The 72089-nt window shown below is 44.4% G+C and overlaps 2 protein-coding genes and 1 pseudogene across 2 annotated transcripts; 2 read left to right on the top strand and 1 right to left on the bottom strand.

The window, feature by feature from the left end:
* The first annotated feature begins 18924 nt into the window (after window positions 1–18924).
* Window positions 18925–20121, top strand: LOC128297639 (uncharacterized; annotated as a pseudogene).
* A 7766-nt stretch (window positions 20122–27887) lies between these two features.
* Window positions 27888–29432, bottom strand: LOC128297628 (uncharacterized). Its single transcript, XM_053033312.1, has 3 exons — window positions 29298–29432; window positions 28293–28819; window positions 27888–28221 (listed from the first exon to the last, which is right to left on the bottom strand). Exons 1-3 carry the CDS (start codon window positions 29430–29432, stop codon window positions 27888–27890), a joined length of 996 nt encoding a protein of 331 aa, XP_052889272.1.
* Window positions 29433–39397: 9965 nt separating this feature from the next.
* On the top strand, window positions 39398–40544 carry LOC128310666 (uncharacterized). The gene is made up of 3 exons (XM_053047363.1): window positions 39398–39522; window positions 40005–40202; window positions 40394–40544. The coding sequence occupies exons 1-3, from the start codon at window positions 39398–39400 to the stop codon at window positions 40542–40544; spliced, it is 474 nt and encodes a 157-aa protein (XP_052903323.1).
* The last annotated feature ends 31545 nt before the right edge of the window (window positions 40545–72089 follow it).

Raw genomic sequence — 72089 nt, 5'->3', positions numbered from 1 at the left:
GGCTATTGCTCGGGGTGGTTTTTAATAGAAAATATATCGAAGTTACCGCCTCGCACACATAATGCTACCGTCGGCATTATGTTAGCATTAAGTATTTTATGTATTAGTTCAAGTTAGGTGTGAGCGCACCTTGCGTGTCACTTATTATAAAACTTTAGTCGATAAGCAATCACCAAAGTGTGCAGACTCGATAACGTCGATAGTCGGAATACTTTCTCTAGTAATTCAATTATCTGAGGGGTTATTCAGTTAAAAGATGTAATAGATGTTGTAGAATCCCGACGAGAAAATAACACGGCTTTTGTAACCATTAAGATTTACAGGTTTATTTGAAATTCACTTAGCTTGCGCGGTGCACGGGTATTTGTCCGCTTCCTCCGCTGGTCAGGATCCAAACGAAAGCTCCTTCGGTCGTCTGTTATCGCAACCGTTCGGCTGACGTCGGTTGACGCCAGCGTTCGCATCCTGGTCGACGAGGTCCGAATAATCGCCCTTTTCTGGTCGCTAGCGTAACTACCGCGGCGCAAGCAGACCGTCCCTATAACGATCGCGCCGTCGCGAAGTGACAATGAGGATTCTTTAACCTATGAGGATTTTTGAATCTTTGAGGATACGTGATATCTCCAAAGATTCATTAATTTCGAGGGTCCCTGAGGATTCATGAATCCTCATGATTTATGAATATTTGGAATAAAGATCCAAAATTATTTATTCAGTAAAAAGATTCATTCAGTTTCATGAATCTGAATTACCGAACGCTAGTACAAATCCGATTACCGATTATATCACCGCGCTGATGGACATACAGGTGATGAAGATGGATGCAAAATAAAAGCAGCTGTTTCTTCAATTTTATAAGGATAGTTTGTTTGGGGCTGCTTCATTGCTGGCTGACTATTTACATTTTATATGCATTAACTTTTATCAACGACAAATGACATCAAACTGCAACATCTTTGCATTGACCCTACCTGCAATTGCGACTGTGACGGCCGTACGGCGTGAGGGTTTTGCGACGCACGTGAAGGTAATATCAGTATATCTTAAGTTTCACCATTTCAAGATCCTATTGCGCCGGGTGCCAAATTCATCCAAATTGCCGATCGCAACAGCCACCGGTTCGAAACAACGCCACAGATGTCTGCCACAATCGATTATCAAGCAAGAAGATTCTAGTCCAAAAAGTAGTCCGGTAATAATATAGTATTATTTGTATATTTCCGCTGAATACAGCGGCGGATCAAACGGTAGGCGGAGTAGGCGGTCGCCTAGGGCCTCGCCGTGTTGGGAGCCCCAAAAAATTTGTGCCGATTGTGCGATTTTTGAAACTTTTACAACAAAGTTAATTTATAGCAAAAAATTAATTTACAAGGTAGAAAATTGATCAAAAATATCTTCCTTGGTTATATAAAACATTTGTTTCTATGTGATAAATTAAATGCAGAGAAGAATATCGACTTTGTGACTTTAAAGTATAAACGAAATTGCACCAGTACCAGGACACTAATTTTCCCGTTGGTCGTGAAAAATTTCTTCGAAAACTACCAGTTTCCGAATTTAAAGTACCAGGAGAGCATGCATGGAAGAGGTAGCTCCTGGTACTGCGCCGTAAGGTATGCAATGTTTATACACTAGGTATGCGCCGTAAGGTATGCAATGTTTACACACTAACCTTGCAACCAACTTGCAATGCAAGTTTGGTGCATGCAAGAAACTTGCAGCAAGATGGCGCGCAAGATGGCGCCCAACTTCGTACTTGCATGCAACAAACTTGCATGCAAGCTTGCATGCAAGTTCTTGCAAGCAAATTCTTGCATGCAAGTTTGTATGCAAGTTTGCATGCAAGTTTGCATGCAAGTTGCATGCAAAAACTTGCATACAAGAACTTGCATGCAAGAACTTGCATACAAGAACTTGCATGCAAGTTCTTGCATGCAAACTTGCATGCAAACTTGCATACAAACTTGCATGCAAGAATTTGCTTGCAAGAACTTGCATACAAGCTTGCATGCAAGTTTGTTGCATGCAAGTACGAAGTTGGGCGCCATCTTGCGCGCCATCTTGCTGCAAGTTTCTTGCTTGCACCAAACTTGCATTGCAAGTTGGTTGCAAGGTTAGTGTATAAACATTGCATACCTGACAGCGCATTGCAAGTTGGTTGCAAAGTTAGTGTATAAACATTGCATACCTTAGGGCGCAGTACCAGGAGCTACCTCTTCCGTGGATGCTCTCCTGGTACTATACATTCAGAAACTGGTAGTTTTCGAAGAAATTTTTCTCCACCGACGGGAAAGTTAGTGTTTAAACATTGCATACCTTTCGGCGGTTTTCGACCAAAATTGCTGTACTAGGTGCTACCTCTTCTGTGGATGCTCTCCTGGTATCGGCAATCTGAAAACAGCTGGTTTTGTATGGAATTTCGTACCAGCTAATGGCGATCCAAGTAGTGGCGTTATGGTTCTCCTTAGCGCATACAAACGTTTATATATAGAGACTAGCTTACTAGGCCCGTTTACAGGACTACGCAACAGAACTCTGAGATGTACGCAAGGGAGCTTTCTTTCCGAGACTTTGCTGGTGTTGTTACATCATGTTTGAAGTACATCTTCCTAACACCGATAATGCCGTAGCAAAATTATGGGCCCCGTTGAAAAATTCCGCCCTGGGCCTCCAAGGGGATTGATCCTCCACTGGATTGATATCTTTTCCCCATATAAAAAAACATCAATGTTGGATTCATATACTCTTTTCTCCCTATATTTTTCGGTGTCTCTAAAAGGAGAAAAGACTACAATATCAGTTTTCGCTGGAGAGAACTTGATACCAAGGTTATCGGATCACTCGGCAAGATTGTGGTTTGTAAAGCCTGTTGTATTTCGACGGCGTCCCTGCTAGCGACTGAAATGACCCCGTCGCTTGCCAATTGTCTAATACTGCAGCTGGGAGCTAGACAAGAGTGTATTTCACTCACATAAAAATTATAAAGCAGAGGGCTCAGACAGGACCATTTCATTCCACATGATCTTCGTCCGAGGGTCGTTCCGCGCATTTTTGTGAACAAGTACGGTCATATTGAAAAATGATCCAAATCCTCTGAGGAGGGCACTGGCTTCGGTGTTTTTAGCGAGACCACCGAAGCATTCTTCAAATTGAGGCAGCCATTTTCCGTGTTCACGGCTGAGCTTGCCGCATTTTTTTTACGCACTATTGTTAATAGCAGCGAGTCCCCCGGATCAGTACTTCATATTTACAGATAGCCTCAGTGCTATTGAAGCACTGAAAACTCCAAGGGCTGTTAAGAGCCAAGACCATTTTGTAGTTAAAATCGTAAATTGCTCGGCTCTGTGTTTAACAAGGCGTTCAGAATATCGCTAATCTGGGTCCCTTCTCATTGTGGAATTCCCGGCAATGAGAAAGCAGACTCACTGGCCAAAACAGGCGCCACAGAAGGCGTTTTTTACGACCGATCCATCTCCTACCAAGAGTTCTTACGCACCCCACAGCAACTTTTCCTGTCTCGATAGTAGAGCATGTGGTGGGAGGCGGATGAACTCGGTCGCTTCCTTTTCTCGGTCTCTCCGCAAGTGTCCCTGCGGTCTTGGTTCGGTGGGCTCCCTGTAGATCGTGCATTCATTCGGATGATGTCCCTACTCATGTCGAATCATTTCGCATTGGATGCACATCTACAGCGTATCAATCCGGCTGAGTCAAAAGTGTGTGGCTGTGGGGTCGGATTCCATGATGTAGACCATCTTCTATGGCACTGCGTGGAAATCGAAACCGCCAGACCCTCCTTGAAGAGTACAGTCGTGGACATCGGTGGAATCCCGGATACACCGATACGAGATGTTTTGGCTGGCAGGGACCTGAGATACATGAGGCTTATCTTCCGCTTCGCCAGGGACAACGGTCTTCTCCTTTGAATCCCATCCTTATTTCCACGTGAATCCTTTCATCCCCCATCCTTCGTTATACGTTGTGTGGTCCTTGTAAATAAATGTTTTTTGTTGTGCCATTTTCAAGCCGTTGAGGGAACAGTCGCCTTTGAGGACAGTACCAAAGCCGCAAAAAGGGGGCAGACTTATAGGTGTATGCTTGTAGTCCGTCTTAATCATTTGTTGTCTGTTTTGTTTCAGTTCCGTCAAGGCTCTGCCAATGTCCAACACCGAATGTTGTTTATGTGAAAAGCGACGCAGTAACTTGTCAGCCACGTTCCGAGCCTCCATGTGGCTGCCAAACCACACGAACAGGCATCACAAGCACAATTTCATCTACAACAATAGCACCGGACCATTTCGGGGCGGCCCGGTGGCATGATGGTAGTGGTGCTGGTCTTCACACGAACGGCCCGGACCAAAATCTCATCCGGACCAATCCCCCGTAGCAAGGACTGACTATCCGGCTACGTGGTAAAATAAGTCGATACGGCCAGGCCGTTCTAACAAAAACAAAAAAAAATAGCACCGGACCAAAATCAACACATAAAACAATAGAACAGACATAACGATTACAACAACGATAAACAAACGACAAACAACAAAGAAATACGCCAACAACCGAGTGTTATGTTTCTTTCTAGCCGAGTAATGAAGTTTTCACTTGTCTGGATGTCGAGCAACTAATCCTGCGCAGCGCTCACTGCGCTTCCTTTTTATTACCGCTCATCTATTCACTCATCACTCATGGCATCTCATGAGAGATGTTATACCGCGGTCTATGCAGGTCAAGCTCTATAACACGAGTATGCCCGGGATAAGGCAAATTGCAAGGAGGACATGCCTTGTAAAATTGTACACCGCTCGACAATACGGTGTCGATAACACGGCGAAAGCCGTCATCATGGAATAAATAAATAAATAAATCAAACTCTTCCACGAAAAACGCAATAACCAATCAAAATGTGCAGAATGTGGTTATTACCATCACACCCTAAACAAGAAATGTACGATTTTCAAAAATGAATACGAAATCAAAAAAATACAAACTGAGTATGAAAAATCCCTCAGAGAGGCCAAAAAAATAAGAAGGCAAAAGACACCCCAGACACCCAGAATATATAGTTACCGAATATATTAGTTACGTCATACCGATATTGGATACTGTACAACCGTGTACCATATACACACGCATCCGCGACCCGATAGCAAGTATGAAGACCCGGCGCATGGCCTTGCGCATCCGGTCTGCACCAGCAGTTTTGTCGGTAGCAACAGCAGCAGACCCTAGCCAGCGACACCAGCGGGTTCCTGCCAGCGCAATGACAAATCAGCTTTAATTTAGCACTCCTCGAGTTCGGATTAATAAATATTTTTTACAACACTAATTCCACCCTCTTGTACGTAGTTATATACTAGGGAAACATTCGCAAATACAAAAGCAGCAAACACTACACAAAAAAAACAACGAAAATGAACGCATGTGAACTTTCGTACGGTATTTCAGCACCAAAATCGATTTGGCAACGATTACTCGACCAATTATCAACCAAGTGAACTCTGCGGATGTGTATTGGCGCGGTAGTGTGATTCGGAATATTATTGAAAGTGTGGTTCGGAGTATTACCGGAAATATGATTCGAAGTGTTATCGGGGGTGTGATTTTGAGTTTTAGTAAACTCCTGTGTATTTTAATTATAAACGCGTTGTTAATGTTCTTTCGTAGCGACTGTTTCGCGACTTCACTATTATTCGTATCGAACGAAAATTGAACACGTTTTCGGTTGGAACTACTTACAGTTTATTCCTTGCGTGTACTGGGATGCTGTCTTCCTATTCCTTCTCGCATTTCTCTGCTTTCGCTTCGTGTCGGTAGTGATACCAGCATATCCATCGTAGGGATGCTGAAGACTTACGATAACTACGTGCTGAACTGAGAGGTCATTGGCTCCTACAGCGTCGATCCACAGAGAGACCTTCGTCTAGCCTCCGGAAGAGTTTCTCGATCCGATCTTTCAGTGATGCTATGTAATCAGATAATCAGATAAGACAGGACGCTATCGGAACATCCTTCTCCGCCTCTGCATCTCGGAAAGGAGTATGCTGGGTCGCACAGCGTAACGCCAGATAAGAGGTCGGTGAGCCACTGATTTTCCGAAGGTTGGAAATATTCCAGGACGGCGTTTTTCATCGTTTGGTAACGATCGGAGGTTTCCCTTTTGTTGCACTTTTTGAAAGTGGTGTGCATATATTAGGTTCGATTTCCAAGGGCAACGATGGCAGTGTTGAATTTTTGCTTGTCCGATTTTACGTCGTTTACGCAAAACGCTTCGTTCAAGCATACTTAGTTGATTTTCGATATGACTGGTCTTTCTTCGACCGTTTTGATCAAATGTTGCGTACTATTTCTTCTAAATGTAATTCCGTTTGTGTTTTCCTTAATATTAGATATTTCAGCCTGGTTACACGGTTAGGCAAAATAACTATGCAAAGTACTCAAACTTCTTCTTCTTTATTGGCACGAGATTCTCAGGAGGTCTGGACTATCATTTTTGGCTTTTTTATTTTGTAATATACTTGATACGATCACGGTCGCCATGTAATATACTTGAATATTGTTTATTCTTGTTTACCATATAACGTTTCATTTCACCATGTTTGTTGGACGTACACGGTCAACATTTAATAGATATAACGTGTCACAGTCGGCTTGTAATATATTTGCTGACGCGTTATATTATAGATGCGTATTGATCACTGTGCGATAGTTCGTTCGGACGGACTACGGGACAGAGTCCCCCATAACACAAATAACACTTCACTTCCTTGTTGGTTATGACGATCAACTACGACAGTTACCGCGTGTGCAAGTGGCTGCGAGTGACTGTCTAGTTAACGGTCAATTTTTATTTTACATCATAATTTTCGGGTATACATCGTGAGAACAAATTTGATGGAAATTTCCATTCGTCCACATACCGGACTCTTGGATATCTGATGCTTTTGTTTGTCTGAATTTTGATTGGTTGGTTTAACGTTTTCTTGCATTCAGTTCTTACTTGTTAGATGGAGTAGTTCTGTTTCCTATAAGCTACATACGGTTGGGTCGTCTCCTGTTGCAAACTTGAACCAAGTCAAGCGCACGGGTGTGGGGTGTATTGCTCAACTGCAATGGTTGATACGCTCCTGTACTGTCTTGTAATAAGAGCGTTATGGTTTTTACTTTTGGCATCGCGCAGATTCTTTGCGTGATCGTGGGAATCGGATTGATGGTTACTTTCCAAGCGCTCGGTGCATTTATGGTGTATGTTTTTATGTTTTGCATATTGGATTTGTACCTGCAACTTGTGTGCATTGAATGTGTGCTTGCAACTTGTGATTGATTAATAATTGTTTTAATTGCGCCTGAGGTTTATGCTATTTGCGTTACTTGTTTATAACAGTTCTTGTTCTAATATCTCGATAGAGGTTCATGGGGTGAAACATAAATAGATTTTGGAATGTTTTAAGACTGTATAGCAGATATGCTACAATTTTATTAACTTGTAGCCGGTTAGTCGGTCCTGCATACCGAGGTTTGGTCCGGATCGGATTTTTCCTTGGTCCTGTCTTGTGAAGACCTGCGACGCTACCAAAACACCACCGGCCGCCTAAAATATACCATGCTCCAACTTCTATGTTCCCTATTACTTCAACGTATCCATATATTCTAATACTTCTCACGGGATTTTTATGTATTTTTATCTTTCTGTAAATTAAGGGGTGGTCCGGTGGCATGATGGTAGCGGAGCCGGCCTTCACACGAACGGACCGGACCAATCCCTTGCGTATGCTGCGTGGATGGAGAAATAGAGAACGGAAGCTTCTCACAACCGGAAAAAAAGCCTTTTTATTTCGGTTGGCTACGGCGTGGGTAGCATAGTTACTACCTACTCTCACCCTCGATCGGAGTTTGATACTCCAGTCCTCGACACGGGTTTATCGCCCTGCTGTGCTAGGAACAGACCTCGTTGGTTGATTTAACCGATACTGATGAGTCGGACGAATTGGATTTGAATCCAAGCAAGCGCCCGCAGATCGACGCCAATTGCATTACGTTTTATCAGGAGGCTGCGACCTAACGCATGGATCAGCCGATACAATTGTGGAAGAAGGAAACTGACGATAGCGAACCGGCTTGTAGTGGGCTGTATTCGATGAAGACCTCGTTGGTTGATTTAACCGATACTGATGAGTCGGACGAATTGGTCGAATCCAAGCAAACGCCCGCGAATCGACGCCAATAGCAATACGTTTTATCAGGAGGCTGCGACCCAACGCATGGATCAGCCGATACAATTGTGGAAGAAGGAAGCTGACGATAGCGAACCGGCTTGAAGTGGGCTGCATTCGATGAAGACCTCGTTGGTTGATTTAACCGATACTGATGAGTCGGACGAATTGGATTTGAATCCAAGCAAGCGCCCGCGAATCGACGCCAATAGCAATACGTTTTATCAGGAGGCTGCGACCCAACGCATGGATCAGCCGATACAATTGTGGAAGAAGGAAACTGACGATAGCGAACCGGCTTGTAGTGGGCTGCATTCGATGAAGACCTCGTTGGTTGATTTAACCGATACTGATAAGTCGGACGAATTGGATTTGAATCCAAGCAAGCGCCCGCGGATCGACGCCAATAGCAATACGTTTTATCAGGAGGCTGCGACCCAACGCATGGATCAGCCGATACAATTGTGGAAGAAGGAAGCTGCCGATAGCGAACCGGATTTTAGTGGGCTGCATTCGATGAAGACCTCGTTGGTTGATTTAACCGATACTGATGAGTCGGACGAATTGGTCGAATCCAAGCAAACGCCCGCGAATCGACGCCAATAGCAATACGTTTTGTCAGGAGGCTGCGACCCAACGCATGGATCAGCCGATACAATTGTGGAAGAAGGAAGCTGACGATAGCGAACCGGCTTGAAGTGGGCTGCATTCGATGAAGACCTCGTTGGTTGATTTAACCGATACTGATGAGTCGGACGAATTGGATTTGAATCCAAGCAAGCGCCCGCGAATCGACGCCAATAGCAATACGTTTTATCAGGAGGCTGCGACCCAACGCATGGATCAGCCGATACAATTGTGGAAGAAGGAAACTGACGATAGCGAACCGGCTTGTAGTGGGCTGTATTCGATGAAGACCTCGTTGGTTGATTTAACCGATACTGATGAGTCGGACGAATTGGATTTGAATCCAAGCTAGCGCCCGCGGATCGACGCCAATAGCAATACGTTTTATCAGGAGGCTGCGACCCAACGCATGGATCAGCCAATACAATTGTGGAAGAAGGAAACTGACGATAGCGAACCGGCTTGTAGTGGGCTGTATTCGATGAAGACCTCGTTGGTTGATTTAACCGATACTGATAAGTCGGACGAATTGGATTTGAATCCAAGCAAGCGCCCGCGGATCGACGCCAATAGCAATACGTTTTATCAGGAGGCTGCGACCCAACGCATGGATCAGCCAATACAATTGTAGAAGAAGGAAACTGACGATAGCGAACCGGCTTTTAGTGGGCTGCATTCGATGAAGACCTCGTTGGTTGATTTAACCGATACTGATGAGTCGGACGAATTGGTCGAATCCAAGCAAACGCCTGCGAATCGACGCCAATAGCAATACGTTTTATCAGGAGGCTGCGACCCAACGCATGGATCAGCCGATACAATTGTGGAAGAAGGAAACTGACGATAGCAAACCGGCTTGTAGTGGGCTGTATTCGATGAAGACCTCGTTGGTTGATTTAACCGATACTGATAAGTCGGACGAATTGGATTTGAATCCAAGCAAACGCCCGCGGATCGACGCCAATAGCAATACGTTTTATCAGGAGGCTGCGACCCAACGCATGGATCAGCCGATACAATTGTGGAAGAAGGAAGCTGCCGATAGCGAACCGGCTTTTAGTGGGCTGCATTCGATGAAGACCTCGTTGGTTGATTTAACCGATACTGATGAGTCGGACGAATTGGTCGAATCCAAGCAAACGCCCGCGAATCGACGCCAATAGCAATACGTTTTGTCAGGAGGCTGCGACCCAACGCATGGATCAGCCGATACAATTGTGGAAGAAGGAAGCTGACGATAGCGAACCGGCTTGAAGTGGGCTGCATTCGATGAAGACCTCGTTGGTTGATTTAACCGATACTGATGAGTCGGACGAATTGGATTTGAATCCAAGCAAGCGCCCGCGAATCGACGCCAATTGCATTACGTTTTATCAGGAGGCTGCGACCTAACACATGGATCAGCCGATACAATTGTGGAAGAAGGAAACTGACGATAGCGAACCGGCTTGTAGTGGGCTGCATTCGATGAAGACCTCGTTGGTTGTTTTAACCGATACTGATGAGTCGGACGAATTGGATTTGAATCCAAGCAAGCGCCCGCGAATCGACGCCAATAGCAATACGTTTTATCAGGAGGCTGCGACCCAACGCATGGAACAGCCGATACAATTGTGGAAGAAGGAAGCTGCCGATAGCGAACCGGCTTGTAGTGGGCTGTATTCGATGAAGACCTCGATGGTTGATTTAACCGATACTGATAAGTCGGACGAATTGGATTTGAATCCAAGCAAGCGCCCGCGGATCGACGCCAATAGCAATACGTTTTATCAGGAGGCTGCGACCCAACGCATGGATCAGCCAATACAATTGTGGAAGAAGGAAGCTGCCGATAGCGAACCGGCTTGTAGTGGGCTGTATTCGATGAAGACCTCGTTGGTTGATTTAACCGATACTGATAAGTCGGACGAATTGGATTTGAATCCAAGCAAGCGCCCGCGGATCGACGCCAATAGCAATACGTTTTATCAGGAGGCTGCGACCCAACGCATGGATCAGCCAATACAATTGTGGAAGAAGGAAGCTGCCGATAGCGAACCGGCTTGTAGTGGGCTGTATTCGATGAAGACCTCGTTGGTTGATTTAACCTATACTGATGAGTCGGACGAATTGGTCGAATCCAAGCAAACGCCCGCGAATCGACGCCAATAGCAATACGTTTTATCAGGAGGCTGCGACCCAACGCATGGATCAGCTGATACAATTGTGGAAGAAGGAAGCTGACGATAGCGAACCGGCTTGAAGTGGGCTGCATTCGATGAAGACCTCGTTGGTTGATTTAACCGATACTGATGAGTCGGACGAATTGGTCGAATCCAAGCAAACGCCCGCGAATCGACGCCAATAGCAAAACGTTTTATCAGGAGGCTGCGACCCAACGCATGGATCAGCCGATACAATTTTGGAAGAAGGAAGCTGACGATAGCGAACCGGCTTGTAGTGGGCTGCATTCGATGAAGACCTCGTTGGTTGATTTAACCGATACTGATGAGTCGGACGAATTGGATTTGAATCCAAGCAAGCGCCCGCGAATCGACGCCAATAGCAATACGTTTTATCAGGAGGCTGCGACCCAACGCATGGATCAGCCAATACAATTGTGGAAGAAGGAAGCTGCCGATAGCGAACCGGCTTGTAGTGGGCTGCATTCGATGAAGATCTCGTTGGTTGTTTTAACCGATACTGATGAGTCGGACAAATTGGATTTGAATCCAAGCAAGCGCCCGCGAATCGACACCAATAGCAATATGTTTTATCAGGAGGCTGCGACCTAACGCATGGATCAGTCGATACAATTGTGGAAGAAGGAAACTGACGATAGCGAACCGGCTTGTAGTGGGCTGTATTCGATGAAGACCTCGTTGGTTGATTTAACCGATACTGATAAGTCGGACGAATTGGATTTGAATCCAAGCAAGCGCCCGCGGATCGACGCCAATAGCAATACGTTTTATCAGGAGGCTGCGACCTAACGCATGGATCAGCCGATACAATTGTGGAAGAAGGAAGCTGACGATAGCGAACCGGCTTGTAGTGGGCTGTATTCGATGAAGACCTCGATGGTTGATTTAACACTAGAACCGCCGGACTTTGCAACCTTACTAGAACCGCCATATGGGACAATTTTGTCCCATTCGTTATGTATAAATTTTTAAACATGTTTATTATTTCCTAAGGGATTCTTGGGATAAAATAATTAATAAACATCATAATTTGGAATAATAAATCTTTATAATCAACTTAATCTATAATTAAAATTGAGTTGAGATCATATCAATCGCATACCAAGATATCAAGGCCAGGTTTTTTTTTACAGTAATATAACATTTTAGGAATATTAGTGATTAACGCTTTTAATTATTCCTTATAGGTTGTACGACAGCGAATCTAGGCTTATAGCTATTGATTTTTTATACAAACAAGTGATAAGTAGGGTTTTTAGGATAATAAAACAAGTCTTTTGTTCTAAGTTGTTTGGGTCTACGTGGGTGTTTATGACTCCCTTTAGAAACATTACAAAAATTCGATGTCAATATAGCTCTAAATGACCAAAAGAAGAGGACAAAGCTTTTTTCGAAAGCAAAAGCAATACCTAGATTAATTATTTTAAGCATCTATAACACATTTTGTGGTTTCTTGGTATCAGGACATTATATTACATTGCCTCACTAGAACCTGGCTTACATGAAACGCATACGTACGAAACTCTTTGAGTACATTTTTTACATACTGGTCTATTGCATGTAAAGCATTCGTTAGCACTTTTGCCCTCGTGACAAAACATTTGAACCTGGCAACGCCGACGAACTCAAGTTCTGGAACACAATCTTCAAGCTGGTTGTCGGATGATTCACCAGATGAGCATACCAATGGATCTGATTGATCACTGGAAATGTCGTTCAGAGCAGCGATAATATTTTCGGGTCGTAAACCACGCTGGCGCACCATATTTAGATACTCTTGAAAGTGCACTAATAAAAAATTCACCTTGCAAACACTTGCAATGTCCTAAGTACACCAGGCAAATTGGTTACGCGGGTGTTGGGGACCAACAGGCAAATCGAAACGTGAAGGCTACTTGTTTGGAGCTGCATGTATTGTGCTGGGGATCCCAATACGCAATAACCAGCAGTTGATGCTTTGAGTGGAGAGCTGGGGATAGGGGCACTCAGACCAACCAGTGCTTCCAATAAAATTGCGGTAGAGTATACAAAAAAAGTGCTTACATAGATTAGCCGATTGATGATAGCGCAAAAATAAACACGTAGTAAGCAAATGTGAAAGCAGGTATGCAGTCGAATACTTTCGCGCACTTTTATTGTTCTATTCGTATTGACATGCCTTACACGAAACGCATACACGCTAGTGCTGCCAGACTTGCAGAAGCACATCCATCACTCGTTGCAGCAGGAATATCAGCCATCACAACGTATTTTGCCTATGGGACAAAAATGTCCCATTTGGCGGTTCTAGGTTGGAAATGATTTTTTTAAAGTACCATATGGGCTACACAATTTTTGATCGGTGCATTCGAAAGATCGTTAAAAATAAATAAAAGTCACAAAATTTCAATGAGTTGACACGACGGCAAGCGGAACAACACACCTTTTTCGAGTGCGATGGGACAAAAAAGTCCCATCGGCGGTTCTAGTGTTAACCGATACTGATAAGTCGGACGAATTGGATTTGAATCCAAGCAAGCGCCCGCGGATCGACGCCAATAGCAATACGTTTTATCAGGAGGCTGCGACCCAACGCATGGATCAGCCAATACAATTGTGGAAGAAGGAAGCTGCCGATAGCGAACCGGCTTGTAGTGGGCTGTATTCGATGAAGACCTCGTTGGTTGATTTAACCGATACTGATAAGTCGGCCGAATTGGATTTGAATCCAAGCAAGCGCCCGCGGATCGACGCCAATAGCAATACGTTTTATCAGGAGGCTGCGACCCAACGCATGGATCAGCCAATACAATTGTGGAAGAAGGAAGCTGGCGATAGCGAACCGGCTTGTAGTGGGCTGCATTCGATGAAGACCTCGTTGGTTGATTTAACCGATACTGATAAGTCGGACGAATTGGATTTGAATCCAAGCAAGCGCCCGCGAATCGACGCCAATAGCAATACGTTTTATCAGGAGGCTGCGACCCAACGCATGGATCAGCCAATACAATTGTGGAAGAAGGAAGCTGGCGATAGTGAACCGGCTTGTAGTGGGCTGCATTCGATGAAGATCTCGTTGGTTGTTTTAACCGATACTGATGAGTCGGACAAATTGGATTTGAATCCAAGCAAACGTCCGCGGATCGACGCCAATAGCAATACGTTTTATCAGGAGGCTGCGACCCAACGCATGGATCAGCCGATACAAGTGTGGAAGAAGGAAGCTGCCGATAGCGAACCGGCTTGTAGTGGGTTGCATTCGATGAAGATCTCGTTGGTTGTTTTAACCGATACTGATGAGTCGGACAAATTGGATTTGAATCCAAGCAAACGCCCGCGGATCGACGCCAATAGCAATACGTTGTATCAGGAGGCTGCAACCCAACGCATGGATCAGCCGATACAATTGTGGAAGAAGGAAGCTGACGATAGCGAACCGGCTTGTAGTGGGCTGTATTCGATGAAGACCTCGATGGTTGATTTAACGCATGGATCAGCCGATACAATTGTGGAAGAAGGAAGCTGACGATAGCGAACCGGCTTGTAGTGGGCTGCATTCGATGAAGACCTTGTCGCTGACGGGAAATATGTCCTTTCAATAACCCGCTGTTCACTGTGTCCTTAGGAGAGAGCGTAGCTTATCTCTCGGTGATAAGAGGGAGCGTAGCATAGCTATAAGCTTACGCGAGAGGGTTCAGGGATTATAGGGTAAAAACAGGAGATCAGGATTATCGCTCTATCGCGCCGCTTCTTAATGAAGCGGCAAGTGAGAGGAAGCAAATCTGCGTGGTTAGAGAACGGAAGAATAGATAAATGCGTGCCGCCAACTTCCTCGTCACATGCTTAACGCTCTCGCTAGCTTCCTAATGGGAAGCGAGAGGGACGGAAGTTAAGCGTCACTCCTTATCTTGCTTGCTGCGCAGGCTAAGATTAAGGATGAAGGAATTGGTAAGGAATTGGCGCAATTAAATTGAAGCAAATGTAACGAAAACTTTACGTAACTTAAATATAACTTAAAAACGGCGATGAGATAATAATAATGATAAGAAGTAATTGATATTGATAGGTTAAGATTGTAATTAAATATTAAAGGCAGGGTGGTTAGGAGTAGGGTGATAGGCGAAGAGGCCAAAATGTAAATTACAAGTCGCTACAAGTCGCATATGTATCGCTAGCAGAACACAACAACAAAAGGCGGCCACGGGGAGGTAGACCGGAAATAAACAAGCTTCTACAGCCGGAAACGAAAAGCCTTTCATTTCGGTTGGCTGCGGCGTGGCTAGCATAGTTACTACCTACTCTCACCCTCGGTCGGTGTTGATAAATCAACGGTCAATTCAACTGACAGCTGCCCAAGTCGACCAAACTGAGGATTCGACGACAGATGGCGCTAGGAGAGATCGCGATCGGTACGATAACGAGGATTCCCAATTCCAAGGGGGAATGACCGAGTGGCCTTGATGGAAAGGACTCGACCGGCATCCGGCACTCTACCCAAGGAACCCGGGACGTCGACGTGATTTTTTAGCGCCACTTAAATAAAGTAACTTGTTAAAATACGCGATTGTCTGCATTTATATATAAAACGGGTGACAAGAGTCGGTTGCCGCTGTGGCAACAGTCGGAGTTTGATACTCCAGTCCGAGAGCTCGACACGGGTTTATCGCCCTGCTGTGCTGGGAACATTGGTGGCTCCAGAGAGGAAGGTAGTGCTAGCTAGTTAACCAAAGCAAGAGAAGCTTCGAGAGGATACCGGAAGACCCCATGCCCGGTGGAAGGAAGACCCTAGCGCTGAGGAGAACCGGAGGACCCCATTCCCGGTTGAAGGAAGGAGGACGGCCACCCGCTTCGAGCCGACCGGAGGACCCCATTCCCGGTCGAAGGAAGGAAGGCCCAACGCTGAGGAAAACCGGAGGAACCCATTCCCGGTTGAAGGAAGGAAGACCCCAGCGCTGAGGAAAACCGGAGGACCCCATTCCCGGTTGAAGGAAGGAGGACGGCCACCCGCTTCGAGCCGACCGGAGGACCCCATTCCCGGTTGAAGGAAGGAAGGCCCAACGCTGAGGAGAACCGGAGGAACCCATTCCCGGTTGAAGGAAGGAAGGCCCAGCGCTGAGGAAAACCGGAGGAACCCATTCCCGGTTGAAGGAAGGAAGGCCCAGCGCTGAGGAGAACCGGAGGACCCCATTCCCGGACGAAGGAGGAAGGCCCAGCGCTGAACCGGAGAACCGGAACCATTCCCGGTCGAAGGAAGGAAGAAGGGCACCCGCCCCAAGGGCGTACATCTGACGGAGACGTGAGAGGCCAGGCGGCCTGAGAAGAGCTATACCAGCAGAACACGAGAGAGCAGCAGAGTGAGTAAAAAAAAAAAAGTAAAAAAAAAATAATAATTAAAAAAAAAATTATATAAAAAAAATCAAAACAAATATTAATATTAAAAAAAAAATAATAATAATAATGAAGTAAAGTGGTCCCGAAAGGACAGATAGTAATCTTAAAAAAAAAAATGCAATCAGTTAAGTGGTCTAAAGTGGACAAAGTAAAATGAACGCGGTACGCAGAACGAAGATCGCAGTAAAGTGAAGTGAGTCCAGCACCAGCAGCAGTATTTAAACGAGTATTTGAAAAGTGCAGTGAAATAAGAGCAATAGTTCCGGCAGCAGCGGCAGAAGCAGAAACAGTGTTTGCCGACAAAGTTCCAAGTGCAGTGAAGTAAAGTGCAACAGTTCCGGCGGCGACAGCAACAACAGTGTTCGCCGAAAACGGCCTAAAGTACAATAATTTCGAAAGTAAAGTGCAATAGTTCCGGCAGTAGCAGCAGCAGCAGCAACAATGTTCGCCGAAAACGGCCTAAGTACAATAATTTCGAAAGTAAAGTGCAATAGTTCCGGCAGTAGCAGCAGCAGCAGCAACAGTGTTCGCCGAAAACGGCCTAAAAGTACAATAATTTCGAAAGTAAAGTGCAATAGTTCCGGCAGTAGCAGCAGCAGCAGCAACAGTGTTCGCCGAAAACGGCCTAAGTACAATAATTTCGAAAGTAAAGTGCAATAGTTCCGGCAGTAGCAGCAGCAGCAGCAACAGTGTTCGCCGAAAACGGCCTAAAAGTACAATAATTTCGAAAGTAAAATGCAATAGTTCCGGCAGTAGCAGCAGCAGCAGCAACAGTGTTCGCCGAAAACGGCATAAAGTGCAATAGTTCCAACAGTAGCAGCAGCAGCAACAGTGTTCGCCGAAACGGCCTAAAAGTACAATAGTTCCGGAAGTAAAGTGCAATAGTTCCGGCAGTAGCAGCAGCAGCAACAGTGTTCGCCGAAAGCGGCCTAAAGTGCAACAGTTCCTGCGGCGGCAGAAACAGCAGCAGCAGAAACAGTGTTTGCCAATAACGGCCTAAAATTGCAGTGAAGTGAAGTGCAATAGTTCCGGCAGCAGAAGTAGCAGAAACAGTGTTTGCCAATAACGGCCTAAAAGTGCAACAGTTCCGGCGGCGGCAGCAACAGCAGCGGTAGCAGCAACAGCATCAGCGGCGGCAGAAGCGGCAGCAGCAGCGGCGGTAGCGGCAACAGCAACAGTAGCAGCGTCGGCTGTGACAACGACGCAAACGAGAAGCAACCTCCCGAGAAATAAACCGTGAGTAAAATGGCAACTTCAAAGGATAAAATCACCAAAGTCGAACAGGAAGTAGGGAATGAGTTATCCGATTTGAGAGGAGAAATTGAGCGTTTAAAAAACGATTACAAAGATTTAATGGAAAGGCACGAGGAATCGAAAAGGGAAGCGCAGGAGAAACAAGCTAAGCTGACCGCGCAGCTAACGGAACGAGAGGCAGAATCTAAAAAGCTTAGAAGAGAAAGATCATCGAAGCGTGATATGCAGGACGGAAATGCTGTAGTTCCAACCGCATCGACAAGCAACTCCGGCTCGGTTTCCGAAATGCTCGTGAAGGGGATGGTAGACGCTTTGAATGAGCGCTCTAAGAGGGACTCCTTAATGGAGCTTCCTGAATTTAATGGGGATTTTAAGAAATGGAATCATTTCAAATCCGTTTTTAGCAAAACGAGTGAGGAAGCAAATTTTTCGGATTTAGAAAATCTAAATCGTTTGAATAAAGCTCTAAAAGGAGAAGCTATGCAATGCGTAAGTGGATTAATGCTCGAAGCGCTTAATGTAGATCTAATTGTACAGCGACATGAACAAGAATTTGGCTCGCCAGATTTAATTTATAACGCTCTGTTACATGAGTTACTGGCGGTGAAAAACCCGTCCATGCAGAAACCTAAACATTCATGCACGCACTAAACAATATTATAATTAACATGAATGCTATCGGTCAACCCGAATATTTACACGACCAACGTCTCTTAAAGGACTTGGCCAATAGTTGGCCAGCAAATTTGAAAGAACCATGGACCAAGGTAAGAACAGTGGAATATCATGGCTTAAGCCCGATGAAGAGTTTGCTATCATGTTGGCTGCCGACGATGCCAATAATGTGATAAGTTCACAAACGTGTCAACAAAATCAGCAACTGGCTAACCGTAATTTTAGACCTCAACCACGCCCACAATTTAATTCGAATCCATATTCGAATTTGTCCACTTTGTGATCAAAACCATAGAACGCCAGAATGCTATCAATTTAAAAGCATGCCGATTGAAGGAAGGTGGGAAACAGTTAGGCGTATGGGTATATGCACTAACTGTTGCAACCAAACTAATCACGTTGCACAAAACTGCCTCTCGCCTCCTCAGTGTCGGCAATACGGATACCGAAGAAGGCATCATAACTTATTACATAGGGCGAATCCCACCGTGCTAAGACAGGTTGAGAACGTCAACACTCATCATTGTTCCGATTTACGTGAATTATTTTTTCAAATAATACCAGTAACGCTTCAGCATAACGAGCAGGAAGTTCATACGTTCGCCTTCATGGATACTGGATTATCCGTGAGCCTGATACATCGGGATCTGAAGGAGGAGTTACAAGTGAAAGGATCCCTCCGACCATTTTCTCTAGCGTGGATTAACGGCTCAATTCAGGATTAGCCTGTTAGTCAAACCGTTTCCATTTCTATAAAAAATCAGGTTGGAAAATTTATAAACCTTGATGGCCTTAGAACAGTTGAGTCTATGGTATTGCCAAAACAAACAGTTAACGCGATTGAACTGAAAAGAAAGTACCAGTATTTGAGAGGAATTGACTTGCCGAATTATCGTGATGGTACTCCGAAGATACTAATCGGATTACCGCATGCGCACCTAAAGGCTGGCCGCTCAGGCGGACCTATAGCTATTCAAACCCACTTGGGATGGGTGTTATTAGGGGCAAATGGTTTGCATACTAAGCCAGCTAAATTATTTTTTATAATAGTATCGAAGAAGAAGCAGGCAGATGTAGAGGCTAAGCAAAAGAAGGCAGATGAAGAGATAAAAGGGAAACAGGAAGAGGAGAAAGTAGCTGAAGAAAATGTAGAATAAGAAGGTAAGAGAGAACGAGAGGAAGAAGAAGCTAAGAAAAGACAAGAAGAGGAAGAAGCTGGAGAAAAGATAAGAGTTGAAGCAGAGGTCAAGAAGAAAAGGGCAGAAGAGGAAGCTAGTAAGAAGCAGAGAGAAGAAAAAACCATGGCAAACATTATGAAAGATTACTTGTCAACGGAAGAATTTGGTGTCAAATTAGACTGCGCCTTACCAAAGCCCAAGGATGAAGAAAGAGCGAAGCAGATCATGAAGGAAACTCTTAGAAAAAAGGAAAGGGGTTACGAAATAGGGCTACTGTGGAAGACGGAAGATATAAATTTGCCCGAAAGCTATGGCCAAGCTTTGAAACGACTACAAAGTAAGGAAAGAAAGCTGGCACAAGATGAAATATTAAAAAAATGGTACCACGAGGAGATAGCCGCATACTGCAAAAAGGGATATGCGCGTGCTGTCGATACGTGTGAACTAAAAAGAAATGAGAATAATCCCAAGGTTAATTATATTCCGCACTTTGCTGTAGTGAACTATAATAAACCTGTACCTAAACCGAGATTAGTATTTGATGCGGCTGCAAAGAATAAGGGTATATCGCTGAATTCACAGTTTTTATCTGGGCCAGACGCAGTAGCATCACTATTCGGCATTTAAATTCGATTTAGAGAGGGACGAATTGGTATCTCAGGTGACATCAAAGAAATGTTTTACGAAGTGGAAATTCAAAAGGAAGATCTTTGTGCGCAACGCTTCCTTTACAGGAGCGAACCACACACAAAACCAAGAGTCTATGAAATGCAAGTCATGGCGTTTGGAGCAACGTGCTCTCCGGCATGCGCTCAATATGTGAAAAATGAAAACGCTGCACATTTTCAAGACCAGTACCCCGCAGCAGTGGTTGCCATAACGCACAACCACTACGTGGACGACTATCTCGACAGTTTCGACAATATAGATGCTGCAGTAACAAGAACCAAACAGGTAATCGAAATACATGATAGAGCCAATTTCTTCATAAGAAATTTCATATCAAACTCAAAAATAGTATTGGATAGTCTACCACCAGATAGGGTGAGTGAAAGAATCTTGATGAAAGTTTGCGGGAAAGATGTTACTTACGATAAAATGCTCGCTCAATGGTGGGACAGAGAAACGGATGTGTTACGGAAGTACGTGCTGAAGGGATTGAACGTATTAGGAACCGAAATTACTTTCAAACATGATCTATGATTTCAAAATTTATGATCCGCTAGGACTTTTAGAAATTATTTACAATATAATTATTTTAAATTACTTAGAAATCATAGAATCAAAAATTTTAATGCAGTATTTTTGGAAAGAAGGGATTGATTGGGATGCCAGATTGTCAATTGATATAGTAAAACGATGGCAAGAATTGGTGGAGAGGATGAACTCCGTAAAGCATATCGCCATACCGCGTTGCTATTCAAACGCAATCGGAGCGGTGAAAAGAGAGCTTCACATTTTCGTGGACGCCTCGGAAAAAGCCTTCGCATCTGTAACTTATATGCGAACAATTCATCAGCAGGGAATAGATGTAGGACTAGTAGCAGCAAAGTCGCGAATTGCGCCCACTAAACCGTTATCCATACCCCGCCTTGCAAGCAGCGGTATTGGGAGCTGAACTGGCAGAAACAATTGTAAAAGAAATGAGAATAGAAGTGGATGAAGTATGCTATTGGACAGATTCGAAAACGGTCCTGGCGTGGATAAGTTCAGAACCAAGGAACTACAAGCAATTCGTTGCATTGAGGGTAGGAGAAATCCTCAGTAGGACAAGTACGAAAGAATGGCGTTGGATAGGAACAAAGGACAACTCGGCGGATGAGGCAACTAGGGTACTGAAGGGGCGCTCAATTTGATTTGCAGGGCCTTGATTTTTAAAGGCGCTTTGCATAAACAATGAAATTATTGAAGCGACAATCATGGAAGAAATTCGTCCACTTCACACGCTTAATACGGTGAACCAGATAGACTGGGGGGGCGATTAGCGTAAAATTGACGTCAAACTGGTTGATACTACGACGAGCACTTGCTATATGCCTGAAATATTTCGATTGCCTAAAGGCTAAATCCACAAAAGGCTCGTTTTTAAAGGTTATCACCAAAACTGAATTGGATAAAACAGAGCATCTGTTAATAAGAAAAGCGCAGTGGGAGGAGTTCAGCGAAGAGATGACCGTCCTGACAGTAGGACATCCATTAAGCAGCAGCAGCGCGTTAAAATATCTGTGTCCCGTTTTGGACGATAGAAAAATACTGAGAGCCGAAAGTCAACTAACATTCGTACAATTTTTGAGAGAAGACACCAAGAGAACGATTATATTTCCGAAGCATACTTACATTACCTGCTAGTAATACACTATTACTACGAAAAATATTTCTACAAAAAGACAGAGACAGTTATAGCTGCGATCAGACAGCGCTTCTGGATTATAGATTTGCGAGCAGCGCTCAAAAGGGTAGTAACAAATTGTCAGAAATACAAGAACGAAATGGCTAAGCCACAGCCGGCTATAATGGCACCGTTGCCTGCGTGTAGAACGACACTGTTCGTAAAACTGTTCACTCACGCAGGAGCCGATTACTTTGGGCCGCTCACCGTGTCGATAGGACAAAGATCCGAAAAAAGGTGGTGCGCGCTGTTTACTTGCCTGACTACCAAAGCAGTGCATCTGGAGTTAGCAAACGACCTAAGTGCGAATTAATTTATTATTTGCCTTAGAGGAATGCAACACAGGCGCGGAAAGATTGCCCACCTATATTGCGACACGAATTTTGTAGGGGCTTTTCGTGAAATAAAAAGGTTGCAAGAGAAATGCGCCACGGAAGACTTTCACTTTAATCCTCCGGCGGCCTCGCATTTTGGAGGGTCGTGGGACTCCTCCCTCTATGCAAGGAGCCATACCCAGAGGCAGTTCTAAGAAGCGCTTTAACTGAAATCGAATTCATGATAAACAATAGACCTTTCACGCACATACCGCTAGATCACGAGGACGATGAGGCTCTTACACCCAATCACTTCCTAATTGGATGTTCAGGAGAAGCGAAACCAACCCAGATTGAGATATCGAAAGCCGAAACATTAAAATCATATTGGAAGAAAGACCAATGGGTTGCTCAAAAATACTGGTCTATTTGGATAAAGGAATATCTGCCTCGATTAGTAACGCGCGAGAAATGGTTACCGTTAGAAACAAAAGTGGCAACACTGATCGCGCACGAATAATCCAAACAGGTACTTAGGGGAGAACGTAAACAATGCGATGTTTACGCAGCAGTGGATTCAATACTTGAAACCTTCCTTAAGGTCAACGAGCTAGGAACAGGGATGGCGGATTATAAGACGAAGGAAACTATATACAGGAGTAAGCGAAAATAATCGGGGCATTATTCGGCGGTTCCGCGATAGAAAGCCCAACAAACAATTCGATCTGGTTCGAGGCTCGAACAGGTCCGGTTCGAGCGTCGTTCGAGCCATTGTTCGAGCTCGCAAGGAAGACGCGTTCGAGCCTTTTCGATGAAAATCGAGCGGGACGTTTTACGAAAGCGCCATCTATTGTGCATTGCAGTAAACAATATTTAGGACAAGATTTATAGATGCAAAATATTTGTAAAAATAATATTAATTTTATTATTTGATGCTACCTACAACCTAGTAGTATCTTAAGCATTTGATCTGCTCTTATTAAATTGTTCGCTGCTCCATATATTGTGGTATTAATCTCCGCTGTAGATATATTGTGGTATTGTATCGTTTGAATCCGCTTTCCGATCACCCTTCTTTGAACCATTATGGCGCACAGCTGAAGAAAACAACAAAACCATCGTTGCGCGTTGTCTGGAAAAATATGTCCTTAATTAATGGGCAAGTTGTAACGAATGTTGATATCACTCACCGTATCCAGTGTTTGGCCGCGTCGCAATGTCCTTCCAACACATTCGTCATATAATTGTTAAGATGAAGATGAAGTTATAAGATGAAGAGCAGGTCGAATATTGAGGATATTGTACACCAAACCAGTCGCACGGCTTCTTTTGGATTCCATTTTGCACCTAGCATGGGAAGATCCAAACAGAGCGCTGTTTTCAAAACAACAATGTTGGCACGAATATTGTACGACATGCACACGTTATTTACTTACCAGAGTATTCAGAAACACCACAGATTGAATATATTAACACAATGAAAGATTGTTGCACAGATTTAACTAAAAGGATTACTTTTAGCAGAGGAGATGCTCTTTAATCACAGGTCAGGCTTTGTTTACATTTCTATTTCATTCAATCTGTCAAAGCGGTAATCACCGCAGACAAAATGCAAACAAGCCATGGAAAAAGATGAAGAAGAACAATAGATCGCACCACTTCGATCTATTCGTGCGGGAGGAAATCAAAGACGCAAACCTTTGACGCACATTTAGCCAAGATTCGGAACCAATCTTGCTGATTTAGCTGCGCGCAGAACCAAACGACGCTTGATTCGACCAAAAAGGCTCGGACAACGCTTAAAAATTTCGTCAAATTGTTTGTTGGGAGGCAGCTTAATTTTGGCTTGTTACGTATCGACGTAGTATTAGAAAGGAATGATTTTAGGTTGCATAATAAAATAAATTGCAACCTAAAATCATTCCTTTCTAATAATATGTCGATAAGTAACAGTTACAGCCAGTTAAAAAACTCACGTTGGTTCGCGCACTAGGAAAGGAAGAGTACGACATAATTCCGTCAGCTATTTTTGTAACACCTCTACGAGGAATTACGGGAGAGAGGATGTCGCTGACCGGAATTATGTCCTGTCCTCCTGTTTACTGTGTCCAAGAACTGTGTCCTTATGAGAGAGTAGCTTATCACCGAGTGTTGCGACAAGCAACAGCGTTCTTTCAATAACGTAAAACACTAATGCACTAATGCTTTTTACTTCGGGCGTGCTCGGCTCGATCGGTTGCTCCGCTCGAAGTGGCGCCCTCTACAGCCAAACGGTCGATACCAGTTGTCACATTTGAATCGACCGTTGAATAATATTCAACACCGAGAGATAAGCTTACGCGAAAAGGTTAATACAAGGAGAGAAACCCCAACTGACATTTTATAGCAGAATTGAGGCGTTTTTCGAGCGTTCGGTGCCTTAAAGTGGCGACTTAAACGTGCCTTAAACCGCAGACGTTTAAGGCACGTTTATACCAGTTCGACGCTTGCTTTCATGCAGTTCTTCTAGCGCTACCATTGTCATCCAAGCTGTCAAAAGCCAAAGGCGCAAACAAAAAAATTAAAAATCAAAAGGGCCGTTGTTGTGACGTTTTATATTGTTGGAATTAAAGCACTGCGGAATTAGAACACTGCCCCTATATGTATACAATGTTAAATTTCGCATCTTCGTGGGTGGGGAAAAGTTCGGGGGTGGGTACGTGGGTACGACTGCAAGAACAATCACTGTTTTTTCCGAGAAATCTGGGAACCTACAATGCTCGTTTTTGTCATAGTGGAAATAGAATATCACACAATTGTCCGTAGCGGTACTGGTAGCACAACTGGTAGCGATTGTGTGACACCATAAGGCGCTCTCCGGCATAATCGGTCCGTTCTGCCAGGGTTTAGTTCTTCCTCCTTATCCTCTTCCCTTGGTCCAGAGTAGTTCGGCATAGTCCATAGGCCATCGTCAGTCCAGGTTGGCATTGTCCACCGATGTGTTCGTACCTTCTTTTCCTCCTTCCCAACCAAACCCAGTATCGCGCGCAGAAGCTGAAATAAAAACGTAAAGGTATGTAAAATATTGATATTGTACAACTTGAAAGTGATTTTTAACTTACTCTCATTCGCTTGCAGGAAAAAATGTCTCGGGAATCGGTATCTAAGGCACCGGATTGCTCGCTTCTTGCGTTGGCGGCTCGGTTTCCACAGTTAACAATTAAAAGCTCTCCACCAGTATCTACTGTTAAAGCTTCCCAGCAAACAACATCACCATCGACAGCTAAAACAGATGAGCTAAAACAGATAAAAGCATATCCCAAAGTTACAAAAACCGAAAAAATATACCGACCAACACCTTTAGTTAAAAATCCATGCAGTAACAACCAGCATCGAACATCTTCAAGGTTACCTGTATATAGTATAACACCATCCAGCATCGCTTCAGCACCACCGACAGCTTGCCTTCCTGAGAATGTAGGAATAACAGGGAATCAATTACGTTTAAAACCAGGAAAACTTTATCGGCCAATACTTACAACATCATATAAAGTCGCATCCTGCAGTACAGCATCATCAACTGTCGTTGCTGCAACACCGGACCCAGTTCCAGTGCGTTCTGAGCAAGGAAAAGACACGGCAGACCAACTAGCTGTGATGAATAAATCGTTGATGCTTCTTTGGGCCGAGATGAAGAATTTGACGGATTATAGAAGCCATCGACCCAATGGAACAGCTGTAATGGAAGAAGAACAGCACTCGTCATCATTTCTGCCTTTCATTACGTCTGAAGAAGAATTAACGTGTTTTGAAGATCAGCTCCATGAAAAAACTTATTTTCTAAAAATTCATAAAACTCTTGTCGATAGGTTGGAATCGGAAACAGATGTGAAGAGCCGAATGCATAGCGCGTTTCAAATACTATTTGATAAAAAATTTGTTGTGCAGTGCAGCTGGCGAGGCGGGGGAAAATCTGGTCCGAAAATAAGATTAGATGAAAAAGGGAATGTTTTGCGACTATTTAAGGCCATAGGTGAGGATGTCGGGTTTGTAGTAGGTGAGGAAGATGTAAAAAAATTCTTCGTAACAAAACTTAACAATGCGCAAAGCAGCGCAAATAATTTTAAAGGAGTGATTAAAAGCTCTAGTAAGTGTTATCACAAACGTGAAAAAAATGTTAATAAATAAATAAAAAATTGTTAATGATTCATTATGTGCATTATGACTATTCCTCAACTTGCATTCCTAGTTTATAAATCACAATTGCTTTGACTACTCAAAATACAATTATGATTTGAATTTACTAACTTATCTGGTATACGGTCCTTTCTGGATATAATCTATGAACTACTCACGGTCAAGCACGATCGTCTCGCATTTCGGTCTTGCTGGAGTTAGCTAAAAAGAGTACAATTTATGCATCAGTAAAAATTATCACTAACATTATTGAAATCACTTACTCGGACCGCAGTGTATGCAAAAGAGGGAAAAAAACTGTTGATTTGGGTTGAACAGATGGATGAACGGCAACAAGTTTGCATCTGATGTCTGCTATATCCACTTCTACGTTTTGTGTCGTAACATCATCTGGTATTTTATATATAAGGATATCCGAAGAAGAAAACATTGACTCCGGATCATCCTCGCTGAAAAGAAATGAAAATAAATCCAAATTGTAATCATATTGTTTACCCACTATCGTAAAATTGTCATTTGTTTGAACGACATTCAAAAATTTGACAACCCCGTTACCCTTTGTCAAAAACCATTCGTCTCTAGGCAATGGACGTAGATGAAAATCGGATGCCAAAAAAATGCCTTTCCCATTTGTGGTCAAACGTGGATAGTGACGATTCGTACTATCACTTGCCATCCCCAATGCAGACCGTTCTTCTGAACGTGCTGCAGCTTGCACCCCACACCGAAAGCCCGATCGAATCGACCGTTTAATCACCTGCAGGTGGTTTTCGAAACAATACGTAGAAAAACCGTCTAGCGGTCCGTATTTAAAAACGTCCTTAGCAATGTGCTGGAGATTATGGACGTTGCTGGTGAGGTTCTCACGGCCATAAATCTCCCCATACTGCTGAACAAAGCTGTTCAAAAAATCAGCTGCACGATCTCAATGTCTTTGATGAAACGTGGAAGAAAATATAGTCACTGCACAAAAATAAAGCAAAAAGTGACTATATGCCTCCACGCTTAAAAACTCTTCCATCAGCACTACACTGGCGTAATGAAGATATGATCGAAATTCCGAACCCTTCCAAAAACGTATCACATTTAACCCTCTAAGTTTACGATTAATCTCAGAGGGCAGTTGTACGTTGGTAAGGAATTTCGATATCCACATTTTTGCTGCAGAGGACAAAGGAGCGAAATTGGAATACTTATTTTCCACTAAGTATAATAGGTGGCGACGGGTCACTCCCAGATCGCATGTATGCAGACGATCGCTCGTTGGCACGTTCTCGATCATGTCGAAACCCAGCAAGTCTTCTAAGGGCGAGCGCCATAGTTGATGATGACCCGGACATTCCCACGCTCGAAATCCTGCATCCGTCCGTAGGGGAGCACCAACCGTGTCGAAAATCATTCGGTGAGCATGATATTCGCCGACACACGTACACCTCATACAGCCGTGATATCCATTATAGTTGGTTGTTGCTGCAAATCCCAATGAGTTAGCTTGTTAATGAACTGTAAATGTTTTAAATGTTGTTTGTATCATACAGACCTTTAATGAACGCTCGTGCTGGAGAATCGGCAACAATAGCGCGAAGCTTCAATTGCACAACTTTATCGCAGAGCTGCAATCCTCTCTGTTGAATCGCATTCAGCTCTTCTACCAACGGCCTCAAAAAGACTTGCAGGCTGGTTGGTTTTTCCGGTCCGCAAAACATCGAAATCATCATGATTGGGGCTTGGGGGAGCTCTACCACTTTCATTAGGATGGGCCACAGCTGTGTTGGTGCACCTTTATGAAGGGGAAGCCCGTCAGTGGACAAAATGATGGTTAGTTGGTCCGTTGGAGGAACAGTTGACCTAAAATATAATATAATGGACACATGATTAGGAATACATTATTGCTGAACATATTACAAATATTTACTTACTGGAAGTAGCTGTTGAGCTTATTCTCAATTCCTTTGTACCAAAACTCTCCCCCTTCAACGGTTCGTATCTCCTGGCTGATGGTGGTTGATGTTTTTAACAGCGTACGTGAATCCTTGGGAAGCGGAAGGTCGGTCCATTGTCTGAAAATAGCCAAAATTTCATTAATTGATGAACGTGGTTGGTTATGTACGACTGCCCAATCTTTTAAGCAATCGCTAATATTGCGGTGGTTTCTACAGTTATGAGCAGTCGTACATTCGCCAACAACATCTTCATTGTCGCTATCAGAGGAAAGGTTACTCGCGTAATCGTCCTCTTCGACAATTTCTAAACTACTATCTAAACTAATATTCCCACCACCTTCTTGATCTACGCTATAACTATCATCTAAGTCATCTAAAACTGCATCCCCATGAACACCACCACCAGAAAGATTAAAACTAATTTCGCTTGTGACGGCCGGGTTTGCAGGCTGCGACGAATCTTCTATCTCCTGGGGTTGATTGGCTCCCTGCGACGTTGAATCTGTAAAACGGATTGAGTTTATTAGTAATCCTTTATTGCAATATAATGATATTAACAAAACTTAACGGCTAATCGTAACAAGGTTTCTGTTCTGCTAAACCTTAGCAATAACAAGCACACGCAACAGTACAAACATGACCCGATGTTTTCACATTAACGCCCATCGTTCAGTCACTTTTTTATTTCGGTGAGAGTGGGCAATTTATATATTTCATCGTGCGCAAATAATCTTCCGAACGCACGAATCGTATCGAACCGTACTTTCACACAAAATGTTCTGCCGGCAAACACCGCTAGGATGCTCAAGCCGGCCAGCCGGCCGTTACCTGGGGATCTCCGGGTGTAATTTCACAACACATACGAAGGCAAAGAAGGAGAATTCTTTCACTATTTCGTCACTGCACTGGATTTCACACACTGTATTACACCAAACAATCCTAAGTGTCCAATTTAGCTTAATAATTAAGCAAAAACTTATCGCTATGTTGAGGCACCATCCGGCTCGTTCCCGGCACTTCTGCTTCTTCGCGATGGTGCTCGGAAAATAACTCCTTCAGCTTCTTGTTGGCCCGATTCGTCAATTTGCGGCTTCTCTTCAACGGCAGCGAAGACATTTCGATAGATTTAATCGCTTTTCTTTGCTGGTAAAATTTCAAACACACGACCGAAATCAGTTGAAAAATGAAATTGTGACAGTAGCGCCGATAGAAAATGTAAACATAGATGAAGCGTCTCATGGTTGCCAAGTCGCTACACGGAGGATTACACACACAAGCACATTTCACGTTTCGAAAAGCAGTTGGTCACGCATACACATACAGTTTCGAGCGATTCGAGTATGGCTCGAGCAGAGTCGAGCATTTTTTTCTTCAATTATAGCGTTTATTTTAGACCAGTTGTCAATTGGGACAGGAGATTCAGATTTATCGCTCTCGCGTCGCTTCCCAACTGACAACTGGTCTAAAATAAACGCTATAATTGAAGAAAAAAATGCTCGACTCTGCTCGAGCCATACTCGAATCGCTCGAAACTGTATGTGTATGCTGTATGTGTATGCGTGTCATTCGACACTTGTCCTGTCATCTGCGATAGTCGGCTCTATTTCTGCTCCTGTTATCTTACGTGTTTTAACTGTTTCCTGTGATTTCTTTTTGCTGGCGATTGGTTCGAAATCAAAGTACCTGCTTCAAAGTTGCTGTTAAGCCTGTTTTACCAAAGTGTTAACTAGTCCGTCACCTCACAGTTTCACTTTTCCGTTGCCAGTTCAACGCATCATACTACGGCCATTCGGCTCATACGGAATTGTTTAACAATGGAGTCGGTCTGTTGTTTGTGTGCTAATCCCTTGGATTCAACCGATAACGTGATCTTCTGCTGCTATTGTGAAGCGTCTTTTCACTTCAAATGTATCAAGGTTCCTTCCGCGCTACTAAGTGAGGTGAACAGCCGCATCGACTTGCACTGGAGTTGCACCGGTTGCACCGCCGTACTAAAAAATCCACGGTCTAGAGCGGTCAAAGAAGCTGGTCTGCAGGTCGGTTTCCAGGCGGCACTTTCTGCTGCAATAGACTCGATGAAGACCATTATCTTGGAACCCTTAAAAGCCGAATTACGCGCCAGTATCGCATCGCATCATATTAGTCCTGTAAGCAGCAGGATTGCGCCATTGGATGGCTCAGCTGTTCCTGCTCGCAAAAGACGCAAATTGTATGCTGACGTAGCTTCCACCAACACTTCAAACATCATCACATCTGACGCTGCCTTCACTTACACATTCGCTCCTGCTCCACAAAAACATCCCGTGGCCGCGAATAGTGTTCCAGTTGTTATCACCGGCACCAATACTGATGTCTCCCCAACGTTAACCGTCATTTCTCGCACCGATCACTGCTGGATTCATCTGTCGGGCTTACCGAACACGACCACCGCGGAATTAGTGTCGTCCTATGTCAAACGACGACTGGCCACGGATGATGTGCTAGCTTTCTGTTTACTTAAAAAAGGCGTTGATCCCGTATCACAACGATCGCTCTCCTTCAAAGTGCGTATCCCTGCTTGTTTGCGTGACACAGCGTTTATTCCGCACACTTGGACTAGCGGCCTAAGGATCAGAATGTTTACAAACTTCGTTCCTTCACAACCACAAAGTAATTTTCATCAAACTATCAACCAGCTGTTGAGCCCTATTCGTGGTTCACCTCATCAAGCTTCACAAACACATACGCCGCACGTCGATAGTCCTAATGTCACACTCACATTAGGAGCCCCACCGACATTCATCTCTGCTCCCGTTCCTGCCGTTAAGCCTCTTGACAACGCATCGTCCCGGCAGTCGACCCTGGAGAGATTTTTTCAAGCCAAAGATTCAGCCAACAGCGCCACATCAATTTCACCGAGATGCACTCATTAGGCTTCCATTACCATTGCACGCCCCGCAAAACATACAACCATACAGTACATACAAAAACACTTTTATGAAAAATGATAAATTGTAATACTCCTCCTCAAATTATACAATGGGTATAAGCATTTCTAAGAAATAGAACCCTGTGTAATGTACAATGTTCTATGTTACTGGTGTCATGTCTCTGATTGCTCGCACGTTTTTTTTCGTAGCGCATAACGCGTGCACTCGCGAGCACACTTCCGGGGTGTGGTAGGTCGGGTAAGTTACCGAAATCATTCGTTTTGCTTCGATGGTGAAATATGATCATCCAGGCGATCGTTGAGCATTCTGGAAGTAATTACCCCTTACTGGAACGTTGGAGACATTATTGCCTTACCTTGGGTAGGGGGACTTTCAATGCTCTTGAAATGAAACTTAGTCGAATATTTTTGTTGGATAAACTACAGTACCGACACTAGATCGATAACCGTCTGAGCGTATGATCGTCCGGATCTCTCTCCGACCGTGACTGTAACTGTCCATTGCTGAATGTTACTGTTCGTCACCGTCCGTTGCTGACTGCTCCATGTATCGGCTACATCGCTTTATTTATACCATTTCTGATGGGTACTTTTTGCTTAACCTATTTACAAAAGTTATTTTGCTCATTGTGTTATAGTCGAGAAGTTAATAATTTGTTTTCCGGTGTTATTGGTATCGACCGATTTATAGGATCATATTTCAATTATGGGTTTATCATTGTATTGTCCCCAGTTAAACAAATTGCTGTGTAGCTAGCTTTCTTGCGCAACTATTCCATTTGCATGCGGTTGCGTTTTTAGCATTTCGTTGTCTCCAATTAATTATTGTTATGATTTACTGACTGATTGCTGCGTTTGAATAAGCTGTGTCGCCTATGGTGCACTGACCGATCGAGGTGCAATCGATTACTTTGTTGGCTGAAAGAATTGTCTTTTTGTAAAATGTGTCTAGCTGTTTCCTGTTTACGTTTTTACCAAATGTGTCTTCTTGATTTATGTTTGCGTATACCATTTTCTATCCAGAATGGTGCAATGCTTCGAGCTAATGAAATATATGCGGTTTTGCTGTTAGCTGTTTAGCAGATATGCTACACCTGGAAATGGATTGCACCAAGGAGATGTTACGTCACCCACGCTTTTCAACCTATACACCAAAGACATACATAAAACGATAATAGAAACACATCCACACAACCATATATTACAGTATGCGGCAGTGGTGTGCTGTCATTTGAAGAGTACGGACGTGGAAACGACGCGCTGTGTTGTGGCTGTATAATTGTGTGTGAAAACCACTAAAAAGGCGAGAAAGCGTTATGTTCTGGTGTGAAAGACAGTTTCCTGACGAAATAGGGAAAACTGCTTGAAAATTGGTCATTATTCGCGCGATATAATGGAAGTGGACTTTTCTCCATACATTTTGTATGGAGACCTTTTGGTGGGGAGACCTTTCGTAGGGGCACAAATAAACCCCGTTAAAAGTGCGTAGAAACATTCAACTAAGCCATTTCCTTCGACCCACAGTGCCTTACGGTGGATTTAATCTTAAACAAGTGCGTAAATTGCTAGAGCAAAAGTGCGCAACAATCGGCAAAGGGGTGTGTCGCAGCGTGTGGCTGTGCGAAACCGAGTGTCAACACTCGCGTGACGTCACACCGACGGCCGACGTCACGAGGCAATCGGCAGCGTGGACAGCATCCTGCAAGTTTCCAGCCATCAGCCCCACCTCTCTTGTAATCCGGCGGAGCCATTCCAGGTGGCGCCATCTACATCTGAGGAAGTCGCAACTTGGAAGTTCCCCCTAACGAGGGAGAACCTCTCTCACTGCCTTCGGCCACCACGGTCCCGCGGCTAAGGCGAGCAGGATGGAGGTTAGAAGCTTGCGGTCGAGATTGAGCTCGATGGATGAGAAGACGACGCCACCGACACGGCTCTCCACGATCCTCGAGCCGAAGGTGCCGTTGCCGCGTGCGGTATCGAGGCTTGGTCATGGTGAACGCCTTGCGTAAGGAGATGGAGCTCCTACGTCGGCGGATGGAGACTGCCGCAAAGAACGCACAGCAGGAGTTGCAAACTGCGTGTGACAATGCAAAGTATCGAGAGGCGATTGCCCGGGAAGATGCATCCCAACAGCCTGCCGAGCTGCAGCGCGAGCGTCAGAGCCTGCAGGACCTGTTGGCGGAAACGCTCGGTTGCGGAGGCAATCAGCAGCAGCAACGGCAGCAACAGCAGCAGCCAATAGGCGAAAGGCAACGGGATTTAGTAGCGTCGGTTGCCACGCCTTGGCAGAGATGGTGCGCCGAAAGCCGCGAAACCGTCGGCTGGCCGAACGGCATCAACAACAACAAGTGCGCCCACAGCAGCATCATCAGCAGCAACAACGGCCGCAGCACCACCAGCAGCCCGGTCAGTGCCCAATGTTGCCGCAGCAGCCGAGCAACGAGAAACGTCGTAAAGCCAAAAACCGACCGGATGAAATCGTGGTGGTGCCGTCTCCAGGAAGCAACGTTCGGGCTATGTACGAGGCGGTTCGTACAAGCCCGATACTGCAGGAGCACCAGCAGCAGATCGATGTGGGCAAGCGAACGCCGAAAGACAACCTGCGGCTGCCGTTGGACCGGAACGTAGACAACGCGGAACTTTGCGCAAAGGTGCAGGAGGCGCTCGGAACCAAGGGTACGGCCAAGGTCGTCACCGAGATGATGGAGATCATCGTCTCAAACATCGACCAGATGGCAGAGGAGGACGACATCTGCAAAGCTATGCAGACGCAGTTGGAGAAGCCGAAAGTGGCCGCCACTATCGCGATGTGGGAGCGCCGGGATGGCACAAAGCGTGCCAGAGTGCGTCTGCCGCCTGCCGATGCTGAATACCTGGTCGAAAAGCGGTATATGCTGAGCTACACGTCGTGTACGATACGTGCTGCTCCGACGCCATCACAGGACATAAAGCGATGCTCCCGGTGCCTTGAACGCGGACACATACACATGGCGACCGCGTGTCGTGGAACGTATCGCTCCTGCCTGTGCATCCGATGCGATGCCAGCGATCATAAGGCGGCCGCATCTTCGAACGACATTAAGTGTCTGCTGTGTGGTGGAGGTCACCGAATCGCGGCAGGCCATTGTGGTGCGCAACGTTCTTCGCAATGACGGAAATATTGCAGATAAACGTGAACAGGTGCAGAAGTGCGCAGGATGGGCCCATAGGATGATTCCTGACCTGCACCAGTGAGTGGGACGGCGCCATGGAGAGGGGGACTTCCACCACTTATAGATTCTCACGGGACACGGATTGTTCCATGAGTATCTACATGTCCGTGGTTTTGCGCCCACCCCAGAGTGTCCTCGGTGCCCAGTGCAAGTTGCAACAGCAGCAGCGTCCGCAGCAGATTCAGCAGCGGACGAATCATCATGGACAGCGTTTGGCTGGGCAGCACCAGCAACAGTGGCAGTTGAAGGGCCAGCTGTTGAACAAGCAAAGCCAGCAACAGCCACGAACGGCATCGACGGTAAAGAAGTCGCGCAAGCGACCGAACACCATTGAGGTGATTCCGGCGGAAGGTGTGAGTTATCTGGAAATGTACAAGGCAATTCGTACATTCGTATTCACCTCGATGGCGTGCAGGAGAAAATTGGCGTGGGCAAACGTACGCCAAAGGACACACTGCGGCTGCCGCTCAGTCGAGATGTGGATAGCGCCGAGTTGTGCCAACGTATCCGGGTGGCAATAGGCGACAAGGGAGCGTTCGCACGGATATGGCAGAGGTGCTCTTGACCAGCATTGACTCTCTGGCGAGCGAGGAGCTGCTGCGTAAGGCGGTGTTGGCGGCCTAGGGCAAGGAACATTCCGAGGCCTCCAATGACATGTGGGAGTGGCGAGACGGCACGAAGCGTGCCCAACCAGCAATTGGACCACACCCATCCATTTTTTATTCGGATCTCTCGTTCTGGCCTACATGCGACGCGAGATAAAAAATCGAACACACACGTGATACACACGCAAAATCACGGTACGCGATCCACGCCCTCCATCGCGCGTATACGGATATCGCAACGCACCAACACATTCAAAGCGACCGACCGACAACGCGTGTGTCGACAGGTACCTGTGTACTGTGCTCGCGTCTGCCGATTTAGAGTCGCGTTTTGTCTTTGCAGCTTACGCGCCTATGTACGCATAGGCGAACACATTCAAAGCGACCGACCGACAACGCGTGTGTCGACAGGTGCCTGTGTACTGTGCTCGCGTCTGCAGACTTAGAGTCAAATTTTGTCCTTGCAGCTCACGCGCCTTGCAGCTCAGCATATTCGACTCGAAGCCCACATATTCAACCTCTCATTTAAAGCGTCTAACTGACTGGCGTGTGTGGATTTCTGCATTTAATCGTACTTAAATTATTATTTATTTATAAACCTTCGGTTGTAAAGTATTGGCAACACTTTAACTAAACAATTGGAACACTTTTTCCTAGGATATTTGAAGGACAAGCGCACAAATTCAATGATCAAAACTAGGTATAATTTGATACATTCGAAGACATTGCTTTGTGGCGATCGGTAACACACGGGAGTATTTAACAATAGCAGGAAAAGTTTAAGTGTTAGATACATACATTGTTCTACAAAGTGATTAAGAATAAGAAATGTAGTTTTTCTATACATATCAGTGGTGATTTTTCCACAATTTTTACATATTTTTAAGAATAACTAGAAAAGTAGCAGAGATAGACAAAAATGATGTTCTACAAAAATGTAAAGAATAAAATAATACATCTTTTTATGGTGTTTGAAAAGTTCTAAAACTTATACCAAAATTTTTTTTTCATTATTTTTCAATGCAAAAATGATTTCAAAATGCCTTAAATTTTATGTTTTATTTAAAAACAGCCAATCGCCAAGCCATTTGAATGTTTTTCAAAATTGCAATGACAAAAATCCTTCCCGTTAGGCTTTGTTTATAAACCGTTAGCAACGCACGTGAGCCAAGCTACTCGCGCGACCCTGAAGGATGTACCTATTGCTGCTGCTCGACCGACTTAATCCAATATTCTCTTTCATTACAGTACTATCGCCACGCAAATAGTATGGGGAAAAAGAATATCATTCTCTGATAACGGCTCTCACGAGAGATCCAGAGAGTGGTGCTAGTTCCCCCACCCCCCTTTTTTTGCATAGAATCATATTTTTGCTACGATCCGGCGTAGGTCCACACGCTGCAAAAGCCGCCGGGCGACTGAAGCGGGCGTGGTTACGCGCCGCTTTATATACCATCGCGGTGAGAGTGTGTGCGTGAAGGTCCCTAAAGTCTTCCTGTCGGTTGTCTATTCGACGTCGCATAGACATATATACGACTATGAGAACAAAAGAACTGCGACCAAGAAGCTCCGCCTTTGCATAACTGGGTATATACGACTATGAGAACAAAAGAACTGCGACCAAGAAGCTCCGCCTTTGCATAACTGGGTGCCCGCGTTCGTCTGCCTCGGACGGATGCGGAACATCTGCCTGCTCAAATGGACACGATTTACACCGACTTTCAGGGCGCTTTTGATCGGGTCTGTCACTCGCTACTGCTTGCTAAACTGGCTAAACTAGGGTTCTCTCCAAGCATCATTCTCTGGATCTCCTCGTACCTATCTGATCGCACCTGCAGTGTGAAGATCAAAGCGGTGTCGTCGTTTAATTGTGCATGTACATCCGGCGTTCCCCAGGGTAGTGTCTTAAGTCCCCTTCTATTCCTTTTGTTTGTTAACGATGTTTCTTCCATCCTTTTCCATCCTCAAAATTTTCCTACCCATTCACTGTGCCTCTGACTACTCCTCTCTTCAATCATTGGTACTCTCTCTCTTTCCTCCTGGTGTATTTCTAACTTCCTTCTTCTTTGTGTTGATAAATGTTGTGTTGTCTCGTTTTCTCGTTCTCCTCTGCCCTGGAGGTTCAATTATGCTATCAATGGGTGTCCGATTAAGCGAGTTGACTCTGTTCGTGATTTGGGAGTAATTCTTGACTCGAAGCATCTCTTTGACGAACATATCTCGAACATGGTTAGCTCGGCCTACAAATCCCTTGGGCTTATTAATCGCATTTCCTTTGATTTCACTGACCCGCTTAGTTTCCGTTCTTTGTACTGTGGTTTGGTCCGTCCGATATTGGAGTACGCCAGTGTTGTATGGAGTCCCTCTGGAGTTGTGGCTACTGCTCGAGTTGAAAGGGTGCAAAAACTCTTCACGCGCATTGCTATTAGGCGCCTCCTTGGCTGCTCCAATGCTGATCTACCATCCTATTCAACTCGGTGTGAGCTCCTAAAGCTTCCTTCGCTGGAATCCAGACGTTGTCTTCCCAACAAACAATTCGACGATTTTTTTAACGTTGTCCGAGCCTTTTTGGTCGAATCAAGCGTCGTTTGGTTCTGCGCGCAGCTAAATCAGCAAGATTGGTTCCGAATCTTGGCTAAATTTGCGTCAAAGGTTTGCGTCTTTGATTTCCTCCCGCATGAAAAGATCGAATTGGTGCGATCTATTGCTCTTCTTCATCTTTTTCCATGGCTTGGTTGCATTTTGTCTGCGGTGATTACCGCTTTGACAGATTGAATGAAATAGAAATGTAAACAAAGCCTGACCTGTGATCAAACAACATCTACTCTGCTTAAAGTTGCCCTTTTAGTTAAATCTGTGCAACAATCTTTCATTGGTGTTAATATATTCAATCTGTGGTGTTTCTGAATACTCTGGTAAGTAAATAATGTGTGCATGTCGTACAATACTTGTGCCAATGATGTTTCTTGGAGAACAGTGTTCTGTTTGGATCTTCCCATGCTAGGTGCAAAATGGAAACCAAAAGAAGCCGTGCGACTGGTTCGGTGTACAATATCCGTAATATTAGATTCATCTTCATCGTAACAATTATATGACGAATGTATTGGAAGGACATTGCTACGCTGCCAGAAACAAGATACGGTGGGTGATATCAACATTTGTTACAACTTGCCCATTAATTAAGGACATATTTTTCCAGACAACGCGCAACGATGGTTTTGTTGTTTTCTTCAGCTGTGCGCCATTATGGTTCAAGTGCATTATGGTTCAAAGAAGGGTGACCGGATAGCGGATTCAAAAGATACAATACCACATATATCTACATCGGAGATTAATACCACAATATGTGGAGCAGCGAATAATTTAATAATAGCAGACCAAATGCTAAAGATACTTTTATGTTGTAGGTAGCATCATATAATAAAATAAATATTATTTTTACAAATATTTTGCATCTATAAATCTTTTCCTAAATATTGTTTACTGCAGTGCACAATAGATGGCGCTTTCGTAAAACGTCCCGCTCGATTTTCATCGAAAAGGCTCGAACGCGTCTTCCTTGCGAGCTCGAACAATGGCTCGAACGACGCTCGAACCGGACCTGTTCGAGCCTCGAACCAGTTCGAATTGTTTGTTGGGTTGGTCAAGGAGCTTTTATTGCAGGTTTACTCCTTGGGGTTACCGATGCGCCATCCCTCCTTTCTATCATCCCTCTTTATGTTCCCACCCGGTCCCTTCGTCCCCGCCCTCCACTAATTGTTACAGCGCGCCGTACGCTATTTGGCTATAATGGCAGTTCAATGTTCTTTCCACCCATTTTGACTATGGCATCTCCCTGTCTTCATTTCGCTCTCGTATGTTATCCTCTGTTTCTTATTAGATATCTTCCTGTTTTCTTTTCGCTTTCTCTTTGCCTTCCCACTCTATTTACTCTGTTTTGTGATTTGTCCATTTCCTCTTCTATTTGTTTCCTTCTTTTTTGTCTTTCCGGTTTAGTTGTACTCGCTGGTTCCTGCAGTTTTCTTAATTTGTTCTTTCGTTGTAGGGTTTAGTTTAGGACCAATTTAGATCTAAGTTTTTTTATACCATTGTACAGCCCGCGAGGCAAACAATTTTGATTAATAAATAATAATAATAATAATAATAATAACTGCTTTTCGAAGCGTGAAATTTGCTTGTGTGTGTAATCCTCCGTGTAGCGACTTGGTAACCATGATGACGCTTCATCTATGTTTACATTTTCTATCGGCGTACTGTCACAATTTCATCTTTCAACTGATTTCGGTCGTGTGTTTGAAATTTTACCAGCAAAGAAAAGCGATTAAATCTATCGAAATGTCTTCGCTGCCGTTGAAGAGAAGCCGCAAATTGACGAATCGGGCCAACAAGAAGCTGAAGGAGTTATTTTCCGAGCACCATCGCGAAGAAGCAGAAGTGCCGGGAACGAGCCGGATGGTGCCTCAACATAGCGATAAGTTTTTGCTTAATTATTAAGCTAAATTGGACACTTAGGATTGTTTGGTGTAATACAGTGTGTGAAATCCAGTGCAGTGACGAAATAGTGAAAGAATTTTCCTTCTTTGCCTTCGTATGTGTTGTGAAATTACACCCGGAGATCCCCAGGTAACGGCCGGCTGGCCGGCTTGAGCATCCTAGCGGTGTTTGCCATACGGCAGAACATTTTGTGTGAAAGTACGGTTCGATACGATTCGTGCGTTCGGAAGATTACTTGCGCACGATGAAATCTATGAATTGCCCACTCTCACCGAAATAAAAAAGTGACTGAACGATGGGCGTTAATGTGAAAACATCGGGTCATGTTTGTACTGTTGCGTGTGCTTGTTAATGCTAAGGTTTAGCAGAACAGAAACCTTGTTACGATTAGCCGTTAAGTTTTGTTAATATCATTATATTGCAATAAAGGATTACTAATAAACTCAATCCGTTTTACAGATTCAACGTCGCAGGGAGCCAATCAACCCCAGGAGATAGAAGATTCGTCGCAGCCTGCAAACCCGGCCGTCACAAGCGAAATTAGTTTTAATCTTTCTGGTGGTGGTGTTCATGGGGATGCAGTTTTAGATGACTTAAATGATAGTTATAGCGTAGATCAAGAAGGTGGTGGGAATATTAGTTTAGATAGTAGTTTAGAAATTGTCGAAGAGGAAATTGTCGATTACGCGAGTAACCTTTCTTCTGATAGCGACAATGAAGATGTTGTTGGCGAATGTACGACTGCTCATAACTGTAGAAACCACCGCAATATTAGCGATTGCTTAAAAGATTGGGCAACATGCATAACCAACCACGTTCATCAATTAATGAAATTTTGGCTATTTTCAGACAATGGACCGACCTTCCGCTTCCCAAGGATTCACGTACGCTGTTAAAAACATCAACCACCATCAACCAGGAGATACGAACCGTTGAAGGGGGAGAGTTTTGGTACAAAGGAATTGAGAATAAGCTCAACAGCTACTAAGTAAGCCAGTAAGTAAATATTTGTAATATGTTCAGCAATACAGTGTTTGCCGGTCCTGATCGTCGTTGCTGCAAGCACTACCGTCATCGTGTCTTTTAATTCCGTCATTCTTGCACCATCAGTCAAACCAATATGTCAACAGCGCAATGCCAGTTGGCGCAACTGTCAAATTGGTAGATTGTTTACAACGTTTCTCCCGAGCTTTTATTCAGTTAAACGTACTGTAGCATTGTACCTCGTATTTTGCTGTTAATAGTAATGTTACTTTTGTAACAAACGAAAGACCCATTTTGAAGTTTTCACTGATTTATTTCTCCAACCGGATAGCAAGTAAGAAACAAATATAAATAGACAAACTCAAAATAGTGGTCGAACGCGTCTTTCCTTTTTAGCTTTCTTTACGCTACTACTCCTGCAGTCTCCATGTTCAGCCGTGGCCCTAGCTCTCCCCTCCGTTTATACTGTCTGTTGGAACTTGACAACTGTCATTTTGAAATGTTTCATTTTATGGCTAGCAGCGTCAACACCCCCACCCGTAACGTCCCTCGTTCGCAACGATGGACTTACAGTATTTCCATAGCTGCTAAGTGTATAACTGCTCGCCTCAAGATTTTTCCATTCGCTAGTCTCACATCCACCTGTCTTACTCGATTGTCTTTTCCCCGTATTCTTTTTTCAACTCTACCTCTCAACCATTCATTTCGATTCCTACCCTCGACAACGAACACTAAATCACCAACCTTCAACTCTTTCTTATCCTCATACCATTTACTCCTCTGGTTTATGGACGACAAGTACTCTTTTGTCCATCGCTCCCACATCCTATCAGCTAAATGCTGCGAGCGTTTGAACTGGTTCCTCAATCCTTCAGCTAGATTATAACTTTCGCAAACCGCAGTACACGACCCAGGTGCCCTCAAGAATTGGTTAGGAGTAAGCGCTTTTGGTTCTAATGAATCTTCTGCCAGATAGGTTAACGGTCGAGAGTTAATCATTTCACACGCTTCAGCCAACGTTGTAACAAGGATTTCGTCTGTCAGTGGCCGGTTGCCATCCAGCACCCGCATCGCTTCTTTCACCGACCGAACCATCCTCTCCCACACGCCGCCCATGTGTGGAGTTCCAGGTGGGGTGAAGTGCCATGATGTTGACGCCGAGATGACCTTCTCTGCACACTCGTAGAAGATCCGTTTAATACGTTGTAGCTCGCTGTCAGCACCTCGAAAACACGTCGCGTTGTCGGAATAGATGTCGTCTGCCTTCCCGAACTTACTTTCGAACCGTCTAATCGCCATCATGCAGGATTGGGTTGATAGACTGTGGACGACTTCCAGGTGTACCGCCCTTACGGTCAAACAAGTGAACACAGCTACCCATCGCTTCTCCTTGCGCCGCCCAACGGTGACCTCTAATGGACCGAGATAATCGACCCCGACTGCGCTGAATGGACGAAGGTTTGGTGTTGTTCTCTCAATAGGTAGCGGCGCCATTCTTGGTGTAAAAGGTTTGCACTTGTAGACTTTACACCAAGTGCATTGACGACGTATCTCTTTGATCGCTGCTCGAAGTTTCGGGATTTTAAAATGTTGCCGCATCTCGTTTAAGACCGTTTCACTATTGGCATGTCCGTAGGACTCGTGATAGTGCTGAACGATCCTTTTTGTGATATTGTTCTGTCTTGCCAGTATTTTCGGATAACGTTGGTCGAATGGAAGATCGGGGTTGTTAGTCAGTCTGGTATCCATCCGCATTATTCTATTTTCGTCTAACACTGGAGAATACTTGTATACTGGGCTCTTTTTCTTTATCTTTCTTTTAGCCCTTTCGTCTGAGCTGTCAAGATTCGCGTTAAGGATACTCATTTCTTCTGGGAATGATTCCCACTGTGATTGTCTTACCAAATTGGTCTCTGCTCTTTCCAACTCTTCTTTTTGTAATGGTATCTTTTGAGCGATCACATTACCTCTTAGTGATTTTGAGAGCCTTTCAGTTGCTTCTATTGTGTGGATTGCTTGTTTTTGCCTCTTTCTTACACAGTTGTCGATGAATCGATTTACGTATGCCATAACACGAACTAATCGTTGCCAGGTTGGGAGTTGTGGTGATGAAATTACGGAGTGAAATAGCACTATCTTCCGGGTGTCTTCTTCAGTGCTTTCTATAACTTCATCTTGAGCAGGCCAATTTTCTTCAGGCTCGTAAAGAAAGGCTGGACCTTTGAACCATTCTCCATTCATATCTAGTGGAGGACCTTTACCCCATTTGGTCATAATATCGGCGACGTTCAGTTGAGTTGGCACCCATCTCCAGTCTGTTTTGTTGGTAAGCTCCCATATTTCGCCTATGCGAAAAGCTACAAATTGCACGAATTTATGTTGTTCAGAATTGATCCAACTGAGAACAGTTTTGGAGTCTGTCCAAAATGTGCATTTTTTTATCTTTAATGAATGAGTATCAATGATGGTGCGACTGATTCGAGCCCCTAAAACCGCTGCCATCAATTCCAGGCGAGGAATTGTTTGTCGTTTCAATGGTGAAACTTTGCTACGGGACATAGCGAGTTTACAGCGAATTTTACCTTCAGCCAGAATACGGAGATATGCTACACATCCGTATGCGTGTTCACTGGCATCTGTAAATATATGTAGCTCGATCGATTCTATGGCATTCGAATGTGTTGCGTCTAAGTAACATCGAGGTATTTTTATGGCTTTGATCTTCTCTAGAAGCTCTATCCATCTGTGCCATAGAGCTATAGCGTCTTCATTTATTTCGTCATCCCAATCACATTTTGACCTCCAAAGCTGTTGAATGAGGATCTTGCCATGAATGGTGAAAAGCGAAATTAAGCCCAGAGGGTCGTAAAGACCCATAACACAGCTGGTTACAATTCTCTTCGTAGGCACAACCATCTCTTCGATGTACGGCTTCAAATTGTCTCGCATCAAAGTTGAGAAAGATAACATATCCTCTCTTGGATCCCATATCACGCCTAATACCCTTTCGTTGGAGGTCTCTTTATCTTTATTGAAGTGTATTGGGACTAATTCCTTTGTTTCTCCAAAGCTTTCGAGGAATTCTATTGAGTTCGAAACCCAATTGCGAATTTCAAATCCTCCTTTACGATGCACTAGAGTGACCTCTTTCGCCAGTTGTATGGCCTGTTCTACCGTATCGGTACTATCAAAATAATCGTCTACATAGTGTCGCTTTATGATTGCTTCGGTTGCTTCAGGAAATTGATCTTTGAAGTCGCTTGCATTTTTATTCTTAATGTGTTGCGCTGAGCAAGGTGAGCATGCCGCTCCAAATGTTGCCACGTCCATCACATAGGTTCCCATCGGCTCATTTGTAGATTTTCTGAAGACAAATCTTTGAGACTGTTTGTCCTCTGCCCGTATCTGGATCTGGTGGAACATTTCACGCAAGTCTCCACCAAACGCGATTCTCTTTTCTCGAAAACCAATGATCACTTGCATGAGGGGAACAAGCAGATCCGGGCCTTTAAGTAACTCGGTGTTGAGTGACACTCCTTTCACGGTTGCAGCTGCATCCCATACGACTCTTACCTTGCCAGGTTTCTTGGGATTCAATACTACATTAATCGGCAAATACCAGACATTGTTGGATGGTGTGTTATGTAACTCCTCCGATGTAATGAGATGGGCATAACCTTTTCGTTGATACTCTTCTATTTGCTGGCATAAGTTGTTGTGTAGTTCAGGAGTTTTCATCAGTTTCGTTTCGAGTTGCTTAAAGCGTTTTATCGCCATGGAATAGCTTTCTGGAAAATTTCGTTCTTTTTCTTTCCATAACAGTCCCGTCTCAAATCGCTCTCCCACTCGTCTGGTTGTGCGTTCTAAAATCTCCTTCGCTCTTTTGTCTTCAATGGATTCACTGGCAGTTGTGGTGACGGATTCTTCCAATTTATATTGTTCTTTTATGAGCTCATACAGGTCTTCATTGGTTATGCAATTATGATACCCGATGTTGTTATTTGTTGCACCAGACTTTGTGTAGCCATAAACAGCCCAACCCAGCTTCGTTTTCACTGCAATAGGGTCATTTTCTTCTCCGGAAACAACTTCTAAGGGTGTGAACATATCAATGTTGTTAAGTCCTATCATGATCTCTGGCCTACCCGTATACGATGGCACAGGAATTTTTTGAAGATGTGTGTAGCGTTCTTTCAATTTGTTCGGATCTAATCGTTGAAGTGGAAGATCTAAGCTTTCGACTGTGCGCGCATCCCTCAATAGCTGTAGCTCTGTTGAACCTACGGATGATACTGATAAGCTTAGTTTCTGTGACCCCTTCTCCACTCGTTCAATGCCAGCCGTCCACCGCATAGTCAGGTCTTCTGGGACACCGTCCGCCCCAAGACGCTCCACTAAACGACGTTCTATCAATGTTACAGATGCCCCTTCATCAAGAAAAGCAAGAACAGTTATTTTTATGCCATTATGATAAACATCTACCGGAACCACGCGAAATAACATACTTCCATTTGCATCCACATGCGCACTAGTACCGTCAATTTTTATAGATCCTACCTGTTCATGCAGAAGAGGGTGATGCATTTGGTTACAATCCCCTATATTACATCTCGATGGCACCATGCACTTTCCTTTATGCCCGTTAAGACACAGCTTGCATAGTTTGTGTTGCGTTACGAGCTCTTGCCTCTGCTTTAGTGTTGATTCCTTAAAAACAGAACAGTTACGCAGGCGATGATCCGTTTTGTCACACGCAAGGCAAGGTTTTCTCTCTGGTTGCGCCGTCTGATGATGTATCACCGTTTCCTTCTTACGTGCATCTTTTTTCGAAGATTGAGGCATATATTCACTGATCTCTAAGGTGGTTTCGAGGACTTCAGACACCACTTCGTTCAGGAAATCCGTGAAGGTTCTCAGCGATGTAGAGTGATGACCTCGTTTAAAGCGCGCCCAAGCTCGCTTGTCCGCGTCTGGAAGCTTTTCCACTAATTCCTGTATCAACAGCGGATTGTGGAGATGGTATTCAAGTTGCGAAGCTTCTAGATGTTCACAAAGTATTTCAACCGCGTTGGAGAACGGCAAGAAGCTTGTCATTTCATTGGCTTTAGGAGCTTTTGTTTCGCGCACCTTCGTTAGCAAATTGCGCAAAATAAGCTCAGTTCTTCCGTATACTTGTCTTAACTTGTCAATAGCCAGTGGTACTGATTCCGGTCGAATTAGCTTTCCTCGAACTAGTTCCAGTGCCGGACCTTTAAGACAATCTTGCAACCGCACGAGGTTTTCACTTGTCGTATAACCGCATGCTTTGTTTGATGCATTAAATGCACCGTAAAACCTCGGCCAGTCTTCAGGCTTTCCATCGAACACAGGCAATTTCTGAGAAATTCCACGCCGAGCTCGTCGCTGTTCTTTGGTCGGCTGTTTTTCTTCTTCTTCTTCACTAGAAAAACTTTCACTCCCTTCCGAAGAACTTGGTATAGGTTTCACCATTTTCTTTTTTCCACTTTTCGCGTGTTGCTTGCGCGTGTTGCGCATTACGCGTCGGTTTTTACCAACACTACCGTCACTTTCGTACTTAACACGTCGATGTTCTTTATTTGACTGTTCTTCTACTTCTTCTTCACTGGAAGAACTTTCAACACTCTTCGAAGAAATTGGTGCGGGTTTCAGCTTTCCCCTTATTCCACTTTCCGCTTGCTGCTTGTGCATGCTTCGCGTTACACGTCGACTATTACCATCACTATAGTCGCTTTCGTCCTGGAATAACAGCTTCTTCTTGGAAAGCTTTGGAATCGCACCTTTATTCTCTGGCGTCACTTCACCAACACCATTATCCTCGGCATCATGGCCGCTTTTTGTCGGCTGATCGTCCATTTTGTTTTTTAATGTTCAATTCACGTTACCGTACACTTTAGTCTCTCTTCAACACTCACTATCTATTCAATTCACTTTCCTGCAAATCGAACCACGCCGTAATTTGCACAAGCACTCTTCTATACGTCGCACCGTATCTTTTTGCCGCACAAAGGACGCGTTCTGAGCGTGAAGTAGTTTTGCGTCTATCGTTGTATTGGTAGCGTCTGTGGATCACCACACCGTTTTAGAAAGCTCTTTCGAAAACTGCATTTCGTTATTTTGAGAAATTTGTTACTTTTGTAACAAACGAAAGACCCATTTTGAAGTTTTCACTGATTTATTTCTCCAACCGGATAGCAAGTAAGAAACAAATATAAATAGACAAACTCAAAATAGTGGTCGAACGCGTCTTTCCTTTTTAGCTTTCTTTACGCTACTACTCCTGCAGTCTCCATGTTCAGCCGTGGCCCTAGCTCTCCCCTCCGTTTATACTGTCTGTTGGAACTTGACAACTGTCATTTTGAAATGTTTCATTTTATGGCTAGCAGCGTCAACAAGTAAGTTTATCTCAAAATTTGCTGCGGTTTATGTTTACTACAGAACTACAATATTCATTTATGTAAGGATATATACCACAATGTCAGGAGTTGCTATTGATATAGAGATTGAAAATGAAGGTGATTCAGCTGCAGACGAAATGTTTCCAATGAAGAAATCTCATGTTCTTACAAGTGATGCAGATAGACAGCGAGTGGTGAACGCGTATCTCAATGGCACCAGAATTTGTACTATTGCACAAATGTTCAACATAAAACGAACAACTGTGCAAACGATCATAAAAAATACCAAAATACTGGCAAGATAGAAGCAGATGCTAGAGGAGGAGCGAAACAAACAAAACTTACCACCGAACAAATTGCAAAACTGCATTCATGGATAGATGACGATTGCACAATCTCATTGAAAAAACTAGGCCAGAAAGTTCAAGCGGAATTTGGCATAAACGTTTCTACGAGCACCGTAGCTCGTGCAATTAAAGGATTTAGCTACACATTAAAACGAGTGCACAAAGTACCGGAACGTAGGAATGTTGACAGCACCATCGAAATACGTAGAGCATATGCATGTGAATTTCAATCATTGCTTGGTTTATATTCGGAGTCCGGGGTTATTTTAATTGATGAGGTCGGCTTTAATGTAAGCATGCGAGAAAGTAGAGGCAGATCAAAAGTTGGAACACCTGCAATTCAAAATGTAGCTGCTATTCGGTCCCGAAATTTATCGATCATTTGTGCGATGAATAGACAGGGTATTTTGCATTACGTTGTTAAACATAGAGCGATTAACAAGATGCTATTCATTGAATTTATAGCAGGCTTAAAAGATAAATTGAGTCAAAACAACATTCCTAGATCGGTAATGATACTAGACAATGTAGCGTTTCACAAATCAAAGGAAGTGAAAGAAGCGATGGAAAATGGTGGAAACACTAAAGTAATGTTTTTGCCGCCCTATAGTCCATTTCTAAATCCAATTGAAAATTTATTTTCGAAATGGAAATGTACAACAAGACGAACAAATCCCACCAATGAAGCAGAATTAATAGAAGCGATCGAAACAGGAGCAGCTTCTATAACATCATCAGATTGTGGAGGCTATTTTCATCATATGTGGTCATACATCTCAAGATGTATAAATAATGAAATAATCCAATGTTAACCAATTCATTTCTTTCACCATTGTTAACCATTTATTTCGGAGTTCTAAACGAGGTCATACTTTCAAAAGAAAATTGATTAGTTATACTTAAATTAAAAGACTATAGAATTTGCATTTATACGTTGAATATTGGATACACAGATGTGGATTGTTTAGCAAAAGGTACTGTTTGTTGCAGCAATTACAAACAAACAAAAAATGAATTATGTTAAAAGAATAGTACAAAGTATATGAATTTTTATTGTTAGACGTTTGAATCGTTCCCTACATATATATTAGTATTCAGATGAATTAAAACAAAAATATTAATCAAAAATAAATAATAACAAATTTATTGTTGTTAGGAATCTGTTTTTTTTTCTACATGCTTAGCGTAAATATTATGAATTTTAAAATTACAAAGTACAAATACCTATCAATTTTTCAGTTGCGCCAACTGGCATTGCGCTGTTGACATATTGGTTTGACGCAACGACGAAGAAGGTGCGTGAACGACGATTCATGGTGCAAGAATGACGGAATTAAAAGACACGATGACGGTAGTGCTTGCAGCAACGTCGATCAGGACCGGCAAACACTGTAATGTATTCCTAATCATGTGTCCATTATATTATATTTTAGGTCAACTGTTCCTCCAACGGACAAACTAACCATCATTTTGTCCACTGACGGGCTTCCCCTTCATAAAGGTGCACCAACACAGCTGTGGCCCATCCTAATGAAAGTGGTAGAGCTCCCCCAAGCCCCAATCATGATGATTTCGATGTTTTGCGGACCGGAAAAACCAACCAGCCTGCAAGTCTTTTTGAGGCCGTTGGTAGAAGAGCTGAATGCGATTCAACAGAGAGGATTGCAGCTCGGCGATAAAGTTGTGCAATTGAAGCTTCGCGCTATTGTTGCCGATTCTCCAGCACGAGCGTTCATTAAAGGTCTGTAAGATACAAACAACATTTACAACATTTACAGTTCATTAACAAGCTAACTCATTGGGATTTGCAGCAACAACCAACTATAATGGATATCACGGCTGTATGAGGTGTACGTGTGTCGGCGAATATCATGCTCACCGAATGATTTTCGACACGGTTGGTGCTCCCCTACGGACGGATGCAGGATTTCGAGCGAGAGAATGTCCGGGTCATCATCAACTATGGCGCTCGCCCTTAGAAGACTTGCTGGGTTTCGACATGATCGAGAACGTGCCAACGAGCGATCGTCTGCATACATGCGATCTGGGAGTGACCCGTCGCCACCTATTATACTTAGTGGAAAATAAGTATTCCAATTTCGCTCCTTTGTCCTCTGCAGCAAAAATGTGGATATCGAAATTCCTTACCAACGTACAACTGCCCTCTGAGATTAATCGTAAACTTAGAAGGTTAAATGTGATACGTTTTTGGAAGGGTTCAGAATTTCGATCATATCTGCATTACGCCAGTGTAGTGCTGATGGAAGAGTTTTAAAGCGTGGAGGCATATAGTCACTTTTTGCTTTATTTTTGTGCAGTGACTATATTTTCTTCCACGTATCATCAAAGACATTGGGATCGTGCAGCTGATTTTTTGAACAGCTTTGTTCAGCAGTATGGGGAGATTTATGGCCGTGAGAACCTCACCAGCAACGTCCATAATCTCCAGCACATTGCTAAGGACGTTTTTAAATACGGACCGCTAGACGGTTTTTCTACGTATTGTTTTGAAAACCACCTGCAGGTGATTAAACGATCGATTCGATCGGGCTTTCGGTGTGGGGTGCAAGCTGCAGCACGTTCAGAAGAACGGTCTGCATTGGGGATGGCAAGTGATAGTACGAATCGTCACTATCCACGTTTGACCACAAATGGGAAAGGCATTTTTTTGGCATCCGATTTTCATCTACGTCCATTGCCTAGAGACGAATGGTTTTTGACAAAGGGTAACGGGGTTGTCAAATTTTTGAATGTCGTCCAAACAAATGACAATTTTACGATAGTGTGTAAACAATATGATTACAATTTGGATTTATTTTCATTTCTTTTCAGCGGGAATAATCCGGAGTCAATGTTTTCTTCTTCGGATATCCTTATGTATAAAATACCGGTTGATATTACTACACAAAACGTAGAAGTGGATATAGCAGACATCAGATGCAAACTTGTTGCCGTTCATCCATCAGTTCAACCCAAATCAACAGTTTTTTTCCCTCTTTTGCATACACTTCGGTCCGAGTAAGTGAGTTCAATAATGTTAGTGATAATTTTTACTGATGCATAAATTGTACTCTTTTTAGCTAACTCCAGCAAGACCGGAATACGAGACGATCGTGCTTGACCGTGAGTAGTTAATAGATTATATCCAGAAAGGATCGTATACCTGATTAGTTAGTAAATTCAAATCATAATTGTATTTTGAGTAGTCACAGCAATTAAGATTTAAAAACTAGGAATGCAAGTTGAGGAATAGTCATAATGAACACATAATGAAGCATTAGCAATTTTTTATTTATTTATTATCATTTTTTTCACATTTGTGATAACATTTACAAGAGCTTTTGATCACTCCTTTAAATTTTTTTACGCTGCTTTCAGCATTGTTAAGTTTTGTTACAAAGAATTTTTTTATCTTCCTTACCTACTACAAACTCGACATCCTCACCTATGGCCTTAAATAGTCGCAAAATATTAAATTTTTCATCTAATCTTATTTTCGGACCAGATTTTCCCCCGCCTCGCCAGCTGCACTGCACAACAAATTTTTTATCAAACACTACTTGAAACGCGCTTTGCATTCGGCTCTTCACATCTGTTTCCGATTCCAACCTATCGACAAGAGTTTTATGAATTTTTTGAAAATAAGTTTTTTCATGGAGCTTCAAAACACGTTAATTCTTCTTCAGACGTAATGAAAGGCAGAAATGATGACGAGTGCTGTTCTTCTTCCATTACAGCTGTTCCATTGGGTCGATGGCTTCTATAATCCGTCAAATTCTTCATCTCGGCCCAAAGAAGCATCAACGATTTATTCATCACAGCTAGTTGGTCTGCCGTGTCTTTTACTTGCTGAGAACGCACTGGAACTGGGTCCGGTGTTGCAGCAACGACAGAATCCAAAAAATGACAGAAAATGTCCATCCAAAACCACCAGATGTAACTTACCTATAAAACTGTTGAAATGTCATGTGGTGCGATTATTGTCAAAGTTGCTTGCATTACGCAATGTTAACCTGCTTCGATACTTACTTATAACTGCATCCATATTTTCCTCAATGTGTACTTCGATGTAACCACTGTTTCATTGCATCTAATAGACATCATGTTTGGAACGGTTGAATCGATTTGATTTGCGGAAGGTTATTACCGTCGATGAGTACTGTTTGTATTACAAATACTCATTTGTACAAAACCCCATTATTTAAAAAAGGGAGCAATTTTCTTTCCAATTATATTTCGCCCCAATTATCGTTTATTATAGTTTGAAAAATGGCTGAAAAACGCTGTTCAACTGAATCTCAATGCAAACAATGGTAATACATGTGCATTATCAGTTGTGCATAAAATTATCTTATCGGTTTATAACTAGCCGGTATATAGTTAGTTCGTATTCAACCCTTTACGACCGCACTGATTGACAGGTACTGCGATTTCGAAATGTAAATAACTAACGGTATTAGGCTGATTAATAACAGCGATTGCCACCGATTGCAAAGTGACCGAAAGAAGCAGCAGACGAAAATTCCGACCGTCCAGCAATTGTTTGTGAGGAAAAGCGCGACAGTGAAAGTGTTTTTGCAAAGTGCATCAGAAAGGAAAGAATTATAGAAGAATAGGGAAAATGAGCGCCCTTAGCCAGGTTAAGTTGATTGCAGAGTTAGTAGCTTTAACGCAGGATGGGCGCCAGTTAGTTTTATTAATGCAGGAGGCAGGTTTATTGAAGGGACAGCAGGTGTGCGAGGAGTGCCACCACTCGATGGTTTTGCGTATAATTGAAAGACGCAATGCGTGCAAATGGGTTTGCGCAAACGACAGTTGTGTAGGGTCGGAATGCACTATCCGGAAGGGAAGTGTGTTCCAAAACTCGAAACTGTCGCTTGCGCAACTCCTCCGCTTAACCTTCGAGTGGTCCCGCGACTCGCACGTTAGCAGCACTAGGGCCGAGGCAGATTGCAGCAGGAAAACAGTTAACAACTGGTTTAGGCTACTTAGGGAAAAGTGTTCAGAGCATTTAGAGCAGCATAGGGAAATCATCGGGGGACCTGGATATACGGTGGAGGTAGACGAGTCCGTCCTTACCAAACGTAAGTATAATAGAGGCCGAACATCTCAAAATAATCAAGTATGGATAGTGGGGGGGATTTGTCGTGAGACAAAAGCAATATTTCTTGAGATAGTGGAAAATAGAAATAGGTCTACGCTCCATGACATAATCCTGGAGAACGTTGCGCCTGACACGATCGTCCTGACCGATTGTTGGCGGGCGTATAACGGGCTCGAGGCTTATGGTTATGAGCATAGAACGGTAAATCATTCACAAAATTTTGTAATGCCAGGAGATAGGGAAATTCACACACAAACGATCGAAAATATGGGGTAAGCTAAAGCCGTTCTTGAGAAGGAAGGGAACAAACAAAGGCAGTTTGGTCTCGTGCGTCAGGGAGTACGAGTTCAAACGGCGTAATCAGAATGTTTTTGCTTCCATTCTGAACGCTTTGAAAGCTGAGTAGGCCCAGCTTAGGACCAGCATAGGAACAGGTGTAGGTAATTAGGATGGGTGGGATGGGATGGGATGGATGGAATTGGGATGGGGATTGGGATGGAACGCACCCGATTGGGATGCAACACACCTGATAGGGTTGGAGCATTTTTCGATTGTGGCGAACAATTTAATAACTCCTTTTCATTCTAGGCGGCTAGCAAATGCTGAAATAAAAAAAAAACACCATTTCAGAACTCCTACCCAACCTCCACGTGGTGCTGGCTGGAGTATTACTGTTGCCAGCAATTGACAACAGTTGTATACCAACTGGGGCGGGGGATGTTATGCTTTTTATTTAACGTTTCAGATACTCTAACCATCAGCCATAGCACAGTAGTGGTTAGAGTACACAGAAGCTGAACAGGATTGATAGCAGCTACCAGATGAGCTTTTACCGGGAACACACCATGGTAGGTACCTACAACACATACCTGTATATATGTCGGGCAAACTTATCCATTCGACTTCTGTTTGCAGGCGGCTCCATTGCACGGAAATGAAGACGAATCGCTGAAACTAAGGCCTGGTACATGCCACCGACAATACCAGGAACACAAACCATCAGCCGGTAGACTTTGGTCGGGAAGAAACATTAAAACCCATTCCTTCCATCATCGATTGACAACGGACCCCGTGGCGCCACATCGACATCATCACTAAGTCGTTCGAGCACACAGTATCATCGTTCACGGCAGGAGCCTCAACCGATTGATCCGCGCCGATTTGCAGATTGTTCCTGAGCATTAGCGAACCAAACCGTGCCTTAATGTTGACGCGGAACAACAAACATGGTGAAGAATCGGTCGTACCGTTTAGCAGTTCTGCAACTAAAATACATCGTGCATTACGCATCCGTGGCAGGTAAAGTGCGGTCTCCAAAACAGGAGGTCGTATTGTATAGTGAAGGCTGATGTGAATTAGGGTGTGCAAGGCGCGTGTGTGTGAGATTAATCTACTTCCACGTATCGTCTTTTATATAGCGATATTGTGGGTGAGGATATAAGTTTGCCATTGTAAAAGTTCCTAGACGGCTTTGGCCAGCATATATTACGTTGAATATTTTTAGTTTCCGTGTCGTAGTCCAGTGGTCTTCGCGGACCTAGAACCTTTGTGAGAACTTGGTAGATTCGATATACAGCGGCATACATATATGTGTTCTACTGAGCAAATGATCGTAAACTTTATTGATCGTAGTCCTACAAATGTTGGCGAGCACTAGTGAAACGTTGGATTACCAGATTGCGCCGAGCCACGCGAGCGATCGTTCCTTTTTGTACCTTTGTATCTTAGCGTTAATCAATCGGCCTTTTAAAATTATTTCGTATACAACAAGTGCAGAACTAGAAATATGGATGAACATGAATTTGATGCGGCGCTTTTAGGGAAACTTAGATCAAACATGTGACCATGCATATTAATGAAGCAGTTTACCAACCAACCAAGGCCAACAAATTAAATTCAATTAAATCCAATCCAACAAAGTTGTAGTAAGCTTCGCGTTGGGATTACGCAGTTGGTTCATATGGCAAAATGATTTAAATTTTGTTAGCCAAAGCTGCCAATGGAGTGCTCATTCGAATGCTAGTTTAAAGATTTTCCGTTCTGTTGTTACCCATGGTGTATGTACTGGCTAGTTACTAGGCTAAGGTTGCGCCGAAAATGTGATATTGTGTTTGTTGTGTATGCGCGTTGTCAAAAGCCGCTATCGCGTGTCATAATGTATGTAACAAGGTGAGATGAACCCAAACATTTGAAAGCTGCATTAACTTTTATTTTGTTGCGGGTGTGTCATTCTACTAAATTTAGTAAGCCAAAAATGGCAGGCATGACCTAGTAAGTCGTTACGCCAAGAAGAGAGACAGTGAAATGCTAACAGCGACCGAATGCAATGGAATAAGTGCGCAAGATAGCTAGTTACACAGTAATTTATTTTGACTAGGGACAAACCAATGATTAATCCATACTTGAAATATGAACCTGTAAATCGGATGATACCAAAACACACACAACACCGGAAAATAAATTGTAAACATGTTGACTGTGACACAGCGAGCGAACAAACTTTCGTAAATAGACTAAGCAGTTATACAAAAAGTACCCATCAGAAATGATATAAATAATGCAGTTTAACCGACACACGGAAGAGATTCGGACGTTCATTCGATCGAACGGTTATCGATCGTGTGTCGGGAGTAGAGTATATCTATCATAACTATTCGCCTAGTTTCATTTGAAGGGCACACCCCTACCCAAGGAAAGGCAAGAATGTCTCCAACGTTCCAATAAGGGGGAACATCGCACATCGCTTCACAAGTATAACCGTGGTTGAATAAAAATTATATCATCTTTAAATAAAGCCATAGACCTAACAACTTGATCTGCGTACTGGATGCATATGTAATATTATCGCTCGCATGGTTCTTTTCGTAGTGCATAAAACTTGCACTCGCGATGACACGTTCCGGGTGTGGTAGGTCGGATACGTTACCGTTAGCATTAAGCTTCGATTGTGCAACATGATCATCGAGGTGATCGTTGGGCGTTTTGGAAGTAATTACCCCTTTTTAGCTATTGACGGTTACAGTAGCTGACGATGTGACTGCGATGTAGATACGCTCAGGTCAGCTCCGAGTGAAAGAATATGCCTTCCTAACAGCTAAGGTATGAACATATTTCATAGCGACAATGTTGTCTACAATGTTATCCTCGAACAATCATAAATTAAGGAAGGATGGAGGTTTTGTGTAGATCTGTTCATATGTATGCTATGTATGCCATTATGTTTAAAAACATAAACATAAAAACATAAAAATCAAAAACAGAGTAAAATCTTACAGGTTTTGAAACTTTTTTAAGCTTATCTTGTTCGTATTTGTACTATGTGATGTGAATTATGGTATGGTTTTGCTTAAAATCGTTTCTTTTCGTTCGTCTCTATTTTGCTATTATATAACCGATCAGCTGATCGGGCTTCGTACGACCCTGACCTTCACAGCTTTCATTGTCTCTTTTCTGCTCAAATGCTCAGCATATATGTTGTCTTGTTCTTGTCGCTTTCTCCAAAAGAGTGTCTAACGCCATCTACAGCATGGCACAATTACGAAACGATCGAACGCTCTGTATGTAACTGTTGTTTTACCAGATATTCGCAAATTTTCAACGGCTTCTGATGTATTCGTCCGAGGATTATTGGCGGTTTATCATTTACTTATTGATTCATCCCAAGATTTAGTTTTGGTTCCCCTGTGACAGGTTTAACGGTAAGCGGAGTAAGTAGCCGCGAGGGATAGTTAACAAGTTTAAAAAATAACTTTTTTCATTCTAAGCATTCCTTAGATCTGCAAGATTATATCTATTACTGGACTTCCCATACATGATGCAATGCATCCCATAACTACTTGACATTTTATCATATGATCGAATACTACTAATAAAACTATTTCATGCCGGTCCGACACAAAAGAACCATGCCATGATCCTATCTGTTGCGTTTTGGAATTTTTGAATCGAAATAACCATACGAAAATGTAATATTGTAAACCCCATGAAAAATAGTTTAAGGAAGCTATGATTTTTTTAAATAGCTATATTAGCGGGAGCAATTGTTAAATAAAGTTGCTTTTGTAAATCGGTTGAAGTAGAAACAGCTAAAAGTGAAGGTTTCTTTTATCAGAGCTCTGGTTTTCGACACCTTACCCCCTTCTCTCTGAATAGGCTCCCCAAGCATTGGATAAGGAGCAACTAGCGCGAAGGTCTGGTAAGCGGGGCGAATCAACACCACTGCTTCACCGGGAAAACTCTGTTACCGTCGCACAGAGTCCTTCGCGTGGTCTGCCGAAGAAGCTCGGCGTGTAACACAATCCGTGCGGTAAAATTAAGTCTAAACGGCCTGGCCATTCTTACACCAAAATAAAATAAACAAACAAACAAAAAACAAAGAGCACAAGTACAGAAAGCTCACACTGCAAAATTGTAAAATAATAATTTGGATGAGAGGAAATCGTTAGAAATGTCCGGAATGATAATAATTTATCAGTAAACTCCCACACTTTAATTAAAAGCTTCCTATTTCATAACTCAACACCTACTCCCTGGATGGTCGACGCTACGAAGAAGTTACGAGTGTTTTTTTATATCCAGTTTGATTAACGAGTTATATTTCATTCAAATCATGGCAGGTTCCATTAAAATAAGGCAAATCACATTACACGATTTCAAGAGCTTTGCTGTCTTGCTGTCTTCCTGTCGAACCTGTCCGTTCTAACTCGGCCTATACCTACACTTGCAACGTATGATCACGTACGTGAGGGCACGTTACGTGATACCAGCTGATCCCGGTAAACTTAGGGCTACCAAAAAAATATGAATCTTCCGTACTCAATAACTAGTTTTTTTTTCTTTTAGTAATTATTTTATAAAATTTAACAACGTGCTTTTTGCATAAGAGTAATCATTTATAGAAATAGCAATGGTTCTGATCGACAACTGCGTACAAATTTTTGTGTTAAAAAATTGTTTATTAAAACCGAGACGGTCGGCAGTCGAGAGCGTGCCGGTGATCTGGTTTCTCCGATCGTGACCCCCATGACCCTTTATCGAAACGAATGACATCACACTTTGTAACAGGTGCGGCCTCGGGATATGGTTGCCAAGAGTGGTGCCATCATCATCATCATACAAAAATTATTTCTGGTCGAGTAAATGACAATGTACTAGATTTATGTTGACAGAACTATTTCTCTGTTCGTGAAGCTCGATTATTTCGCATGAGTGTTGCAATTATTTTTCTGCGGCTTAAATGACCACGTGGTGTATATGGCATCGTGCACTGTAACACATACACATACATACAAACACATGCATCATGGGATGTTGGTTGATTACCTTTTGATTGTAATAAATAACTAATTTCAATGCACTATTTTTTAATTAAACACTATAAAATTGCATGGTTTCACGGTTGCAGTGAGAGCCATCTGCGACTTGGAAGTCAATCCAGATCCTAACACTCTCTCTGACGATATAGACATCATTGGTTTATGGTGCTCCTACGTAGCAAATGCTTACTAAAGGATTGAGCAAGCGTCGGAAATCCTCCGGCCTTATATTAACGAGGCAAAATCCAAGTTGAAGTGGCACCACCAACGGCCCTGCTAACAAATCCTAATTTTCGCAGAGGTGACGTACAAATAAGTGATCACAGTTTAAGCGGTTTAGAGGAGGAGGCCAAAAACGCGAATTGCTCGGTTGAATGTCCAATTTGTACAATAACAGATCAAATCATTCGAGATATATTCATCGATTTATTCATTCATAGTAATTATTCAGTAGCTTAGCAAAACCTCATATGTTTATTATTTTTTTTTTTCATTTCTATGGAACATCTCAACGAGCCAAGCTGATTAGAGCGAATAACTTTGGACGCAGGTCGACTAGTAGAATGAAAATTTTCCAAAAAAAACTTCTGGCATACCAACCGAATGTCCACCGAAGGACAAATCGGTGCAGTCGTTTCAAAGGAGTTCGGCGAAAAACATCACTAGACGATAATGCGTTATCGTGTAGAATTTAACAATCCACGTTGCGTGTTGTTTATGAATTGTTTGGAAGTTTACCTAAAAACTACTTTTTTCTGGATTTGGATACCTCCAGCTAGAGTCCAGATTACTGAAACGTATAACATAGTCTCGAACTTAAATCATGCACAAACGATTAGATTAGCTCAGCACTTATTAGATTTGTAAAAAATAATTCGTATGCTGTAGTCAGTACAAAAAGGGGTTATAATTGCACAATTATGCCTTTCTTTTATTTCACGTTATCATCGGTTCGTACTCATCCCGAGTTATAAATTGAAATTATACAGCTGCACTCTCTATTTCTCTCGCTGTCCTGAAAGAGCCGCACTAACTGCTTCTTTCTTTATGAGATAATCGTTATGTAGCGTCAACCAACTAACCACCAAGTAAGCGACTTGTGATCACGTGGTAATAAGATTTGGTTATTGCTTAACATTTTGTTGTGCGATTCTTATTTGTGAAATTACATTGGAAGAAGCTAAACTGTACCCAGGTCAGTCAATATTTAAAACAAACACAACTTCTTCTTTATCGTCACAACAACCTCAAGAGGTCTGTTCTTGTCATTGTTGGGCCGTGTTTGTCTCCAAAATCAGTCTGTGATCGAAGGTAGGATACACTCACAATGTATCTTAGCGAGAGATTTACTCAACGATCCATAAAACATAGTGCAAACTGTTAGAATACCAGTTGAATGCATTCACGAGTTCCGAACACTATGCACAATCCGAAGTTGCGTAGCTTTAAAAGGACCGAATAACTTGTTTTGTTTAATTACAAAACATTTTCTTCCTCGGCTCAACAACATCAGGAAGTCTAGCTCTACCATTTCTGGCTTACTGTGAATTTATTTTTACCCGTAACCGATTAGTCAATTTTGCGTAAAGAGGATTGATTCGGATGGGATATACGGTCTTATGAAGACCGTCACCTAAACCAATACACCATCGGCCCGCCCCTATAGAAACAATATACAAAACAAATACAAAACATTATAAAATAAAAAGAATTAAAATAAAAAAGGAATATGGCCTGGTCTTTCCTCACGAATAAAAAAATATAATAAAAGTAAGGAACCTTCATACTCAAAAGAAGCTATATGTACAAAAAGCTATTATTGAAATAGGTATTACAGTTAATCATAAGTAATATTTTACTTAAAAATATAAATATTTCGTTCTCATTTATATCAACCGATATCAGCCGTTGGTCTTATTTTTCATATAAGATTTATATGTTTCATATTAAAATTGGTCCTATTACTTACAACTCATTATTAATACTTCACCTTATTTATTCTGTTAAATTATTTATTTGGTAGAAAAAAACATAGAATGAATTTATAAAACGGAACAACCCGCGGTAAAATTATGAGTAAAATTAATTTCAAGCGTTACGCTATAACGCGTGAACCATTTCTCACCGCTTCCGTTATACGCCTGTATCTATGCAATGCGCATCATGAATTATTTCAAATTCAATATGGGCGAATACTTGTCCAACCTGGAAACCACGAACCAACTTGTAGGCCTATACTACTCTTTTGCCCGCTTGGAGACTTGGGCGTTGGTACCAGCCACGAACCCGGGCCGGTGCATGCGGGTTGCATACCGGCAGGTGGTGACTGCGACGTGGGATAAGGAGGCGAACCCGAATAAATTTTTTTAATATATTATATTATATTATATATATTAAAATAAATTCTTCTTGTGCATTTTCGGTTGAGTCCGTGGCTGACGTATTCCTGCTCCGGGTGGGAGGTTTTTAGCCTCCAACCATGCCCACGTCGTCAGGGTCTGGGGCCAGCGACCAGCGTTCGCTCAGGCCGCTTAGAGGACGGGCAACCTCTATTGATTCGAGGCTCAGCAACATAACAGAGCCGAAGGTGGTGCTCACGAAGATCACCACGATGTCTGCGATAGAGTCCTCACCCCGCAAGACGACGGCACAAAGCTACGAGGCAGCGAATGAGGAGCTTCGTGAGCTGGTCCGGTCGCTTCGGCAGGAGCTCTCCCTCTTGCGCGCTCAGATGCAGGAGATGGCATCTGAGGCCAAGGAGAGCTTGAAGGCAACAAAGGAGGAGGCACGCCAACGCGAAGAGCGGGCCTGGTTGGAGGTGGCTGCTCTTCGTGAGGAGCTGAAGGCGGAGCGTCAGCAGCGTCATCAGCAAGGCAGCCATCAGCAGAGACAGCAGCAGCAGCAGGCAGCGGGTGCGGTGACGGCTACGGTGGTGCCGTCTCCGGACCAGGAAGGCGGCTCCTGGGCCGAAGTGGTGCGCCGTTAGCCGGCCCAGCAGCATCGGCAGGTGCAGCAGCAGCGGCAGCAACAGCAGCAGCAGCGGCAACAATCGCATCAGGGGGGCATGGTGTATCGCCCACCACAGATGCGCCAGCCGCAGCAGCAACGTCAGCAGCAGCAGCAGCAGCGTCCGCAGCAGCCACAACAGCAGCGAAAGTTTGCGTCGTCGTTTGCGACAGGATCTGGTGGAGGTCGCGCCAGCGGAGGGCCAAACTTGGGACTCCATCTACGCGAAGATCCGGCGGGTCATTAAGGAGGACGCGGAATATAAGGACTTGAAAGGTCATATCCTTATCGGCCGACGAACACACGCAGCTCTCCTGCGGATGGAGCTTAGTCGTTCGGCGAATTCCGCACTGGTGCTGCGCGACGTGCAGCGGATAGTTAGGGATGCCGGAGTGGCCAGGCTCGTGACAGAAATGAGCGAGCTCATCGTCTGTCACGTAGACCCGTTGGCGCAGGAGGCAGATTTGAAGGAGGTGCTCGACAAGGAGCTGCAGGGCTGTGCTGGCATCGCGTCCGTCAGCATGTGTCAGCTTCAGGACGGCACGAAGCGGGCCCGCGCCAGCTCGTGGGGCGGCGAATGGCGCTGTGCGATTGCATCAGCACGGCGAAGGAAGCCCCGGCCACTCCAAAGGCACGACTGCGTTGCTACCGCTGTTTAGAGCGCGGTCACGTGGCGCGCGATTGCCGATCAACCATTGATCGGCAAAACGTCTGTATTCGCTGCGGCGTCGACGGTCATCGGGCCGGCACCTGCAGTGCCGAGGTGAAGTGCGCCGTCTGCGGTGGTCCCCACCGCGTGGGCCATAGTTCGTGCGTCCGCTCGGCAGCCTCTTCGCAGTAAGGGTGCTGCAGCTCAACGTGGACCACTGTCAGGCAGGGCAGGATCTTGCGCTGCAAGCAGCGCGCGAACATCGAGCCGACGTCCTGCTCCTGTCGGACATGTACAGGCCGCCTTCTCACAATGGGAACTGGGCGTACGACGAGGCGAGGAGGGCTGCAGTGGTGGCCACCGAATCACACCCAATCCAACGGGTGTGGAGCAGTGCAGTGCCCGGTCTGGTGGCTGCCCAGGTGGCTGGGGTGACATTCATCTGCTGCTATGCGCCACCACGTCGTCCCAAGCGCGAGTTCGAACAGTTCCTCGAAGCCGTGGAACTCGAGACCGCTGCCCACTCCCGAGTCGTCATCGCGGGCGACTTCAACGCCTGGCACACGGAGTGGGGCAGCGCGAGGACTGAACCGCGAGGCATGGAGCTGTGGAACCTGGTCGAGCGGATGGGGCTGTCAACGCTCAATCGGGGTAACGAGCCAACGTTCATCGGCAGAGGAGCAGCTGTGTCCAGCGTGATCGATGTCACCTTTGCCAGCCCGTCGATCGTCAGGGCAGGGGCTTGGGAGGTGCTCCCATTCCCCCGGTCCGATCACCAGCTCATCAGGTTCGAGGTGGAGGGACCCGTACAGTTGCAGAGGGATGCGCAGCACTCTCAGCAGGGTCAGTCGCAGCGGTCGTCACGGCGTGATCCACAGGCCAGCCGGCAGCGCGTGCCATGCGCTGGCAAGCGGTGGAAGACGAAGCAGTTCAATGAAGCCTCTTTCCTTCACGCACTTGAAGATGTGAACTTCGTCGAGCTGGCTGCGACTGATGCGGGCATGGTGTCCGCTCTTACGGAAGCGTGCGACATCACCATGCAGCGGGTTTCTCGACTGCACAGCGATCCTCATCGAGACGTCTATTGGTGGTCGCCTGAGGTGGAGCGTCTACGCGGGATTTGCCTGGCTGCGCGTGAGCGGCTCAGGCACACCATCGACCTGGAGGAGCGTAGCATCGCGGCGGCCGATCATCGTACGGCGAAGCGCAACCTCGAGAAGGCGATTCGAGCCAGCAAGCGGCAGGAGTTTGAAAGCCTCATCAGCGTCGCCGAGGAGAACGTGTTCGGTGCGGGGTACAGGGTGGTGACGTCTCGGCTGCGTGGCAGTCGTGTGCCGCCTGAGACCGACCGTGTCGAGCTGGAACGGATCGTCTCCGACCTGTTCCCGGTCCATCCACCGGTCTCGTGGCCTGACGCGAACGACGGCGAGCTGGCAGTGTATAGCCGAGTCGTTGCGCACCAAGCGAGTTCCGTCGCTGCTGGTCAACATCATCCGGTCATACTTTGAGGGGCGTGAGCTGCTGTTTGACACGCGGGATGGCCCCGTCGTACGTCCCATCACTGCTGGGGTTCCACAGGGGTCCATCCTGGGCCCGACCCTGTGGAACGTGATGTATGACGGTGTGCTCAGCGTCTCGCTGCCGCCTGGTGCCGAGATCATTGGCTACGCGGACGATCTCGTTCTTCTCGCACCGGGTACAACTCCAACATCAGCAGCAGCTACAGCGGAGGAGGCGGTGTCAGCAGTAGACCGGTGGTTGCGCGAGCACCACTTGGAGCTGGCACACGCCAAGACGGAAATGACGATTATTTCCCGTCTAAAAAAACCTCCGGTTGGGGTCACTATCACCGTTGGCGGTGTGGTCGTCCCGTACACACGTACCCTCAAATACTTGGGGGTGAGGCTCCAGGACCACCTCTCCTGGGTGCCTCACGTGACGGCGATCACTGAGAAGGCGACGCAGGTGGCACAGGCAGTCAACCGCCTAATGCCGAACCACCGGGGGCCGAAGACGTCAAAGTCTCGTTTGCTGGCGGCAGTCGCAGACTCCGTCATGCGCTACGCCGCCCCGGTCTGGCACGGTGCTCTGGAGAATCGCGAGTGTCGCCGGTTGCTACAACGGGTCCAGCGATCTTCGGCGATTCGCGTTGCGCGGGCGTTCGCGACGGTCCGGTATGAGACTGCTGTGCTGTTGGCTGGGCTCGTGCCAATCTGCAGAGCGGTGGAGGAGGACACCCGAGTCCACAGTCGTCGAGGGACGCGCACCAGCGGCGAACTCCGGATAGAGGAGCGGCAGCGGATCATCGCCGAGTGGCAGTCGGCGTGGGATGCTGATGCCGCCGCAGAGGGAGCGAGTAGATACGTCAGGTGGGCCCACCGCACGATCCCGGACATCGGATCGTGGCAGTCGCGGAACCACGGAGAGGTGACCTTTCACCTGTCGCAGGTATTATCCGGTCACGGATTTTTCCGTGAATACCTTAGCGACATGGGTTTCACCTCGTCCCCGGACTGCACGTGGTGCCCTGGCGTTGCGGAAAGCGCGGAACACGCTGTGTTCGCGTGCCCTCGCTTCGCTGCCATCCGGAGAGAGTTGCTGGATGGTGTCGTTCCAGAATCGCTGGAAGGCCACATGCTTCAGTGTCCGGAGAACTGGAGCAATGTGTGCGAGGCCGCCAAGCGAATCACGCATGCGCTGCAGCGTGATTGGGACGAGTTCCGGACTACGTTGGCGGCCCAGGGAATGTTGCCAGACAACGTTCACCGTCCGGATCCCAAGGCTGTTCGTCGGGCTCGATATGATCGCCGTAACGTCGCTCGAAACCGACAACGGGCGCAAGAACGAGAGGAGCGGCGGGATGGGCGTCCGCCATCGCCACCCCCATCCCCGACGACTGAAGCTCGACGTGCGGCAGTTCGCGAGCGGGTCGCTCGTTGGCGAGCCCGACGGTGCGAGAGGCTTTCGGACATCCCTCGTAGATTGTTCGGGGAGCAAGAGCCGTACGACACCAGCACCGACGAGGAGCAGCAGGAACGCTCGTACCTCGGTCTTACGGCGGCTGAAGCTGCGGCTGCCGCGGAGGCAGATACCTCGTCACGTTAGTGGGATGCACGAATATGAGATCGAGGCCCAGCGGGGCACCAGATAGTGGCCGTTAAGAAGCGAGAAAAAGGAGATGTATTCGCTTACTAAAAGGGAAAACGGGAGTATTAATCACCTTCAAAAACAAGAAATAAAGAGAAAGGTGCATTCGTGCACGGCATTAGGAGGCCACAGTAGGTGGCTTATACGTTCCCACTCTTTACGACAACCCTCGCGGGTGATGGGGTGGGATAGGCGAGGGAATGCTTGTATATGAATGTAAATTAGTTCAATAAAGCAATTCTCACTTAAAAAAAAAAAAGCATACCCGGGTATTACATCCCAAGCTCCAAACGTCACACGAAAGGGCGCCCGAAATTGCTACCGTCGGGCGCCCGAATAACGATGGCTAAGGCAGGTTTTGACATTTGCCGCAGCCAAAAAATTGGCAACGCTGCCAAAAACAAAATTTTCAGCTCCATCCCTCCCCTCTCACCCTTCCCTCTAGGTTCATTTTTTCTTCTATGCATCCCTCATGGGGCGTTTAGATGACGATTATAATTAATTTTTTTGACAGATTGAATTAATTTTTACCCCGAAAAATTAATTTTTTCCTCCGACAAATTAATGTTTTGCTCCGACAAATTAATCGCTACTGTCAAAATTGATGAAAGCTCTGGTACCCTTTAATTGTATGTATTTGTGGATCAAAATATTGTGAAAATTACCAAATGTTTACCTCAAACTGTTTTAATATTATTTTTTAGCAATGGAAAGCGACAACACAACACCCAATCGTTCTGGGTAAGTTTTTGCGTGTTTTTAAACTTACCAATTTAGAACGATTGGGTGTTGTGTTGTCGCTTACCATTGCTAAAAAATAATATTAAAACAGTTTTAAGTAAACATTTGGTAATTTTCACAATATTTTGATCCACAAATACATACAATTAAAGGGTACCAGAGCTTTAATCAATTTTGACAGTAGCGATTAATTTGTCGGAGCAAAAAATTAATTTGTCGGAGCAAAAATTAATTTTTCGGAGGAAAAAAAAAGTTTTTCGGAGAAAAAAATTAATTCAATGTGTCAAAAAAATTAATTATAATCGCCGTATAAACGCCCCATAACGATTTGACAACCGCGCTATGAAAAAAAGTTGAAATGGTTTGACAGTTCGCGGTACGGTCGCTTGAGAGTGTGTGTGTGTTATCGTTCTGAATGATTTTGCGTGCAGAGAGTATATTTTCAGTGTTGTTCAAATTGTACCGTAAATCATAAACTATCTATTGTTTTCTAGATTAAAGTGAGTATTATATGTTAATATATGTAATTAATATCTCAAGATAATGCATTATCTTTTTTAGCAATCCTCACGATAAATCAAAGCATCAAGAGTGGATTTTAATCGAAGTAGACGATCGTGTTGTTCACGATACATGTGAGGTTAGTATTGAAATGATTGCTTGCATGCCGGTTAAGCAGCATTCTATTAATTAATTTGTTTTATTCATAAAAATAGTTTTCGAAGTGTTGGCAGTAGCCTTATTGATTTGTGTACTACGTGTGTGTATGATAATCATTCGAATCAAGTGCTACCTGAAACCACGCCAGGAAAAGGATTGAATAAATCTGCATCGTTATTTAGGCATCGGAATATAAGGTAAGTGAATGTTGGTATAAAATGCAATTTACGTCTATTCACCCTGTTTTTCTGTGCTCGACTGACTTGTTCTTTCTTGGGGAAGACAAAATGTTAACCTCAAATGCTCTCTTTGCTAATGGATCAACAAACCAACGAACGGAGGGAAATTTTTATGTACCACTAAAGATGCATACGATAGCTGTTTTTGTAACCTATATTATTTTATGGTTACTTTGAACATTTAACTAATTCTACCATATTCTACCAAAAAACAGCTGTCAAAAGCTAACACAGTTCACACCCGCATAGCGACGCGCTCCGATAAATGAGCTTGGCCGCCAAGAGACTCATCTGATGTGGATGTGTGGCCAGTGTCGCGATTCCTACCTCAGCGGCTGGGCGGGTGAGCTCACCGTGAGCTGCTCACCTCGGCCATGGCTGAATTAAAGCGCGAATTGTCTGCTGAAATCGAAAAACGGTTTACATCGGCATTCGCAACCATCAAGCACGATTTGTTGATGGCTGCTAAGAGCCACACTCCTACTACGCACACTAAGCTACGTGACACTGGCTCTATCATAGCACCTTTAGTCACTAATACCACGTCAACTACACCACTCGTCACTCCACGCATCGCACATACATCGCTGAACCCTATTAGCCGTAATACGCCTAAACGTAGGCTAATCGATCGCACTCCTCCAACCGTTATACCCGCACCAACACTATTGCAAGGAACTGCTACTCCTGGCCCACCCTCATCCACACTGCAGACTGTCCCTCAACAGGAACCAAGGTTTTGGCTCTACATTACCAGGATCGCCCCGTCGGTTTCCGACAGCGAAGTCGAATCCTTTATTAAGCGACAGCTCGGCACTAACGACATGGCAATATACAAGCTGCTTCCCAAAGATCGCGATCAGAGCACAGCAACTTTCATCTCATTTAAAGTTGGCTTGTCGCCCTCGCTTCGCGAAAAAGCGCTCACCTCGTCCACGTGGCCCCAGGGTATAGTATACAGGGAATTTACTAACCACCGCATGCCCGTTACGAACTTTCGCATCCCACCCGTCCGGTTCACACCAGGGCCGACTGCCCCTCCTTTCAACAACCCTGAACCAGCACCAGCCGCTCAGGATGCACCAAATATCACCGCTACCACTTCCTAATGCTTCGATACACTCGCGTTTTGTTCTACCGGATAAAGACATAACTGCACACTTCGATCCCGTTACTTCATCATCGTCGCACGCACCACGCGCTACTACCACTCGCTCGGGTTGTAATACACCTGACATTGCTTCCACTGCACACCTCGTGAACGCTAATCCAACTATGACAATATACTATCAGAATGTCAGAGGTTTACGCACGAAATTGGATGAACTTCGCCTCGCCGTGTCCGAATGTGATTTCGATGTGTTGGTGCTCACCGAAACCTGGCTCGACGTCACCATACCGTCAACACTAATCTCCGAGAACAGCTTCGACATTTACCGTTGCGATCGCAATCCTGCTAACAGTTCCTGCTCCCGTGGCGGTGGAGTGCTGATTGCTTGCTCGACCAGCCTTCTCTCATCTATGGTTACGCACACCAATACCTCGCTGGAAGTGGTGTGGGTACGCATTAAACTCGATCGTCGCGTTTTATTTATCGGCGTCATCTATATTCCGCCGAACCGAAGTGTTTCCGCATCAGTGTTTGAAGATCTCTGCGAAAATGTAAGTACGATAACCGATAGCCTGAAACCATCGGATCTGCTCCTGTTGTTCGGTGATTTTAACGTACCGTCGCTCTCCTGGCGCCATGCATCCCCGTCTTCAAATCATCTTATACCGTGCAACGTGGCCTCAAACAATTTCGCCCTCATAGATGGAATGAGCTTCAACGGACTTCTCCAAATTTCCGGGGTGAAAAACGGACTTGATCGTCAGCTCGATCTAATATTCGCCAATGCAAAGGCAGTTGATCTGTGCTCTCCAGTTTCCAGCCCGCCAGTACCTTTAATTAAGCTGGAGGCTCATCATCCAGCTCTTGAATTGTCATTGTCCATCTCTAATCCGCTTAACGGCCCAACCGAATCCGGAGCCCATCATCACGACGCACCCCGTTGCTTAAACTTCCGGAAAATGAATCATGCTGCACTATCGAATATCATCTTAGCCGCTGACTGGTCATTTCTTGATCGGGAAACCTCCATCGACACTGCAGTTGCTAGGTTTAATTCTATCCTTACATCCGCTTTTCCACTATGTTGTCCTTTCCTTCGTTCCTCTCCCCGTCCGGCATGGTCGAACAGATCTCTGCGGAATATGAGGAGTGACTTCAAAAGGTCACTTCGTAGGTATCGACGCCAACCAACTCTTCACAACTTACGCATTTATAAGTACGCCGCTAATGCCTACCGAACATAAAACCGGGCACGCTACAATTCGTATGTCACCACCTTGCTGCAATCGCGCTTCCGCTCTAATCCCTCGTCGTTTTGGCACTTTGTTAATAGTCGCCGCAATTCTCACAATATTCCCTCCTCTATGACTCTGGATTCATTAACTGCCTCCTCCCCTCCAGATGTCGTTGCCCTTTTCGCCAAGCATTTCTCCAGTGTGTTCGATGCTCCTGTGAGCGGCTTAGTTGCTTCGACTCCTAGTGACTCATGCTCTCACGCGAATGCCTTCGACTGCCATAGCATACCGATGAGCACACCTATTGTTTGTGCTGCGTTACGCAAGCTAAAATTATCTTTCTCGCCCGGACCAGACGGTATCCCCGCATCTATCCTTAAAATTTGTAGCGATGTCTTAGCTCCTATATTGTGCAAACTGTTTTGTCTATCTTTACGTACGTCCTCGTTCCCTTCACTTTGGAAACAGTCATGGTTAATACCTATTTTCAAAAAAGGTACACGTAACGATGTTACTAACTATTACCGAGGTATTGCCATACTATGTGCTCCCACCAAAGTGTTTGAGTCTACTGTTCATTGTTCAATCCTTTCATGTGCCATTAACGCCATTATCCCTGAACAGCACGGTTTTACACCAAAGAGATCAACAGTAACCTTTTATGTTTCACGTCTCGTGTCTCCGCTTTGCTTGATGCTGGTCATCAAGTTGACACAATTTATACTGATTTCAAAGCGGCATTCGATCGGCTACCGCACGGTTTGCTTCTTAAAAAATTGGAATCCTCTGGCGTGGACAGATCTGTTTTAGTCTGGCTCAGCTCCTTCCTGCTTAACCGATGCTACCGTGTTAAAGTGGGACAAAATTTGTCCGATCCCTTTTCTTCCTCCACTGGTGTCCCACAAGGCAGTGTACTTAGCCCACTGTTATTTGTACTCTTTATCAATGATGTTGCCTCTGTCCTTCCTTCGGACGCATTCCTTTGCTATGCGGATGATATTAAGATCTTCCGTCCGATTAAATCCCTTCCCGATTGTATATCCCTCCAAAACTATCTTCATGTTTTTTCTAACTGGTGCTCGTCTAACTCTCTCATTTTGTCCCCAAATAAGTGTCAAATTATTTCTTTCTGTAAATCCCGCAGCTCCTTACTTTATAATTACAACCTTTGCGGCTTACCGTTGACCCGGGTATCTTGCGTCAAAGACCTAGGTGTTCTCCTGGACTCGAGACTCACATTCGTCAATCAAATTGATGATGTGGTGTCGAGAGCCAGCATAGTCCTTGGTATGCTGCGCCGTTTGGCATCCGAATTCAGAGAGCTAGGCTGCTTGAGGATGCTATACTGCTCTCTGGTGCGATCCACGATGGAGTATGCCTCCATTATTTGGTCTCCGACCAGTAATGCTGTGATCGCACGTGTGGAACGAGTACAGAGGGTTTTCACTCGCTTTGCCATCTATAATGTTTATGGTACCACAGGCTCTGCAATGCCTCCGTATCCTACACGTTGTCAGCTGCTGAGCCTGGAGACTCTTGATACTCGTCACATACGCGCCCAATCATCCTTCATTGCCTCCCTCCTTCTTAACAGCCTCGACGTTCCTTCTCTGCTCTCCTCAATCATTTTTTATGTTCCTTCCCATCGTCTTCGCCCTCGTCCTCCCCTGGCGACTGCAACACGGCGAACTGTTGTAGGCGCGAATGACCCGCGGCTCAGGGCAATTCGAACGTTTAATTCTTCCGCAGAGCTGTTCGACTTCTCCATCTCCTTAGCTTCTTTCCGTGATCGTCTTCGATCGTCAGCCACTCCTCTCACTTAAACTCCTATTAGCAATTAAGTTAGGTTAAGCAACATTGTGCAGCTTAAAGCAGACAATAAATACGTACAATACAATACAATACAATATTCCCATTTCATTTACTCTATTGCATTAGTTTATGTATGGTTCGTTGATTTGTTGTAAGCCCCGGTGATGATTCTTACTTAGTTATTGGCTGGGTTTCCCAATGTAATTAAAGGTTTGCATAAGTAGCGCTTTCTGCAAAATAATTTTATACTTTCATTAAAATGTATTTCCTATTGTTTTGTAAGCTGTTTGAAAGTACTTTATGAAAACAAAACATTTTCAGCTCCATACCATCAACATGCCTGGAAGATCATGCGCAGCAAGCTTCTACAAAAATAATACGGAGAACGTCAAGAAACGTGGACTATACGTTTCGTTTCATTCTTTCCCTCTGTGAGAAGTTCTGAGCAAAAAGTGGACCGAGTTTTGTCTTCGAGGCCAGTCTTGGAAGCCTGCCAAACACACAACTCTTTGTTCAGACCATTTTGTAGACCAAGATTTTCAGCTGGATAATGCTTCAGTTTTGAATACCGAGAGCAAATTTAGGAGGCTAAACATTAATGGTAAGTTTTAAAAAAATATTAAGTTGAACAGTTCTAATGAAAATCTTTTTCCAATTCCATCCATAGTAACGGGAAAGAGCACAAGCAGGACAGCGAAACTTCAACAACCAACAGCACAAGTTGAACAACGGACAGCTCTTCTATACCCAGACGACGCACCAAATACCATAAATCCAGAGCCGGAACCTTTAACATCACAAATTAATTCATTCATTACCGATCTTAATAACCAAATATTTAAAATAAAAAAAGAAATTCGCGACTTAAACAACATCAAGGCAGATAACACAAATTTACGAACAAGTTAGAAACGCTAAATAAGGAAAGAGAACAGCTAAAAACAGAAATTATCGATTCAAATTTGCAGGAAGAGCTTCAGGCAACACAATTAAAACAAAAACAACTGTGCACGGATACCGTAACGCGAAACGTCAAATGGGTATTTAAAAATGGCCTGCTGAAAAGAGCTATAAGCCCACCTAGTCTCTTTACCCACTTTGGTACAGCCCTTGAGGCAAGCAATAAGAAAAATAAATTTAAAAAAAACTATTCGTAAATCTCTGCCCCCCAAAACACTTGATAATACAAGTCAAAAATAGCCCCAAATTAGATGTACTTGCGTACAACTTGCATTAAAAATAGTTCCCAGTGGGCAAACTTGTATGCGATCCCGCCGTTTCCCCTGGTTTAGCTCCCGCGAAAACCCACAAGCGCGTACTTCCTTCCAAGATTTGTGTACGCTGATTCATGCTGTCTTTTTCACACGTACCGCGCTGATCGTGCGTCCTCTTTCTGACACCACAGCATACCGCTTTTCTTTGCGCTTCTTTGCTTCTCACATAGCCATCCGCTATGCTTGTGTGTGTGTGTATGACGAGTTGGCACACGGCAAATGGTTCCATTAAGCAGAGTGTCATTTGCTGAAATGTTGTCATGTGATGTGTTGCATATTTATTCCCGGATCTATCACGGTGAGTGCTATTATAATTATACTCGATCAATCGTAGCAAATATGTTTCAAGGTATCTTCATCTTTTAATTAAACAGCAAATCATCGGACCGTGTAAACGTCGGCGTTGGATTGATACACCAAATGTGCAGTTTTGTTTTCCATCCCAACAACCTTGAAGATTGGGAAATTCTTAGTGTAAACAGGATGGTGACAA

This window comes from Anopheles moucheti, chromosome 2 (assembly GCF_943734755.1).
Source record: "Anopheles moucheti chromosome 2, idAnoMoucSN_F20_07, whole genome shotgun sequence".
NCBI classification, from domain to species: domain Eukaryota; kingdom Metazoa; phylum Arthropoda; class Insecta; order Diptera; family Culicidae; genus Anopheles; species Anopheles moucheti.
Note: the sequence above shows the minus strand (reverse complement) of the source record. Positions and strands in the feature narration are given on the sequence as shown.

Bases quoted from the DNA above. Each gene is read 5' to 3' on its own strand.
- LOC128310666 (XM_053047363.1), top strand. From the start codon at position 39,398: ATGTCTTCGCTGCCGTTGAAGAGAAGCCGCAAATTGACGAATCGGGCC. The intron at 39,523-40,004 runs TCAACATAGCGA...AATAAACTCAAT, and splicing joins GGAACGAGCCGGATGGTGCC to CCGTTTTACAGATTCAACGT. The intron at 40,203-40,393 runs TAGTAGTTTAGA...TAATGAAATTTT, and splicing joins GGTGGGAATATTAGTTTAGA to GGCTATTTTCAGACAATGGA.
- LOC128297628 (XM_053033312.1), bottom strand. From the start codon at position 29,432: ATGTCTTCGCTGCCGTTGAAGAGAAGCCGCAAATTGACGAATCGGGCC. The intron at 28,820-29,297 runs GATAAGTTTTTG...ATCCGTTTTACA, and splicing joins GGATGGTGCCTCAACATAGC to GATTCAACGTCGCAGGGAGC. The intron at 28,222-28,292 runs GTAAGTAAATAT...ATTATATTTTAG, and splicing joins AAGCTCAACAGCTACTTCCA to GTCAACTGTTCCTCCAACGG.